Below are 72,089 nucleotides of genomic sequence, written 5' to 3' on the forward strand. Positions count from 1 at the left end.
GTATACCCGGATGTCCGCGGGTTTTAAGGTGTTGTCTCTATCTGATATTAACCCTAAGGAGGCTTATTTCCTAGAGGCAACATTGGCTTTGTAACAAATATATACAAAGACATCTCGTACCAGGTCATGACGAAATTTAAGCCTCACGTCGTTGGCGCAGTGTAGATCATGATCTTGGAAAACATCCATGGGTTTATTGCAACATGAACATAAACTGTCTTTATCAAAGAGTTGGACACCCATAAGATAGCTTAAAACAGCTGAGAATTTTTTCGGGCCAATGCATTGATGTAAACCATTGATGGGAATGGCTAGGAGATAGTCTTGTGTGCGCTTGACCTTGTTGCATTTCCACAGGATAGTGTCGCACTTTGTTATATGAAATTGTGTAAGCATGTCCTTCACTATAGTGTTGAAGTATAAAACCGCCAGATGTCGCATAGGATGTGGGGCGGCGTCAACAATACTGAGAGTAGAAGGTGTAATGTTACACGACTCCATGAAGGTGTCTTAGGCCTGTTGTAAAATGCTCTTAGTATGGAAGGATAAGTATCACCTAGTATTGATTGTTGTAGGGGGCGTGTCTGTATATGTGAGGATAGAAAGCAATATTTAATGGTATCATCCATCGAGTATATATCGATCCCACCATATTTGATAGGGAGTGTAGCTAGCCTTTGTTGTAACGTACCAAAACCAGGACAACCACCTACTACTAATTGTAGCAGGTAATGAAAATATGGTCATCAAAAAATTCTTGTACCTCTTGAAACGGTGTAGGTCTAGTTGTGCGTATGGTAAAATATAAAAGAGACACACATGTGCAACTGCGTAATAAAAGAATCTCATACTAAGGGTCTTGCAACTTTCTGATAGAAGTTATAAGGTGGACTATCTTGTCCACTATGTTTTGGGCCAAGTCAGTGTAAAATTTCTCGTTCATGCTGACTGTACTTCCGAGAAGTTTGACACCAGCAAGCGGTCATCTAATGTTGGTTGGGAAGAAATTTACATCTATGATTTGGGAGTCCGGTGTAGGCCAGAAAAATTCTGTTTTGGTAATATTCAGGTGTAGACCCCTAACATGTCCTTCATCTTGTATTATTTTTAGAGCTTTAGAAACCTCAATGGTATCGTTTATTAGTATGTCATTGTCAAGGTACCACGCCTGCATGCCTAAAGAACAATTAGATGTAATTTTTTGTACCACTGGGTGGAGTGCCAAAGAAAATAATAAAGGTCCAAGCGGGTCACCTTGTTGGATACCTATTGAATAGTATAAGACAACATCGTTGTAGTATAGTCTTGCCGGGAAGGTGCGGCAGAATTCTACCCAACTACTAATAGACGGACATTTGTCTTTCACTTCGCGAAGAATGGCGGTTTTGTCGACTAATTTAAAGGCGTTGGAGAAGTCTATAAGCAACATGGACATGTTCTTATGTGTGCCTTTCAAATCCAAAAGCTTGTTGACTGAATGAAAAATGCCCCCTACTCCAAATTGATAATCACCAAGGTATTGAGTCATTTGTTTACACACTGCTGATGCTGCAATTTTGAAAACTAAACTCCTCCAGACAGTTCCCACAAACATGGGTCTAATATCCCCATCGGGCTTGAAATTATTTTTATGATTATTTGCCTTGAATGAAAATTGATTGAATGATTTTTTTTAACCAATTGTGATTTCTTTTGATAAAGCATGCTTATCCTAGGGTTTTTGATGTTCTATGTTTTGGATTTATAGTTATTATTATGAAAATATACTTGTTGCAATATTTTATAATCAAATTAGACGCAAGAATTGCATAATTATAATTATTGGATATAATCACTTTGAAAATTGGAAAATAGTGGAATCTTAGTCTCAGTGCTTTTTACAATCTTGATATCATCTTTATTTTAGTTTGCAATTTTAATTACTGAGTTTTCTATTATAGTGTTAGATTTAAGTCTAAAAACCATCCTTCACAAGTCTGAGAAACGAACTTTTATTTACCACTTGCAAAAATACATCAACAGGACGACTCTAGAATCAACAAGGACATAAAATGTCAGGGATTCAATTTCCCAGTTGAAAGAGCATCTCTATTTATATATTTCAAAGACCAGGGGTTTCATAGAATTCAAGCTAAGATAACTTGATAATGAAGCACACACTTTTTATGTCTTGAAAATACAATAGAAAAATATACACTAGGAACATGTTCTGGAACCGTGTATAATGATTGTTCGGTTTGGCAAGTATGCCAAAGAACTAAAACAGTTTTATATTCATTTAAACACTAAAAATTTAATCATGGTGCACACACATAAGTGTTTGAGTGATCAATGAAGTCTTAGAAGTGTTTGATAGAGTTGTAGCTCATAACGGTTCGTGAATTGTCTCTGTTAGAGCATTGCTCGGTCGAACTCGCATGCATTGCTATCTCAAGCATGTTTGTCAATATTAGTGACCAAAACTATATGTCTTGATTTCTAGTATACTTATGACTAAGTCTCGGTCTAGGATATTAGGAATAGTTGAGCTCCAGACTCCATGGCGATTATCTTGCAAAGACGAAGAACTACTCAAGGAACCAGTGGAACTTCATCCGACCAAAAGGTATGTGGAGACTTGAACTCATCTTATCACTCAAAAGTCTATCTACTCTATCTCCTACTCTTGAGACAAAAGTCGTATAAGTATGATAGTTTTCATACATACACATTTGTTATTTCGAGCCGAGTTTACTCGCCTACCTTTGTCTCGAAATACGTGTTGGTAAGATTTTGCTTTAACCATCTTCATCTTTACCCGTAACGAAATTCATGATGACGATTCAATCTTGAAAATAGCTTTGATGACGATAGTCGATTCTTTATGTCTAACGACTGTTATAATATTATCGAAGAATGTTTCAACGATTGAAATGTAGAGTTGAGAATATGTAACCACCTATGGATGTAAGAATATAGTGTGTTCGCACATTAGTGTATAAATCCATGTGCCGGAAACCAAGTGCGTGCATATGTGTGCATGCGGTATTGGTGAATGAGACAGGTTGGGTACACGTACACGTACTGGCGGAAATTCACGTCCGTGAAATTCTGCTGAGTTTGAAGTTTACGAACTCAAAAACCAGTCACCTTAGGTAAGCGTACCCGTACACGTATTGGCGGAACTTTTTCACCCGAAAAAGTCTGCTGAGTTTGGAAACTAAAACCAACTCAAAATCTGGTAGCTAAGGTACGCATACCCATACACGTACCCAAGCTAGTTATTTCTCAAATCGGTAGTTCATGGACTTAAAACAATAAATTATAAGGAATGCAATCTTTGCAAACCATGGGTATATTGTTCATGAATTGATTCAAATGAATCAAAGCGATTTTTTTTCAATTGTGTCTATGTATAAAGACCTAAGCAATTGAACAACTCTTGAACTAGTTCTTATGAGTCATTTGAACTAGTTATGAGAAAGATGAATACGGTTAATATGAAAGCACTCATATGGCTAACCATTGGTCAACCAATTGTGAACCAACCAATGTACACGTTTAGGTACGGTTACTCAAACCTAAATAAAATACATTTCATTTGTGTGTGACAAGCTAAGTTTCAATATAACAGTTGAAAGATATTAGCTTAGATAAATCAGGTTTTTCATCTGATTATTGAATGCTTTGTTACCAAGGTAACTTAGATTGCAAACCCTGATTTGAAAACTATATAAGGATACGTCTAGCAACTGTGCAAAACTAATACCCACACCTCCTGTGTGATACTAGTTGGTTTGCTAGAGTCGATTCTCCTTTAATCGTAGGTTGCTTCTCGAGACCCTGTCGATTAACGACTAAAAGACTTCATTGGGATTGTGAAGCCAGACGAAACTACTTCTCTTGTAGTTGAGCGATCTGATCTTGCCATTTTCTATCGTATGAGTTCAATTGAATAATTGACTTGAGATTATATCTCCGATAGGGCAAGATAAAAAGAAATCACAAACATCTTCGTCTCATCATTTGTGATTCCACAATATCTAGTTTCGCTACCATACGATTTTAGATTATTGTGAGGTGATTCATAATACTAGGCTGTTCTTCGGGAATTTAAGTCCGATTTATCAATTGGTTCTTATTCACCTTGATTTTTATCAAAAGACAGAACAAAACTTTTAGGTTTATCTGTGGGAGACATATTTATCTATCCTTGCAGACTTTTCTGTGTGATACAGATTTGTTTACTGAAGTCTTCGACTTTAGGTCGTAGCAACTCTTGGTTGTGGGTGAGATCAGCTAAGGGAATCAAGTGCGTAGTATCCTGCTGGGATCAGAGACGTAAGGAGCACAACTGTACCTTGAATCAGTGTGATATTGATTAGGGTTAAACTACAGTCCAGACCGAAGTTAGTTTGTAGTAGGCTAGTGTCTGTAGCGGCTTAATACAGTGTGGTGTTCAATATGGACTAGGTCCCGGGGTTTTTCTGCATTTGCGGTTTCCTCGTTAACAAAATTTCTGGTGTCTGTGTTATTTCTATTCCGAATTATATTTTGTGATATAATTGAAATATCATAGGTTGTACGTTTGTATCGATCAATTGTGAAATCCAACCTTTGGTTGTTGCTTGGAAATTGATTGATCCTTGGATATTGGTCTTTGGTACCATCCAAGTTTATTATCCTTGGATTTGATAAAGACTCGCAGATCTCTATTTGCTTGAGTAAAATCAAATCAAGAGAGAGATATTAACTCCTCGATATACTTTTCTCTAGATTGAGTCTGACCGTCTAGTTGATTCTCTATAAATTATATTGGAGTTAGTCCATACAGATTGCTAATCGAAATATTAGGTGAGGTTGTTAGACCCCCGCTTTTTCAGTCTCCATCTGAACTTGCGGTTTGCGAACTGGTTCGCCAACCCTCCTATATTTCTGAAACTCAGATATCTACGGTTTACGGACTGGTTCACCAACCTACCCCAAGAAGAAATATCAGATAGTTTAATATTTCTCTCTTATGATGTTCGAAACATTCCCGCGTGATGAAATCATTTGCGTGGGAAATTTTCAATTGACCCACAAATTAATTCGCATAATAAATTGTTTAGAACTAATATTGTTAATGATCATTGAACACCTTTTCTTATAATCATATTTCAAGATTTTTAACAAGACGAGATTGACTTGAAACTTTTTCTTTGTAAATCTAATAAAAGTCATACAACATCATCTCAAAAAGGTAGAATGGTAATATAATGAGTAAAATAGAATGGTTCAGTCTTCACATACCCGATACAGAAGTTCTCCAAATGTCTTCGATGATCATCAGTCTTCGAGAGGGATGTCTGATACTCAAATATCAAAATTTTAACCTAGTCCAAGACTTGACTTAGTAGACTAGAAATCAAGATATGGTTTTGATAATCTAACATTGACAGCAAGATTGAGATAGCAAAACTTGTGGTTTCAATCGAGCAATGCTCTAATAACTACAAGACTGTAGTTTCCTCGTTAATAAATTTTCTGGTAGCTTGTGTTATATTTTTTCTACATTATGTTGTTTATCTTTATGACCGGAATATCACAAGTAGTACGTAATCAACCTTAATAAACTCAATCCCTAATTAATTGAGATCCAATAAAACTTGTTCTTGTTGGATCTGGATATTGTAACAATTCCAGTACATACTAGAAAGATCTTAGATATTGATTTTTTAGATTGTCCATGAACTCTCCTGCACAATCATGTAACCGAACCTTTGGTTTCTACATATTGATTATGGCAGAGAAATAGAGAAACCTTATTTATAATCAAATACAAAGATCTTTTCTAGATCTAGATTTGTCTTATAAGTTACCGAAAAAAATTGGTGGGATACTTGGTACCCATTTCTTTCAAAAGGAAGAACGATATGCAAAAGAGAACATGCAAATAACTCATTTTCTTTACAATTTCAATGATGATATTTGAATAAGAAAGGGCGATAAAGATTTCATTGTTCTAATGGGCCAACACTCAATCTACAGAAATGAACATATATTGGATGGTATGAACTAACAAACATGTGCAGAAGGTTGTAGTAAAAAAAACGATAATTAATGATTATTTCCTGAAATACTACTATGATAATTACACAAACATTCATGCTACAACTGTAACGAAAGGAATCCTATTAATTGATATATATATGTATGAGCATATATAAAGTGGATCTTTTTTACAAAGAGACTGTATCTACCACAATAAATCCATAGAGTTCAAAGTTTCAACAACTTGCACGGTTAAAGTTGAAGTGAATACTTAAAATAGACAAACTATTACTCTTGTATATGTTGATAGATGGGTAAAAGAGAGATAGCAACTAACTGCAACAGGAAAAAAATTTAACATTCAATAGTTGAGTGTCGCATTTATCTTCTTTCAAACTATGTCTTAGACATGATATGGTAAAAATATGAAGATTACGACAATATGCGAAATATAGGTTGTTCCAAGGAGACTAAATATAACTCAAGACATTATCGAAACCAATCTTATGTCTTGGAAAATATGACATTCAAATCCACTGCCACTTTCTTTATTGACCAAAAAGCCAACTTAACTAAACCTATAGATATGAATGTGATTTCAAGGTTTGGGAAAGTTAAGGACCTCTTGAATACTCACGCAACTGACTGGGATATTAACAAATTAAACGGATTTTTTGATGTTCATATAATCTAGAAAATTTTAAAAATCAAGTTTAATATGATTACTCAAGATAGACTGGTATGGAGTTATACTCCACACTCTGACTTTAATGGGAAATCTCTTTATAACAAGTTGATTGAAAACAAATGTTGTGACTCTCCTAACATGACAAGAATCTTCCCTTGGAATAGAAGATGAAGCTCATACCCAGGATTCAAAAGTTTCTATGGAAATGCATTCAAGATATCCTTCCCATAAGGGATAAAAAATTTGTAAAATTATTCTCAACATCAACAATAGCTGTCATCTCTGTAAATCTGAAATTAAAAAGTGGATCACTTGTTTATGAATTGTGACTTTGTTAGAAAATTTGGAAATATCTGCCCTACTGAACCAACATAATCAGAACTAGGAAAAAAATCATGTTGATGTAAACTGAGGTGATCTTTTTTCCATTATTATTTAGTTTGGAAAGCTAGGTGCCTGAAGGTCTTTAAGAATGTTAAACCTTGTCCTAAGTTGAAATCAAACCAAATTATGAATCATATTGTTTCAAAGAAAAGACAAAGGGTTTATATAAAAACTAATCATACATGAGTAATGTGTTGGTGTACTTCAATGCGCTTTAACAAATGGGATGATACTGATATTTTTGTTATTATGTTTGCAATTGTATGAAAAGAAAGTTCAAAGGTGTCAGGAACATATGTGTACCACCAAGAGTAAGCAGTGGAGATCGTAGGCAGACCATAATAACTGTAATATAATGGCTGACGAGTATGAAATGTAAAAATGTTGCAGTTATGTGGCAGAATTGAGAATCCTATGGAGACTCAATTTTTTGGTAAGAAAACAAAAATCTAACTTATCATGTGCACGATTTCGGAATCCTACAAGGTTGCTAAAGACTTTACTTCGTCACAAGTCAAAATATGTGATAATGTGATAATTAACTCTGCTCTTGTAAATATGTATAAGATTGTAATTTCTTTTGGTAGAGACTGGTCCTGGACAATAATAGAAGTTAGAAATATGTATAACTGATTTGAAAACGTGAAGACAAACGTTAATTCCACTTTTATTTCTCACAACATATTGAAGACATGACAAGAGGTACTAATAGAGAAGATGCTATTGAGGATAATTATTGGAATGGGGATAATCAGGAAGAAACAGATCGGGAATATCTCGATACTGCTGACACCTACATTGGAGATAGAAGAAGTAATTATGATCTTGTCTTACGTAAAATAAATAGGATCATGATCAGAAATATCTCAAAGGATGACGTGAAAAAAGAAAATTTTCGATAATTCAAACTACGAAGAGAAAAATAGGAGCATAATTCCAGGTGTATTGAATAAATAGGATATCGTCAACGCTAATACTTGGTATGATCCTCAAGTTAATCACCAAATTGGGCATGTAACTGATAACTCATACTCTATTTACATTATCAGTAATATATAAGTCTATACTTTGCCAAAAATAAATAAATAAAATAAGAATAACTTTTCGACTGAACTTATGAAACAAATCTTCGTCTAGTGACCAAACAGGCGGTAGATATCATCGTAGTAAAGTTCTCTCTTCTCTCCGATAACCGTTTACCAAGAAATTCTCTATAAACCAATCTTCTAAAAAAATTTGTTCTTCACTATTGTACTCCAAATTTGTTGGATATTATCTGAATATTTATTCAGACCTTCCAACAAGATTTGGATATAATAAGTAAATATTTCTATTAGTAGTTATATTAAATAAGATATCGGTAATCTATGCGATTTTTAGGTTTTTCCTACTTAAATTTCATTATTGCTCTCATGATATTCTCAAACCAAGATTTCCCATATCCTTATAGGCATTTCTGACGATTGTTAGAATTGTTTCAAATACATCAAGGATTTTTTTTCCGGCATAACGTGATTCTACATTCGCATGAAGATCAATGGATACTGGATTGGATTGTGATAATGGAGTTTTGTGCTTATTACTCCGTATGGGACAATTCCATCTAAATGATGAAGAAGACAAACAAATCCAAATGAAAATTTTTTAATTCAAAGGCCATCCCTCGAGTATCATTAGTTTTTAGTTTTGAAATTCATGTACTAAATACGTTTGTATTACAATTTACTTAATGTAATACAAGAATATGTATGTATCTTAACATGATGTATACGATCTTTCTATATCAATGAAATTGGGAGATCACCTATATCCTTCTAACACAAAAAAGGGCTTTTTAATAAAGTGGCCATGTTTTTGTAATGTATTTCAGAAAATGGTCGTTTTTTTTAATGTTTATATAAAGTGGCCGAGATTGACCTTTTTCATCTGTTTTTTTTCAAAAAACGGTTAACAGTCGTTAAATGCACGCGTGTCAGTTAACCTCCTTATTAAAAGACAGTTTAACCCTCGGTGAGTCAGTCTGGATTGGTGAGTCAACTCGCCTGAGCCATATTCAAGCCATTATACTCTTCACCCATGCACAGTCCTAGCATAATTTAAGTCACTTATGTAGCTTCTCTGCAACACAGTATCACTACATTGTTTTGTTATCTTGGACCTGCAACCCATTTCACTTTCATTTCAGCTGCACCGACACCTATCAGCTCCACTAAAACCACATCAACCTTCAATAGCACTACAAACCCATATCCTACTATTCCAACACCCCCAGAACTACTTGCTTTCTCTTCAGCCAAGACTCATTCAAAAAAAGCCATCCTCTTACTCTCTTTCTCATCTTAACTGACATCGAACCTAGTTATAACACTAATGTCATCTTAGCTTCATCTTCCTGTAAGCAACAAGAGAAACAAATCAAACCCATTAATCCTTGCATTTTGTTGAACTTAGAACACCTGCAACAACTTCATGATCACAACATGAGCCAACAGATGCATCCACTTCTCACTGTAACAACCACCAATTGCAACTGCACCTGCAATTTCATTTCAGCAGCAACACCATCTTCTTAGCCAATCAGCCGCAACAACTCTTCTTCCTTTCTAAAAAAACAACAACTCCACTTGAGCTATCATCTCAGCTCAAAACTACTCACAACTTGATCTTAACTCAAGCAACTTTTCATAACCTGGTTATTGCTTGGTTAACAGCTATCCATTTTACATCCTTGTCAGTGACTACCAACACCTGCTCATCATAAACTAAAGCAACAGAACATCAAAATCTCTTAATACTTGTCAATTTGAATTCAAGAACAAACCCATTGCTTCAAATCTGTCACAGATATTCAACAACTACTTGAACTGCACTTCAAACCCTGATTTCTGTCAATCTCCCCAATTTCTTTCATGTCTTATATATATTCCATTTCACATCATCTCGACAAACCCTAACTTCCTAGTACATCAAAAACCCATGAAAATCAACATTCAGAGTTTTTTCTTATCTTCGAACACGATCCTGCACTTTTCTCTTCTTGAGTTCAAATAATTCAAATCCATCAGTATTTCTCCCTCTTTGTTCTTCTCTACATCGATGCTTCAGTCACAGCTGCAAATCAAGTCAATTGATTAAACAAAAAAAGAAATGGAAAGAGCCCCAAACCCTAGAATTCAAAAAATCGAAATCAATTGATTTCACCATCTACACATGTGTTTTCATCAAATACTAAGTTAATTAACGTGTGGGTTCTAAAATTCTTACCTGGATTTTGATTTCTTCATCCCCGATTTCAACTTCATCTTCGATTTGTACTTCAGCTTCGCTGCTGCATCCAGTAAAACCCTAAAAACTTCAAAATTGTCAAATATCACTAATAAACCATTCTTCTTCTTCTTCACTAATAATCACATCTTCGGTATTGACTGCTTGTGAGATCACTTCTATTTTCATCAATCATCTGAGTTCGACGAGAAGAATTGAGATACAGAGAGAGAGACAAACATAAACAAGAAGAAACGAATGAAAAGAAGAATCGATAAGATATGGGTGAGGATGTAGTGGTAATTTTAAGCCCCATGATTGACTAAGTCAGTTTGGTGGACCATTTTAGTGGGACCAGGTGTTATATCTAACAGAAAGGTCACTTTATAAAAAATTAAAAAAAAATTGGCATGTTTATTAAATATATGGTAGGAAGCTCGCCACTTTTTTAATTTGCCCCAAAAAAGAAAGTAACCAACCGGGATATAAAGTATTCTTTAGAAGCCAAAAAAAAAATGAAATTAAACGATTTTATAAAAAATGTATTGAGTTTCTAAGTTAATACATCGTGTTTTTCTCAGCCACAAACAAGCCGAGTATAAGAACAACTTTGACAAGCTCCTTGTCATGTTGCATTCAAAGTTCAAACCCTCCCAACCACTTGATGTGCACTACACAATCTCTCCCGGCCGTAACATGTAGTTCCGGTCGGAAACCCGAAGCTGTCGTCAACACAAACCATCATAGGCCCCCAAGACCTTTAAGAAGTAGGACCAAACATTAATAAACGCCTCAGATCATTTCCACTTGTCTAATCATCTAACACACGTACGTCTGAAATCCCTTTTCACATCAAAAAATAATAATCATTTTCTTAGAAATAAAGGAATTTCCTTACGGATAAACACTGAAATCCACTTTCTAGATCTTTCTACAACTTTCCTGTGGGCTGTTCTCAACCTTCATAAAAACCATTCTTCTTCGAAAATATCAAATTCATATTTCATTCTCTCTAAATTTCTCTATTTCTCTGTCAAAAATCTTCATATTTTTCTTCCTGTTTTCAGTTTTTGTGATCAGCAATGGCAGCTAATTCAGAATCAGAAGCTAATTTTGTTGAGCAACTAATCAGTTCAAGAAACAGAGATATTTCGTTTTTTCTACCCTTTCTATTTGGTCTTTCTTCAACTTCTTCTCCAGAAGGAAACAACAACAACACAAACCCTAATCAAGAAACAGGAGGAAGAAATCAAGAACGGATCATACTAATCAACCCATTTACACAAGGGATGATTGTGATCGAAGGCGGTGGCAGAGGATTTGAAGATTTTCTCCGTGAAATTTCAGAAAAACAAGGTTTAGCACCAGCAACAAAAGCTTCAATTGATGCTATGCCGAAGGTTGTGATTACAGAGGAGATGCAGAGAGATTTAGAGTGTTCGATTTGTTTGGATGGGTTTGAAATTGGAAGTGAAGCAAGAGAAATGCCCTGTAAACATAAGTATCATGGAGATTGTATTGAGAAATGGTTAGGGATTCATGGGAATTGCCCTGTTTGTAGATTTGAAATGCCTGTTAATGAAGACGACCAAGGTATGAAGAGAAACACCAACAACGGCGGTGCTGGTGGTGAAGAACCAGAGAGGGGAGAAAGAAGGGGTGTTGGTGAGATTTGGGTTACTTTATCTGTTACCAGAAGAAACCCTTCTTCTTCAACCAACTCTGATAATCCTTCAAGTTGAGAAAGGGGGAAAATTTAGTCAAGGGGGCAAATTAATCAAGAAAGAAGTTGGAAGAACAGCAAAATTTTGTAAATAGGCTCAAAACCAATGATTTTTTTTCTTTTTTTAATTTGATTATTTCTTGATTGTTTTTTTCTTTTTTAGGTAGTCTTTTGTATGACGAGTTTTTCAAGTTGATGAAATATGAATGCACAGTGTTGATATCTCAAAGTTCCTGTTTTTTTTTTTTTTTGTTTTGTGTGTGTGTTCAAAATTATGTTCTGTTCTCTCTATCAAATCAAAAACAAAGCTTTGACAACTGAAAACACCAATTTGGGGTTCATGAAACCTAGGGTTTTGAGTTGAATTGATAATTAGGATTCCATTAGACCTGTAATTGTTACTGGGTTTTGTCTGAAGAATCTTGGGTGAACACACGGCAATCGCAAACTGGGGGCTTGTGTGGGTGTCATCCACGTGTCATCTAACTCAAAAAGAACAGAATTTGTTCATCTGGTATGGATATGGTATTGATTTCAGGGTTCATTTCAAAATCCAATTTATATAACAAAATCTAGACTTGTACATATCTATAGACAAAGAAAATCATGTAATTCAGATTCGAATTTGAATTTGCAAACTATAAGACCTATTTATTATCTTCATTATAAGTAGTATATACCTCAGAGCTACTGCATCTAAATTGTGATTCAGATTCTTCTCTTCATTGTTGTTTTTAAGATTCAGAATCCACTTGGTATTCACAATTCAGATCAAGTTCTTTGACACCAAAATTATACTCTCTCATTTCTCCAGCTGGTTGAATGATTGGTTTCTTAGCTAATGGTTGCTGCTCAGAGCTAGTAGTGTCATTAGAAATGCTGCAGCTATTACTTCTTTTCTTATTCCCTGCAACTCTAGAGCTAGAAGAACTTTCTGTTTCCATTAGTGAAAGCAATGGAATACCTTTGCTGTATTCATTACGGATTTCTTCTTCGTCGTCGTCTTTTCTTAAATCGATTCGTACTTTCTCGATCTCCTTTCCAGAGCTTTCAGATGATGTAAGTGAGCTATCCACTGAACAGTCGGTGAGAGTGCCTCTTCTCACTGTCCTCTGCATTGAACTCATAAAGCTGAATCCTTGTATTTCAGTCAGATCAGATGTAGAAGAGCTGTGGTTTCGGGTATCTAATGATTCTGTAACTTGACTTCTCAATGCGCTAGAAGTACTGTAGTTAGACAGCAGCTTATCTTGTGCTCTCGTTAGAATTGATTCTAAATATCTCCCTTGAGCTTCAATTCTTAATTGCAAATGTTTCTGCACCTAAAGAATACAGTGAATTGTTAAGCCAGTCGAAACTCAAATGCGAATTGTTAGAGACTCGCGGCAGTTTTAAAGAGGAAAATGAGTGTCATTGAGATCATACCTCAAGCTGGTCATGCAGTTTCTTCTGAACTTCCAATTGTACCTGCAATGCTTGAGCTATGTGCAGGCTTCTGACAAAAAGAGCTCTTGATTAGTATAACTTACTATTAACCATCAAATTAGTCAGACAAAATAACAGAAGTTCTATGTCAACTGCTTACTCATCCATCTCTGTTCGAGGTCCACCCGTGCTTTCGCCGTTGACATGATCACTTTTAATCTCCAATTCTCTGTAATCAACCTCTGCAGTACCAAAATACCGAAACCCGGTCACCATTGAATTCGTCGAAATCTTAGGATACCTAACCTTTTTTCTTTTTAGAAAAGACAGTTTACCTTCTGGTCCATTATGGCTGCAACTCTCTGATCTCTGATTCTTTCCGATAAGTCTGTACTTCTGCGAACATTAATAAACTTAATAGGGATGTTTGCATTATAGAAAACAATGAATATGTTATTCAAGAATCTGGAAAGGCAAAGTGAGTACCTGTAAATGGCTCTTTAGATGATATAGAGTCAGTCCAGGAATAGACATGGACCTCATCAAACTCTTTGGTGTCGCCTCTGTTCAAATCAAACAGAAAAGAACAAGTACAAAAGAATTAGAATGAACAAAAGAAGTCATTGATCATAGATAGGCAAAGGGGTCTCATTTACTTACTCTCAGAACCTCCAAGTTGAGTAACGGCATCGACGAATCGCCGGTGAAGTTCTGCAGTCCATTTCAGTCTTGGTTTAGCTTCACTTGACAACACTAAATCCATATCTCTATTTTCTGTTTTCTCATTACCCATTTTCACCTATCTTTATAAAAGAAAATTCAGGCTTGCAAATTCTAACTTATAAAACTCTTCTTCTTCTTCTTCTCCTTGAATTGACTGCAACTTGCAAAGGCTAGTAGTACTTGTATTTATAATCTTGGTTTCCCACATATGAAAGCAAGAAATGGGGTTTATGTTGAAGAGAATATATGTAATGAGCTGTGGGTTAATATTCTCCTCTTCCTCCTCTCTTCAAAATTTCTCCAATTCATATCATCATCTTTATTATAACAAAAATTTCTTTTCTTCTTTGACTTGAAAGGGGAACAGAGAATCTCTGAAGAAGCAAAAACACACACAAAAAAGTAACATTAAGTCTCTCAAAAGGAGAGAAAAAAGAAAAGTGAATAGATTGTTTTTTTCCTCATGCTCAAACTTATTTACCCAATCCTATCCCTCTACCCAACTTTGCTTGATTCTTCTTCATTAGGTCATTTGCCCCCACCATCATGAATAATGGTTTTTTCTTTGTCACAGTGAGAAGCTTTCAAGAAAAGCTTAATGGATGGGTCTGCATTGAATTTTGATTTTTTTTTCTTCAAAATCAATTGAGTTTGCTTTCTTTTCTTTGTTTTTTGAACAAGGTGTTGGAGTGGTTGGCAGATTCTTTTTGTTCTTTTAGAGGGGTAAAGGAATCAAAGAATCTAGTCTTTAGATCTTAAGACAAACTTATCTTCTTCAACCCTTTTTTTCTCTTTCTCTTAATGCATATATTTATAACAGACTTTTTGTATTTATAATACTCTAATAGTGGAGGTGGAGGGAGTAAGCCAAAATATAATCACTTGATTATTCTTTTTATGGAAAGGAAATGCAAAAATAAAAAAATAAAAAAATTACCAATTCAATACCTAAATCCTGCTTACAAGGTTTCAACTTTGAAATCTTTTCTAAAGGGGTTTCTATTGTCATTATAATGATCAATTATAGTGTCAGGCATGACGCTTTGTTTAAACATATTTTTGAACCCTAAATCTGCAAATGATCTGAACTTCTCTGCTAGGCTATGAATATGTCTTCTTTGACCTGTCAATGACATTGTCTTCTTCACTACTGCAGCATGGAATTTTAGATGTTAAAGATTCTAATATCCTTAAACTATGAGTTGACTGTTAGGTCACTCTTTTTTTCTATGCAGCAGAGCCCAGAAGACAATCATGAAAAAAAGTTTAGTGTTTAAATACTGACATTGTAAAGAACTACCAGAGATAAGAAAATTTTGCTCTGATGCTGCTGAGCATTTTTGATCTATTAACATCGCAACCCACAAATTAGGACAGGTTAGTTAGTGGAAGGCAAGCCAGCTGAAAAAGATACAAAATGGTTTCATGTCATAAACCTAATATTCGTTTTACACTTTTACTAAACAAGCTACAGAGAGGTTCAACTTTTCCTCCCCATACCACAACAGGGAAACCCAGTACTTATAACATTATTAAAAAGAGCTTTTATTCTGTAACCCACCACATCTTAAGAGAAATGACTGAGATAAAAAAGAAGGATAGGTAACTACAATGGCCAACAACAAATCATAAAAGTCGGCAGATCGGATCGATCAGGGTTTATTTCCTTGGGTTGCGCTAGATCGCTGGAATCAAAATTCAATGATTGGAGATCTAAAGTGTTGTCATCCGAGGGCCACACATTCAGTTGGTCTGCTACATGAAGAACACTCATAATCAAATTCATTAAGATGATTATCAGATATTATTGCTAGTCTTTAAGCAAAAGATAAAGGTTCAAAGAAAGCACAAAGCAATCCAAACACAAGTAATGTATTGTATTTCATGGATATACACCAAAGGTATTTTAAGCAGTGCAAAACAACACCTAAAAGAATATCAGGGCTGAAGCTGAGAGCTTTACTAATTTGTTCACTAACGACAAATATCGGATTAGATGATAAAGGTTAAAGGTCAGCAAGAGAGAGGAAAGCCATAACGGCCCACAAAAAAAGAATAGAATTCAAATACAGTTTCTACTACCATGGTACCTGTATGAACACCTAGTGAATAGTAAGTCCCCGTAATGAATAGTTTGAGTCATCTTCCTAGATGGAGATGAGAACTATTTCGATTAATCCACTAACAAAAAAGATTGGATAAAGATGTTGAACGAAAAGATAAAGGTTCCACAGGAGCAAACCATTACATATGAACCCACAAAAGTTCAATCTGATATACCACTACAGATACTGCATCTGCTTACGATGCAGTACCACTCAATGAATAGTAAGGAACTAGAGGAATGAAATTCACCACTAAGGTGAGAATAGATATCACCGCGTTTATCCAATTAAACCTTCGAACATATTACTTGGGGTCCTTCTCAAGAATCTTATAATACCATGGGGTAGTCTGAGAACCATAAGGGAACTACTTAAACAAGTCGAAAGTTATAGAAGCAATGTTTGTTAAGAAAAAGTAAGATGGGCTCCTCACCTTCAGATCCCAAGGCAAGATTGCCAAGCAATTATTAGTTCCTTGTAGCTGTTAGCTCAAATACAAATAGAGGAATCTGAGAACAGAGAAGGATGTCTATATCTGTTGAAAAACAAGAAAAGTAAAGTAGTAGAAGTACCTTTCTCTTTAACTATCTGCTGTACTTCCACCTGCTTTCTTTCGCTTTAATGTATTCCAAAGTAACAAAATAGATTCTGGATTAATGACAAAACAAAACCTTGGCTATGTTTTAGATCAGTAGGAGAAGCTCTCTGGTGAATCAAAAGTCATATAAGCAAAATCCATTAAATCGATAGAGATTAACAAAGGCTACCATGTCAATAATTAATATTCTGGTAGGGGTCCATCACATGAAGATCTAACAGATCGAAAAGCATGAAAAGAAGATGAGAATAATATTGCTTCAGGAATCAGGAAAAGAGCAAAAGATGAAAAACTAACTAGTCGGCATCCCACCATATGTAAAATAATTCAACTGTATGATTGCAACTTGCAACAAATCATCTATTTGGAGATAATGATGTTAGCAATATGTCATTTAAAAACATAGTTGTCTATCACTCTTAACGGTACATAATCAGGGTATCTAGTCTGTCTGTGCATGAGTAGTGAAAGAAATAACGATCTGCAAGAGACAACAGACAAAATAACAACATGGCTCATTTTCTGCACAATTTCAATGACAGGATTTGAATAAAAAAAGGCGACCAGAATTTCACTGTTCCAGTGCGCGACCACTCAATCTACACAAAGGATCATACAAACTGGATGGTTGTACCAGCAAACATGTGCAGAAGGTTGTAGTAAAAAATGATGATTCCTGAGCTTTTCTGAAACACTACTATGATAATAACACTAACATTCATGCTACAGCTGCATCGAAAGGAAGCCTACTACTAACCAATGCGTCTGTATGAGCATACACAAAGTGGATCTTGTTTATACAGTGACTTCAATCACCACATTAAAGCCAAGAATTTAAATTTGAACAACTTGCACAGGACATAATCAAAGTTGAAGTGAACATTTCAGTCTAGAGCTAAAAATCGAAAAGATGAGCAAAAGACGGACATAATCAAACTTGCACAGGACATAATCAAACTATTACGCTTATATATGTGTCGAAAGATGAGCAAAAGACGGATAGCATTAGCAACTAACTGCAACAGGAAAAATTTAACATCCAATAGTTGAAGTGTCACATTTATCTTCTTTGAAACGATGTCTGAGACAGGCACGTCACTTAAAGTGAGAGGGATATATCAAGCACTAGTAGTCCACATTTAACTCAACGAACCAGAATAATCAATTTATCAAGATGAGCTGCAACAATAAGTTTAGATATGTGAAGTTGTTAGTGTAGGATATCCATTGAGGCTGCAGTTGGTACTACTTTAGTATGTACAAATTGTTGAACTGGTTGGCATGTTTGGATAAAACTTGGTCACCAGTGTATGGTCCATTGAGGATGCTGGACTTATATGTGAATGGTTATCATGCGGTATTTCCGTAGGTCTTGTTAATTTGATATGGACAGGGCATAAACCGCTGGTACACCTGCTTGCTTTCTTACTTAAACTCTGGTTCATGCAGAACTATGAAGATGTACTGTGGCTGAAGAGAATAGGATAATAATCCCTTACTAGCATGAACCAGATAAAGAGTTCAGCTGGCCACATAACAGGATACAAACAACAACAAAAACCGTATTTTCGTTCATCAATGAACTCAGTGTGGATTTTCCATAATCATAATCTTAGACACTGTTCTCGGGTCTTCACCCCCAGGGTTTAGGTAACAGACTCCTGCAACAGGGTAGTCAAAAGAATAGAGGTTCATCCAAGTCCAAATATTTTTCATATCAATTGCGCAGTGATTTAACTGACAAGAACAACTATAATAATCACATGCAAGCATGCAGCACAAACTATACTAGGAATGAGTCCAAATTCCTTTGCAGTTCGAAAACATGAAGGTAGTATTTGGTGAAGCATCCAATAAAAAATATGGCAGATGTTTAACAACTCTACTTACACATCCTCTTTTGCCTTTATTTCTGCACAGTACACACCATCAATCACTAGACTAATGTTTGGACGGTCTGAACTGCGAATGACCAGAAGTGGAATGTCAACCAACAGAAGGAAATGCAGAACTACCACGCAATGAAGACTTGAAGAGACTTCTGCCAAGAAGTTGCCAGATATTAACATAAGTGGGCATAGCTAAAGATTATTGATGCATTTGCAATACCAATTGCATATAAGCACCACTCCTCCGTATTTTTTAGAATAGACATGATCAAAACATTAACCAATTCATACCCTACAGAATAAATAAATAGAAAAAGGATGCATACATCCGACTAATATCAAAACCAAATAAACAGAAATATCATCATCACAAAGAGAAAACTGCAAGATTTAAAAGGAACAATGCTAACATCCAACAATGACAAATTTATAAACACAGCATGACAGAATCAGCCGATAGTTGAAAAGTTGAAATAGTTTCTATTGCGGAGTAAAACAGGAGTAAATCTTACATGCATATTGTTTGTTATCGGATTTATTTAAATACAGTATATGTATTTAAAAGTAGCTTATAATATTTTAAAGCAAATTATTATAACTTTTGTAAAGGTAAATAAAAACTAACATAAGAACAGAACAGCCACACCTCCAAGAAGTCACACCATATCCCAGCTCATTTTTTGACTTTCCGAAGCTGCTTCTTTGGTTCAGGCCCTCCAGGAACTTCCATTCTCCCAACAGAACATCCACACCTCGCTCTAAACACAAGAACAGCTCTTCCATTTGGTGGCGCAATCTTCCTCAACTCAGCTTCCAATTCTCTATGGCGATCAATAGACAATTGCAACAAACCCTTACCACCACTGCCTTCTTTCACAACAGAAGAATTCGATGATTTCTTCACAGAATCTTCAGTCTCAATTTGAATATCAAATTCCGCTGCCTTGCGCAGGCCAAGACAATTAGGCTTTCCACATTTAATACTAGAACATTTATAAATCATCCATGCAGCCATGAATGTAAAGAACATACTTAGTCCTAAAAAAACATAAACCATTGGAGCTCTAATAACTTCAGTTTTCATAGCATCATAAGTAAATCCACCAATTTCAACAATCCAATCAAATATTATCTTAACATATGGATATACTAGAAACCCACAAGCACCAATTACAGCAATTAAAATCACAACATCAATTACTGCAGTTCTTGAATGATGCCCACAAGATGATGGGATTGTTCCTCCTGGAGAAGAGCCACTGGGTGATTGTTTTCTATTCCGATTGTGTTGAAGTTTTTCCATCAAAGGGTTAGCCATGATTACTGTTTGATGATCAATTGAAGTAGAATTTCGGAGATTGACCATTTAAAACCCTAAAAGAGATTGAAACTGAAAATTTCTGAAAGAGTTGAATTTAAATAGAGAAATTGAAGAGTTTGGTATTGGTTTCTTGATGTGAAAAAGCTGGGTTTGTGATTGAATTCTGCATCTGATGATTGTGGAGAGAAACCCCTTTTTGACGTTGAATTTGAAGAATTTAAGAAGAAATCTGTTTTGGTGCCGACTTGAAAGAAAAAAAAAATGAAGACTTTTTGATAGAGAAAACAAAACAGTCGTGACGGGCTTATCTCATATCTTACTCCATTCCATATCTAGACTAGAAAACGCATGTTCCCTGTTTCAGCAAAATAATAAACACATTATTTAAAGAGTTCTTATTTAAATTGGTAACGAAAAAACAAAAAAACAAAAAAAAAGTAACTTTTTTTCTTTTTAATAAATAAACCAGGGACTAACCCTAGAAGTTACAAGTAATATATAGGACATGACACACTATGATTTTCATAAATAACCAGAATCTTCTTGTAACTGGAATCCGTCGTAACCAGAATCCAAACTCAGTGATCAGGTCATCCGATAATAACGTAACAGTAACATCCCGCATACAAAAAAAAAAGTAACATTTTACCTCTTTTATGAAAAATTACCTTTCACAATTGGTCATGGGTTAAGCTCTCAAATTAGAGGTTAGAATTTTTTTTTTAAAAAAGAAAGTTTAAAATTAAGCTAATGAGCTCCTAAATTTTAACGAAAGTAAAGTTAAAATATCTTTCAACCTCTTTTTACTTAATGTCGAAGAACAAAAACACATCAGCTTCAGACTAAATAATAACTCTCTATAATATTTATGAAGGATTCTTGAAATGGAAATGATGAATATGTCGCATCTTTCATCCAGAAATAATATATGTATCTTATTTCGGTAAAATAATATGTCATTATTTAAATTGGTCAGTGTTTTACTTTAAACCAAAAATAAAAAAGGTAACACTGCTTGAAGTTACGTTTGAGATTGTTTTTATAAAAAGGTAAGATTACTGTAAGTCTCATTTGCGATTGTTTTTATCTATGAATAACATTTTGTAGCGCGCGAACGTAGGAGAAAATAATATCTTTTAAAGTGTGAAACTATGTAAATATTCTCCTAACGCGTGAAAACGTCACTCAAACTCCTTTGACTTAACATAATTTTATATAAACCTAAACAAAAATTAGACTTACAAGTTAAGATATTTGTGGAGGATCCTGGAAATGAAGGACTCTTTTTAGTTTTTTTCAAACTTATGAGAAATAGACATCCATATAACTATATTTTTTTCTTCTTCTTTGATACGCACAATTAGGCCCAACTCCCATAAACAGTTTCAGCCAGCTGGGTCAAACTTATTGCGGTTCTAACCACCATCCTCAATAACGAAGTCTAATATCTGAGTTATCCACAAAGGAGATTGAAGAAAATAAGGAATCCAACCCTCCTCAAGGGACGTAGATCCCCTATACCTCTAGCTTATGGACGAGAAGGGTGGCATTACCTATGTGTTATACACTGAACCTCCCTGGTGTTATAATTGGTGTCTAAATTAGTTGTTTGGGGCATGATCCGTCGAGATACATGAGAGCATATCCAATCGAAGAAAAATTTATTTCTTAGTTCCAGGGTATGACTTGAATTATTCTTTTTTAGAGTTTTTTTTCTTCCTATTTTTCATTTTAGCGCATTGTTAAACAAAAACAAACTAGCCTTTGATTAAACGAGTTTTTTTAGTTCTTCTAGGTAAATCAGCATACAAAACAACTTGAAATTTCAAATGGGGATCGTTGATCCATACACGTTAAAACTAATAGCTTCAAACATATTCATTTATTCCTTGATATCAGGAATCAAATCCGTTAGAGTACTACTCGGTCGAAATCGCAAACGTTGTTATCTCAAGCTTGTTTGTCAAGTTTAGTTGTTCAAAACTATATACTTGATTTCTAGTCTACTTATAGCTATGTCTCGGATCAGAATTGAATATGTAGTTGAGCTTTAGACTTCACGACGTTCACCAATTGAAGAAGAAAATCTACTGAGGAGCTTGGAGGAACTTCATCAACAAAAGGTATGTGGAGACTAAAACCTATCTATCACTCAAAAATTTTCTTATTCTATCTTCTAATGAGACTAAGTTATATAGTTATATAGACTTTTACATTTTACACATTTGATATTTCTAGTCGAGTTTATCTTGCTTATCTGTCACTCGAAATATGTGTTGGAAGCTTTTTGCTTTAGCTATATTCATCATATTCTTGACAAGTTTAGTTGGAAAAAATTTATTTGTTGCAAACTAAATGTTAAGTCAAAAGATGATCATGTGAAAATTACCTTGAACATCTTACACGATTGTGTGAGACAGTCATTTGATGTTAGCTTTGGAAGTTTCGTATTGATCATTTGATCACTTGAAAATTACTTGAAGCTAATGGTATACCATTGTCGTCTTCTAAGGATGTTTCAGTGATTGAAATGAGAGTTTAGAACAATTACCTATGTCTGGATACAACACGGTATGCATGCCCAATATGTGAACTATATTGTGATGATTCAGGTCAGAAACTCTTGTTTGCGTACTTAGTATGCGAACGGATTTACCTGAGAAGGTCCGAAACTCTTGTTTGTGTACCTGGTATGCAAACGGGATTGCCTGAGTTGGGTCCAGAACGGTTGTTCACGAACCGGGTTTGCGAACGGCTTGTCTAGGCCAAGGTCCGGAGCTGTTGTTCGGGTACCAAGTTTGTGAACACAGTGGTAAAGTTCTAGAATCGGTTATGTATGATTCTCATACTCATGAACTAAAACATTTATGATTTAAGGAATGCAATCTTTGCAAGCCGTGGCTTAATGTTCATGAATTGATTCTTGTATAAGTACTTTGTATGATTACGAATCAAACCTATTTCGATTCAGTTTGTTCATATATATTTATATGAGATAGTGAACAATTGAACAACTCTATTTGAAACACAATTAGGTTCGTTTGATTGTCTATCATGATTGATGGATCATCATATTTGATCCAGAATTGTTAGATGAATAATCCTAAGACAAAATTGTACACATGGCTAACTTCGGTTAACTATTATATAGCCAACTCAATATACACGGTTAGGTACGGTAACCCATATTTATATTTCATTTGTGTGTAACAATCTAAGACCATCTAACAATGGAGATTGATTGATTTATTTCTAAGTAGACTTAGCTTGAATCTTAAATTAGGAGTTCATCTAACGGTGAATATTGAATGCTTTGTTACTAAGCTATCTTAGCTTTGATTGTAAGCAACCATGATTTGAAAGACTATATAAGGGAGAACTCTAGAAACTAGGAAACCTAATCCCCACACTTCTGTGTGTTCCTAGTTGCAAACTAGAGTCGATTCTCCTTTAACCTAGGTTTTTTACAAAATCGTTATTAGGTTAACGACATGAAGACTTCATTGGGATTCGTGAAGCCAGGTCCAACTATTTTCTCTGTAGTTGCGTATTCTGATCTTACTTATTCTATCGTATTGAGTTTTATCTTCTCTAAGATTTACTCGAGATTTATCTCCGATAGGTAAGATATAAAAAGTAATCACAAAAGTTCTTTGTCTCAGACTCTTGTGATTCCGCAATAACTTTTCATGTTAATCAGTTGGGTTATTGTGAGGTGACTAATATTTCTAGGATGCTCTTCGGGAGTATAAGACCGGACTATTAGTTGGTTCATGTTCACTTGATTTTCTTATCAAAAGACGGAGCAAAAACAGAATAAAGAATAGACATATCTGCGGGAAACATATTTGTTTATAAGTCTTCGACTTTGGGTCGTAGCAACTCTTAGTTGTGGGTGAGATCATCTAAGGGAATCAAGTGCGCAGAATCCGGCGTGGTTCTAGAGGCATATGGAACGCGATTGTACCTTAATCGGTGGGAGACTTGGTTAGGGCTCAACTACATTCCAGTCCGCAGATAACTTGTAGTAGGCTAGAGTCTGTAGCGTCTTAATACAGTATGGTGTTCAAATATGGACTAGGTCCAGGGATTTTTCTGCATTTGCGGTTTCCTCGTTAGCAAAATTTCCGGTGTCTGTGATATTTCTTTTCGGCATTATATTTTTATATAATTGAAATATCACAGGTTATGCGTAGTTTGATAAATTCGACCTTGTTTGTTGGATAGAACTTGATTGACACTTGGGCATTGGTCTTTGAGACCGTCCAAGTTATTTCTCATATCAATCAGGCTCGCGGATTTCTATCTGTTTGATTTGTTGATTTTATTGAGAAATAGATATAAACTCTTTGATATAATTCTTGATTGAGTCTCGCTTTTAAGTTGGTGCTCTCAGAATTAAATTGGAGTTTAGTCCATATAGACTGCCGAACGAATTATTGGGGTGTGGTTGTTATACCCGCACTTTTTCAGAATCAGTCAAGTTCCACGGAGAGTAATAGCTTTTCCTTGCAAAGTTGAATGACATAGATAAAGTCACTTTCAATTTCTAATATTTGAGCGCCTAGATTAGCATCCATATTAATACATTCTTAAATTGTTCATGCCTCAACAACATTATTATGATCTATGAAGATGCAATACAAGCATAAAAATCGATATTATCCTAACGAACAACTTCTATTAATCCCTACAAGATTCACTGGGAACTTTGTCATAGTTTACCTTGAAGTATTCATTCTCTTGATTTAGTCAAGGAACCACAATTTAAGTTAGACACTTTTGTAGATCACCGAACAAACCAAAGTAATATGCACTTTACTGCACTTCTAACGGCTTTAGTCAGAATTCTAATGGGATGAAATAAACCATTATTAAAATTATAATCATTTTTACTTTTCCATATGCAACATAAAATGAAGTGTAAAATGCACTTCCATTTGACAACACTAAATAATTATGCTTTCAATTTACCAGAATTCTATTAGAAGAAAGACAAAATAGCTGCCTCATGTATTAAACCGATCCATATCTATATTTCAACAAATAAAGGCTTAACAATGATATAGTTCAAAAAAAAAGGTACGTGACTAATTGAGTCGTTTTAAAGTCCCTATGACACAAAACAAAACCATGATAAGAACCAATATCCTTGTGATACAGTTCACGAAAAGTGAGTCAATTATAGCTTAGGATCCAAGATTTTCTATAGAGACTTTAATCTCCAAATAAACATCTAATCAGTATTAGGGCAAGGATTTCTCATCTTATTGGATATTAGAAATTTATAAACTTACTTGATAGTAACTTGACCACTTTTAGTGTAAGACCAAACAATTTGGTCCTTACTACTGCTTGAACTATTTATTGGATATTTCTAATATTTGCAGTGTTCTGAGAAGTATAATATGAGGCAAAACACTTACCTCCTGAGTGTGAGATTTTTGATTGATAAATTCTTTAATATCTAGTTAGAGGAACTGCTAGTATTGATATCGACAATAGCAGAGATTGAGAGGTTATTATCCATAGATCATTCGTAAAATTAACGGTATGCCACTCTTTCTGGCAGACCTTCCTTTGAGAATGTTCTCCAACTTACTAAGTTACCTTTCTTTAGATTGTAGGACCAAAAGTTGTGTTCGAAATGATATTTGGTTTTCAAAATTTTTATCCAAATCAAAATCAAGGTTATCAGAAACCCTCCAAGGCATTATATCTATTAGATCCATATTGTTAAGCTTTATATCTGATCCCAAGAGCCTTTTTAGCTAATAAACCCTCAAAGCCATCAAACTGTGGGTCTAAATACAATCACCTTTCGAATTAAATTTATTATTTCATCTGTCCTATTAAATTCAATTTAAATTAAATATTAAATATTGAGATCTTTATATTTTATCCTTAATTGTCATTATTTACAAACGGTTAAATAAATATGTGCAATTTTAAAAGTTAAAAAAAAAACATAAGAACAAGTCACTTACAAAATTCAAAGTTAACACAACATTACAAATTAATAAAAAAATTAAAAAACATTCCCGTAAAGTTGGACAGACGATATAAACTATAAAAACAAAATAACAGTGGTCTCGATTTATTATTATTAACCAAACTATGTTTAGCATTTTGATTCACGCAAATGTAACTTGTTACCCGAATTCCAAATCAAACTCAACATAGATTAGTTGTCATAAGTATAAGTATTCAGGGTTAGCGTCCTCTTGTACCTGCTCACGGTATCTTTCCTCCTTAATTTCAGCTGGCTTCGTTCAAGAGAAGAGAGATTTGCAATTGTGTCAATAGGATCAATATATTTTTACTTCAAATACATAAATATAGCTTACACTTGCCTCCTTTTTTAGTATTTATTGTTAATGTCGGGGTAATTGTCCGGATTCGGTAAGCTTACAAGGAGTCAGTGAATTGAGAAATCTAATAATTTTTATAGACTTTTTATTGAGTGATCTTATGGAAATATAAAAAATTTGAGTGATTATACGAGAGTATATTAATGAGTTATAGATATAGATATAAAACATAAACAAGGGGTTAGTTAGTAAACTAAGAATTTCTAGGGACTTTGAGAGTTTTTAAATATGTAGTCAATCAATAGAGATTTTCATAGATTCACCTAAACCCCCCTTATTAGTCAATATATATCTTTTTATAAAAGTATTTTAAACTCTTAGAAACTCTATGTTATTGGACTAAATTTTTTCTTAAAGTCACTCAAACACCCTTTTTTATTGAATTTGTACTTTAAAGTAATGGATTTGTAGTTCCTATAAATCTTGGAGGATTATTCAATGAAAATAGGCATCACAAAAGTCTCTCCAACATATAGTCCAAGAGAATTTGAACTTAGGGTTACCATATCAAATACTTCTCATATAACTCATGTTCGACTTTTTTTTTCTTCAATTTTTTATTGATAATCACTAAAATATGTTTTTTCGTACTTGACTGTTTGATATTTCCCATTCAGTCATATTTCTAATGTAAGACAATAATAAAACTATAATTATGTGTTGCCTCACTTAGGACATTGACTTAACTGGATTATAATTCCGACAGCAGAACACCAATTATTACTATTTTTTAGCCCTAACAATTATAACAATGACGATTTGTATCTTAACGTCCAGTTATATTGGCTATACATGTCTGAATATGAACACAGAACCCTAATAAACGACCACGATAATATCATATCTAATAAAACACTAAAACCAAACCCGTCTTCTTTTTCAATTCATCTTCTTCTTGCCTCTCTGCACCTCCAAGAACATAGATAAAGAAAAATAAAATCCTCATCGACCATACATCACTACAAATCCCTTTTCCATTTGTCTTTTTAAGTTTTTACCTAATTTTAGGATTCATATTTTAATTCTCACCCTAACCTTTGATATTTACATATAAATAACTTAATACATGAAGAAGAACAATGGCAAATATGTGGGATTCTAGAAATTATTACTTTGGTATTTTCTTCCTTTTGTCTGAATCTAATGCATATTTATTTTGATTTATTATTTGATAGTTCATTGAGTTGGAAAAGGGGACTGCATTCGGGGTATAAGATTGATTGAATTTTGGTGGGGTTTGTGATTTTTTTTAATTGTTTGAGTGGAGATTTTGCTAAAATGTTGTAGCTTTTTATTGATTTGATTGTTCGTTAATGGGGGTTTGAATTAAGTATGATTGTTTGAAATTGGCGATGGTTTTTTACCTAATTGCATTGGCTTGATTGCAGTGGTGGTGGAGTGTTCCTGTTGCGGTGGTAGTGGAGTGTTGCTAGTTGTGGTGGATGTTAATGGTGGTTGGTAAGTTTTATGCTCTATCAAGTTTCGATTTTGGGTTTCTTTTAGATTCAAACTATTTTACTGTTGTTCAATGATTTGGCGAAATCATGAATCACTGATTTGGGGAATTGAATTTCAATTTTTATGCCGTGTTGGTGGTTTGTAATACTGATTTTGGTAGGAGTTGAAGAAGCTTTCCTGCTGTTGTACATGAAGCTTTGTTGTTGTTGTACATGATTTTTTGTAGACACGGGGAGAAAAATGCGGTAGAGAAGGTGTGAGACAGATGTAACGACTTAGTTTTTTTTTGTTAAAGTATTTGTCTGCAGCGGTGAATCAACAACGTTAAAGATTTAATATTTATTTATAATTTAAATTATTTAGTTATCAGATTGTTTGGTCAACAGTTTGACTTCACAGTCTCTTACGGGTCCAGGTACCACCCTTAATATTTTAAATGTTGGGTACCAAAGCTAGATGATGGACATTTTTTGGGTACCAAACGTTAGATAACACTTTCTTTAATTATTGTAACTTGAAAGATAATTGATATTATAGGTGACAAAAAAAGGAAAGATAATTGATATGATAACTTAGGCATAACGAGATTTAATTTAACAATAAACACATATTTTATTATGTACTTATCGTTTTTTTATTTTATTTTGCAGTGTGCACAAATAAGAGAAAAAGCTTTTGGACTATTTACAATGTTGGTAATTGTTTCAAATGTGTTAACTTATTATGTATTTTTTGGTCCCTATAAATCACAAAAGTTATAAAATCCACATTTGTATGTATAAGTCACTAAAATACTTTCAGAAGATCTCTAGATTTTTAGAGAATCACTCAATAAATGTTTCATTGTTTAGTGATATTATAAGTATTCACATATAAACTGAAACTCTAACTAGAACCTAACTCAGATTTTATGATGAATATCTCGAATGGTCGTGGTAGAGATTATAATAACTTTATTGTATCAACTTATACAAGAGAGATGTCGTTCAATTTAGATGAGTTGAAAGCAAGTTTAATCAGTCACCAAAAATGGTGTATTAGTTGGTAATTCGATGTATTTAGTAACCCATATTCCATTTTTTCTTCTTTTTGCGTAGGTTAAAGAATGATACCATACTAAGGCCAATACTTTTATTGGTGGACTGACAATTGTTTTAATGGAGGAGTTTCCTTTAGCTAACAACAAGGCAGTTGCGGCTGATAGACGCATTTATGTGTCTAATTTGTCCTCAATGTTTCGTATTGTTGATACTCGTTTTCATCCTTATTATGGTGTTTTGTGTATTTTTAGGTGTTTTTGGAAAATAAATATTGTTGGAAAAATCGACTCGAAAAATCACTCGGAACACCCCCCGGAGGACACTTGATATACGGAGCCCAGATTTGGTTAAGGGGCCCCTCAATTACTAAGGGGTACCCCAGGTCACCCCAAACCAGGCAGCTGCTATTCGCACCACACAGCTGGTTAGGGGGACACCATCTTCTTCGTTTGAAAATTAAATTTGGCGGGAAAAGAAGCACTGAAACTGGATGAAGTTTCGATCGAAATTTGAAGCAGTTCTGGGTAGACTAAAGGGCTGAAACTTAATGGGTAGTTGTGATATGTCCTAACAAAGCTGGTATAGGTGTTTGTTTCGATCCAATTTGGTTGGAATTGCCGTGGTGAAGAAAACAAGGAGTACGTGGCCAGAAAACTCCATCACGGGATTACAACAAATTGAAACGTGTACTGCTCGTGTTTGGATGAAGTTTGGACTCTGCAGAGGCGTGTAGAAGGAAAATAAGGAAGGGTGGACAGCTCAGATGCTCGGATGAAGAAAAAAATATCCGGAGAATATTTTTTATTTACTGCCGAATAATAGAGAATTTGTGGTATTTAACTCGAGATTCGAGGGGGATGTTGAGTATAAATAGGCTGCTGGGATATCATAGAAGGTACGGAGAGATTGGGAGAGAAAAAGAGCACCACAGAGCGAAAAATCAAATTTGCAGAGCTTCCATTTCTGCTGCTGCAAAACTGAAGAACACGAAGAACTGACCTGCACCAACAGTCGTTTTTGAACAGTGACAGCAACTCATTCTGTGGGTCGCAGTTTACAGGCTAAAAACACAACAACAACAGTAGGGCTCTTTGTAACGGTTTTTGCAACAGTTATAAGCGTTGTAAACCCGATTTTTATTATAATTCTCCCTTATTCATCATTTGTAACCCTTTGAGCATAAATGAAATAAACTTTTGAGCGTGTTTCCAACATGATGAGCGGCTAATTCTCTCGTAACCAAGGCAATGGATGAAGCTATTCACACATGAACAATGAGTAACTATTTCATTTTCTCTAATATTTAATTATAATTCACTCAATCACTGCTTTTGCAGAGTTCTTAAGTTTACATAATTTTCTTCATTAGTTGTGATTCAATTAGATAGGTTATGCTTTGGTTAGATAATCTATGCTTAGGGGATACAATTAATTTTTGAGCATATGTTTGATTATTTGTAGATTAAGAAATAAAGGATTAAAAAGATAATTAGAGTTATGAAATATTTGACATCATTCATGTGTAATAGTGGATTCTAGTGTCTTGGTTATTTTCCAATCACTTGAAATCAATTTTGAGTTAAGTTTTTTATATTTTTAAGTTCTATTAAGTCTAGAATTCATTGCCTTCACAAGCCTCAACGAACTCTTTACTACAACATCATTGAAAATACCATCATTTTGGCGTCGCCGACGCGGGCTTGTCTTTAGGATAGATTTTTTAGATTTAGTTTTTTTTTAGTTTTTTTGTTCTTCTTTACGTTTTTGGGTTTTTGTCTTTTCCTTTCATATTTTGGGAATTTGGAGAGAAATAAATTTTTGCCAAAGCTTTTGGCGAATATTTAAAGACTTGAAGGAAAAGGCAAAGCGAAAGGAGCTAAAGAAGAAGATTTTTTTTTTATTTTATAGAAAAAAAGAGAAAAAAAAAGAAAGTGTTTTTTTATTAGATTGTATTAGGAATTCTTTTTATTTTGTATTTTTCTTTTTCTTTTTGCACTTTATTTTTTGGACCTTTTTTTTGGACTTTGGACATTTGGACATTAATTTTTTTTAAACCCTACGGAAGGGTAGATTAAATATTAAAATGTTTGCAGAGAAGGACGGTGATTACGATATCACCTCGGCCCCTCGGGTTCGTACACAACATAGGAGTTGTGGACCGAGTCGACGACAACGGTTCATCCCCCGTATGGAACGGGAGGTAAGTTTGTCGAAACACTCGCGAATCCCCTATCAGCGAGTTACTGTATTCCTTCGTTTGCATATATGCTGAGGAACTGAAAACGACTGTTTTAAATTCCTAGTAAAGGGAAAGGACTGGCCATACAAGATAAGGGTTCGGATTTCATCACCGTTCTCTTCTTGCCCGCCTTAGGAAAACGAAACCAAACGCGAACCTAAGCTTTAAAATTTGGAATAGAACGAGACCTATAGGATAACGAGCTTAGTAGGAAAGTCGTTCGAAAAATATTGGTTACTCTTTTAGCATACTTCGAAGTTCATGATGGTTTCTGTGAGTTGAATGCGTGACTGCGCCGCCTTGTGATAGCGGTGAGGCCTTGGGTATCAAAGCTCCACTGAGCTTCCCTCGCCTCAATTCAACTTACTTTGACTCGGATTGATTCCAGAGGGGTTTGCTTAAATTGTAACGAATTCCCTTTCGAAGGATTAGAAGCTGGTCTAGAAACAATCTAAGTGGAGCCATCATGCTTTTTGTTTGCTAGAATTCAGTAGGTTTGCTGTGGTGGAGTCAGCCTTGTTTGTGTTTGCATAGAACTTCCCTTCCCTTTTAGGGCTTTTCGTTTTAGTTTTGTTTTTCTAGTGTATGCCCGAGGTCATTAGAGAACGGGCTTGGAAAAGAAACACTCTAGGTCGTCTGATTAGTGATAAACCTAGTAGTTCTTCTTGTGAAGGCGGGGAGCTCGAAGACTCTTCTTTAGAGAGCCCCGTTTTTGGAAACTTCAGTTTTGAGAATCTGCTCTTTGTGAAGAAAGTACTCCTAGTCCTTTGGTAGTGCCAGAAATGGCAACTTTAAAAGCTTTATTGAACCCAACTAGGACCTCTCGTCCGTCTTGTATCAAGTTAGCTGAAACCGAGGCAAATTATGAACTCAAACCTGGGACTTTACAGATGCTCCCAACCTTTTTAGGAAAAGAGAATGAGAACCCCTATTTTCATGTTAGGGAATTTGAGGAAGTATGTAGTACTCTGAAAATTAAAAACCTTAGTGATGATGCACTGAAACTTAGGTTATTCCCCTTTTCCTTAAAAGATAAAGCCAAATCTTGGCTGTATAGTTTGGATTCTGAGTCAATTGAAACCTATGAACAACTTACATCTGCCTTTATACATAAGTTTTTCCCAAGGCACAAAACATCGTCTATTAGGACACAAATTTGTACTTTTGCTCAACAAGAGGGAGAATCTTTATATAGGTATTTAGAAAGGTTCAATGACTTAATATCTCAATGTCCTCATCATGGTTTAGAGAAGGTTAGGTTAGTTCAGATCCTCTACGAGGGTTTAGATTATTCAACAACAACCATGGTTGAGTCCTTATGCACAGGTGGGTTTGAGAATAAAACTGTTGATGAGGCGATGACATTTTTGAATGAAATCGCCAATAAGACCCAACAATGGGAAAATAATAGGGAACCCCAGAAAACAATTCTTCTAAGTAGAGGAAATGTCAATAGGGTAGAAGGATCCTATGAGTCAGATGCTAAAATAGCAGCCATAGCCAAAAGGTTAGAAGCGTTGGAATTAGGTCATTCTAGTGGTACTAGTGGTAGAATAGCCTTTTTGGGAAGACCATACTGTTGAAGAGCAAGCCAATGCTCTTTATAACAACACTAGATTCGATAACCGTCAGAAGTTTGACCCTTATTCAGAAACCTATAACCCTGGCTGGAGAAACCATCCCAACCTTTCTTGGTCTAAGGGCCAGAATCAAGGTCAGTCTAGTAACTCTCAAGCTCCCCCAGGTTTTGGCTATCCTAAGAATCCTTCAGCCCCGGCACAGTTTCAGAACCCTTCGGATAAGAAGATTATGAGTTTAGAAGAGTCTCTTGCTTTGTTAACTCGTAACACTATGCAGTTTCAGCAATCTGTTGCTCAAGGTTTAGAAGAAAATAAGAGAATAGGTCAGGCTAACTCTCAGGCTATTTCCGAGTTGAAAACCCAGGTTAGTCATATAAATGAGTCTTTAAGAGAAAGAGGTAAGTTTCCTAGTCAAACTCAACCAAACCCTAGAGGAATTAATGAAATAGGTGAAAGACCATCCGATCATGTAAATGCTATTAAAACCCTTAGGAGCGGTAGAGAGATAGACAACAAGGTTTCCATGCCTAATAGTGAACATGCTGTAGTTCACCCTTCTGAGCCAGAGAATGAGAAGACTGATAGAGTCTCCAAAGAGACCAATGAGGGTCCTGCTGAGCCCGGCTTTGTTCCCAGAGCCCCGTTTCCCCAGCTGCTAGTTCCGACTAAGAGGGAGTCCAACTTTAATGATATATTAGAGGTTTTTAAGCAGGTTACTATCAACCTACCATTGTTGGATGCGATTAAGCAGATTCCGGCTTATGCCAAGTTCCTTAAGGACTTGTGTACACGAAAGCGTAAGCTTAGTGTCCAAAAGAAAGCCTTCCTAGCTAGTCACGTGAGTTCCATTATTCAGAATACCACTACTCCTAAGTATAAAGACCCAGGGTCCCCTACCATTTCTTGCACAATAGGTAAACACCGTGTTGAGAAAGCTTTGCTTGACTTAGGAGCCAGTGTGAATTTACTTCCATACCATGTGTACCTTAAGCTAGGACTTGGTGAGATGAAACCTACCCAGATGACACTCCAGTTAGCTGATAGGTCCGTTAAAATTCCTCGTGGTGTGATCGAGGATGTTCTTATTGAGGTCGACAAGTTTATTTATCCAGTGGATTTTGTTATCCTAGATACCCAACCTGTCCCTGACCCAGAGAACCAGATACCGGTGATTTTAGGTCGCCCATTTTTAGCAACATCCAATGCGATCATTAACTGTCGAACTGGTATTATGAATTTGTCTTTTGGTAATATGACTATTGAGCTGAACATCTTTCACATTAGTAAGCTACCCCAGGAACTGGACGACTCGAGCGTAGAAGAGGTGAACATGATAGGCACCTTAGTAGAGGAGTCATTACCAAACACTTTGATAGAAGATCCATTAGAGAAATGCCTAGCTCACTTTGGGATTGATTTTGATGATGATGATGTGATTAATGAGGTGAATGCTTTGTTAGATTCAACCCCTTTGTTAGACACTAGTAATGGATGGAAACCTAAGTTCGAACCTTTACCCGTTTCCGAGTCTACCCTAGTTTCTTCGTTAGAAAAGCCTCACAAGTTGGACCTTAAACCATTACCAGATACCCTGAAGTATGTGTTTTTAGGCCCATCTGAAACTTTACCTGTGATTATAGCATCCGACTTGGATAGTGATCAGGAAAGTAGGCTAGTGACTGTCCTTCAGAATAACAAGGAAGCTTTAGGGTGGACCATAGCAGACATTAAGGGTATAAGTCCTATTGATTGTATGCATCATATTTATTTAGAGAGTGACACCAAACCTTATAGGGAGATGCAACGCCGACTGAACCCTAATATGAAAGAAGTTGTCCGAACCGAGGTTCTGAAGCTGTTAGATGCAGGCATTATCTACCCCATTTCAGACAGTAAGTGGGTCAGCCCCGTTCAGGTTGTTCCCAAGAAATCCGGTATTACTGTAGTCCAGAATGATAACAATGAGTTAATCCCAACCCGAATGACCACGAGTTGGCGTGTCTGTATTGACTATAGAAAATTGAACAAGGTCACTAGGAAGTACCACTTTCCCCTTCCCTTCATCGACCAAATGCTAGAGAGATTAGATGGACGTAGCCATTATTGCTTTTTAGATGGATACTGCGGTTATAATCAGGTTCCTATTGCCCCATAAGACCAAGAGAAAACCACTTTTACCTGTCCTTTGGTACCTTTGCGTATAGACGCATGCCTTTCGGCCTATGTAATGCCCCTGCGACCTTTCAGCGTTGTATGATGAGCATATTTTCTGACATGGTAGAACGGTTCTTAGAGGTCTTTGTGGATGATTTTTCAGTGTTTGGTTTGTATTTCGATGAGTGCTTGCATCATTTGTCATTAGTTTTGACTAGGTGTAAGGAAAAGAATTTAGTGCTTAATTGGGAGAAATGTCACTTCATGGTTCGTTCAGGAATTGTTCTAGGGCATATCGTATCTTCAAAGGGTATAGAGTTAGATAGAGTCAAAGTTGACCTTATTAAAACTTTACCGGTCCCAAAAACCGTAAAAGGTATTAGGTCATTCTTAGGGCATGCTGGTTTTTATCGTCGATTCATTAAGGATTTTAGCTTAATTTCTAGACCTCTTTGCAATTTGCTTGCAAAAGATGTTAAGTTTGTCTTTGATGATGCTTGTTTAGAGGCTTTCGAGAAGCTTAAAACTTTACTCACTACCGCCCCCATAGTCCAGGAACCCAACTGGAACCTACCCTTTGAAATCATATGTGATGCTTCAGATTATGCTATTGGTGTTGTGCTAGGTCAGCGAGAAAACAAGTTACTTCATGTAATTTACTATGCTAGCAAAACTCTGAATGATGCCCAGTTGAACTATACCACTACGGAGAAGGAACTGTTAGCCATTGTGTTTGCCTTAGACAAGTTTAGACCCTATCTCTTAGGTTCTAAGATCGTAATATATACTGATCATGCTGCTTTGAAATATCTTTTGTCTAAGAAGGATACGAAACCTAGATTGATTAGGTGGATCCTGTTGTTACAAATGTTTTCTCCGGACATTAGAGACAAAAAGGGTGCAGAAAATATAGTAGCAGACCACTTGTCTAGACTTGTTGTGGATACCCTTAATGATTCCCTTCATATAAGGGATAGCTTTCCTGATGAAAAATTGTTCTTTGTTACCCAATTACCTTGGTATGCGAATATAGTGAACTATCTTGTTACTGGTCGAATGCCCCACCATTGGGGTAAGCAAGAGCGTTCTAGATTTTTAGCTGAGGTTAAGCACTTCTTTTGGGATGATCCTTATTTGTTTAGGTATTGTCCAGTCCAGATTATTAGGAGATGTATACCTGAGAGTGACCAGTCCAGTATTATTTACTTTTGTCATGATCATGCTTGTGGGGGTCACTTTAGTGCTAAGAAGACTGCTGCTAAGATATTGCAGTGTGGATTCTATTCGTCTTCGTTGTTTAAAGACTCCCACAGTTACTGTGTTACTTGTGAACGTTGCCAGAAATTAGGAACCATTTCCCGTAGGAACATGATGCCCTTGAACCCTATTTTAGTTGTCGAGGTCTTTGATGTGTGGGGTATTGAATTTATGGGTCCGTTTTTTCTTATTTCTTTTGGTAACCTATACATCCTTGTCGCTGTAGACTATGTCTCTAAGTGGATTGAAGCGGTTGCGTGTAAAACCAATGACCATAGGGTTGTGATTGATTTCTTGAAAAATAATATTCTTACACGTTTTGGTACACCGCGGGCTATAATTAGTGATGGTGGGTCGCACTTTTGTAATGGACCTTTTAGGCTTTTGATGAAGAAATATGGTATTACACATAAGGTAGCTACCCCGTATCATCCACATACTAGTGGTCAGGTTGAGGTTTCCAATAGGGAGATAAAACGTATATTAGAGAAAACAGTTAATCCTAATCGGAAAGACTGGTCGTCTAGGCTTACTGATGCCTTATGGGCTTACCGTACTGCGTTTAAGACCCCCATTGGAATGTCGCCTTATCGGCTTGTGTGTGGCAAGGCATGTCATTTACCTGTCAAGTTAGAACATAGAGCTTATTGGGCTGTTAAGCAGCTAAACTTTTCTCTTGACAAGGCAGGAGACCATAGGAAACTCCAGCTCAATGAGTTGGACGAGATTCGTATTGATGCTTACGATAGTGCGAAGGAGTATAAGAACAAAAAATGTTGAAACTTGTGCATGATAGAAATATTTTAAGGAAGTCATTTTCTCCAGATCAAAAAGTTATTCTGTATGATACCCGCTTGCATCTTTTCCCTGGGAAGTTACGTTCTCGGTGGACGGGTCCTTTTATTGTTCGCACTGTCTTTCCTCATGGAGCTGTTGAGATCGAGACACCGGATGGTAGTAGTTCTTCGAAGGTTAACGGTCAGAGATTGAAACCCTTTTTAGAGCCCTTTCCAACAGGTGATGTTGAGGAGGTACCTCTGGAGGACCCTGTTTACCCTTGATTGACCATCGAGGCGATTGTATGTTTTATATTAGTTTTTGATTTCTCTCTTCACCCAAGTACTATCTTTCCGACTTCTCTCTTTACTGATTCCTCATGTTACTTTAATTTTTGGTATTGCTCTTTCATTAGAAACATTGAGGACAATGTTCGATTTAAGTTTGGGGGTGGGGAAGAAACTTTTTGTTAGCTTTTAGTTGCAATAAATAAACTCCAGAGCCTAGAAATTTATGTTTATTAAGGTTGGCACTAACCGATCTAAGTGGATGGGAACATTTTGATTGTAGGAATTGAGTAACCAATCTGATTAGATGGAAACATCTAGAAGAGTCTATTCATAAAAGCACAGAGCTCAGGTGTTAGAAAAGAAAACATGGTAGTTTCGCCATATCCTCGTGATGGAAACACCGAAAGAATCCTGATCACTTCTTTTTTTTTCTTCTTTTTACCATTACTAGGGTGAAATAGAGTGACTGAGATGAAAAAAAAAAATTGAGACCAGACCACCAGACCAACCGGAATAAATACAATAAAGTCGACCACTGGTACCCTTGTATATGCCAGCTGAGTTGACCTAGAGTTAGGATTATCGACCACTGGTTCCCTTGTATTTGCCAGTGTGTTGATATTAGTCCAGACCAGTATCTCAGTCCATTAGGATAGGTTCACCTTAGTCAACATCATCCACATTTTTCTCTACATCCATCTTCTTAATCTATCCATGTGATTGTTTGACTCCGGTTTATGATGTCCAGAAACTATCTGAGTAGAGATCTGTCACTTTATATGAATTTTAGTATGCTTGAGTGCAAACTCGTGTACAACAATTGGAATTTCGCATCAGGGTACTTCCTCCTGTAGTCAATAAGTATGCCAACCAAGGTGATTCTTTAGTGCCTTCCAAGGTTCTGCATAGATAGCTAGGGTCTGGAGTAATGGTTTTGTGGGCACACCTCTGGTAAACCCTCCCGAGATTAACTTGGTTTTATTTTTTTATTAGTTTTGCTCGAGGACTAGCAAATAATAAGTTTGGGGGTATTTGATAGACTCATTTATGTATCTAATTTGTCCTTAATGTTTCGTATTGTTGGTACTCGTTTTCGTCCTTATTATGGTGCTTTGTGTATTTTTAGGTATTTTTGGAAAATAAATATTGTTGGAAAAATCGGCTCGAAAAATCACTCGGGACACCCCCCGGAGGACACTTGCTATACGAAGCCCAGATTTGGTTAAGGGGCATAGGTCACCCCCAAACCAGGCAGCTGCTATTCGCACCCCATAGCTGGTTAGGGGGACACCATCTTCTTCGTTTGAAAATTAAATTTGGCGGGAAAAAGAAGCACTGAAACTGGATGAAGTTTCGATCGAAATTTGAAGCAGTTCTGGGTAGACTAAAGGGCTGAAACTTAATGGGTAGTTGTGATATGTCCTAACAAAGCTGGTATGGGTGTTTGTTTCGACCCAATTTGGTTGGAATTGCCGTGGTGAAGAAAACAGGGAGTACGTGGCCGGAAAACTCCATCACGGGATTACAACAAATTGAAACGTGTACTGCTCGTGTTTGGATGGAGTTGGACTCTGCAGAGGCGTGTGGAAGGAAAATAAGGAAGGTTGGACAGCTGCAGATGCTCGGATGAAGAAAAAAATATCCGGAGAATATTTTTTATTTACTTCCGAATAATAGAGAATTAGTGGTATTTAACTCGAGATTCGAGGGGGCTGTTGAGTATAAATAGGCTGCTGGGATATCATAGAAGGGACGGAGAGATTGGGAGAGAAAAAGAGCACCACAGAGCGAAAAATCAAATTTGCAGAGCTGCCATTTCTGCTGCTGCAAAACTGAAGAACACGAAGAACGGACCTGCACCAACAATCGTTTTTGAACAGTGACAACAACTCATTCTGTGGGTCGTAGTTTACAGGCTAAAAACGCAACAACAACAGTAGGGATCTTTGTAACGGTTTTTGCAACAGTTATAAGCGTTGCAAACCCGATTTTTATTATAATTCTCCCTTATTCATCATTTGTAACCCTTTGAGCATAAATGAAATCAATTTTTGAGCGTGTTTCCAACATGATGAGAGGCTAATTCTCTCGTAACCAAGGCAATGGATGAAGCTATTCACACATGAACAATGGGTAACTATTTCATTTTCTCTAATATTTAATTATAATTCACTCAATCACTGCTTTTGCAGAGTTCTTAAAAGTTCACATAATTTTCTTCATTAGTTGTGATTCAATTAGATAGGTTATGCTTTGGTTAGATAATCTATGCTTAGGGGATACAATTAATTTTTGAGAATATGTTTGATTATTTGTGGATTAAGAAATAAAGGATTAAAAGGATAATTAGAGTTATGAAATATTTGACATCATTGATGTGTAATAGTGGATTCTAGTGTCTTGGTTATTTTCCAATCACTTGAAATCAATTTTGAGTTAAGTTTTCTATATTTTTAAGTTCTATTAAGTCTAGAATTCATTTCCTTCACAAACCTCAACGAACTCTTTACTACAACATCATTGAAGATACCATCAGCGGCTACAACTACTGACGAGGAGGCCCGTTACGATAACCATCGTGACAGAAAAATAAAATTAGAAACGAAAAAGCAGAAGCAGACGCATCTCTTGGTTAGGACCTGAACTCAGAGATGAAGGTTTATTAAGGTGTCTATGATCTCTATCTTCATTATAAGACACTCCTAAAAACAAAGTTATTATCTTTTTTCTTGGTTTTCTAATTTTTCAGTTAAGAAACCTAACTTTGCAATATTTCTTTTTAGTTTTTTGTTAAAACTGTTAAGAAACCTAACTTTGCGATAAATATGTCGTAGCGGTATTATCTTTCGACTTTTATTATACATTATTCTACTAATGCTCTAAATAAATGCATCAATGTTTATACATACCTTACAATTATTTGACTGTTCAAATCCAGATAAGCCTTTCCTCACGTTGGAAGTGCAACTTATATAAACAATCAGTATATACTTAAATATAAGGCCTTATTATACCTTGGTTATTATCTCTTTATTTCATCCTACTCATTCTTTCTACCCGACCTTGGATGGATTACATACGCTCTATAATACTACAGGATAAGAGCACCTCTATTGGATATCTTAATCCTTATGTAGGTTAACCAAGAAAATACCATTTGCTAATTTTTACTGAATTTTTCCTTAATTTTAGGAAGTTCAAGATAATAATCTCCAAACGTGCAATAACATGAATAATTGATATTATGCTTGTCATACATTTATAGGCAGAGCAGTTTTTTATTTTCCTGGATATTAGGGAATTAAACGCCTATTAGATTGTATAAATCCTCTACGAGATCCTCTGAAACAAGAGGATGAGTGTGACAGACCGAAAAATCACATTTGCAATGCCCATCCATGCAGAGCATAACTCCTCGATGCACCACTATGATGTTAGTTACCGGACCATAAAACTTTTCTTTGCGCCAGAAAAATGCATTTCTATTTTCTATTGCAAGCATGATGCTTTAAACACAACTTCCACACCGTTCTAACTCACCCTTGTTCTACGAAGGGTGCAAGTCATAAAGGATGTGTCATGAATTATTACATGCATCACTGTATTTCCAAGTTGTGTAGGCATAAGGCATTCCTTGGATGTGCACACAGGCTATAAATAAGTCTGGTGTTTTAGAGAATAATCAAATGCTAATTATCTCGTAAAAATAATTGAATCACACTTGGATATAATCGACATGGTTAGATGCACAAAGTACAAATACATAGCCGCCTGTGACTCAGGTCAGTCATAGTACGTGTACCAGTTTGGAAACTTCTAATCAAACCAAGTTTCAGAGTTATCAGAACTATTTTGGTATGCGTACCAGTTTGGAAACCTTCAGACTACGACCGGTTCCGGAGTCCACAAAACTATTTTGGTTTGCGCACCGGTTTGGCCGAGTTCAAGAACAAAGAACAATTTTGGTTTGCGTAACGGTTTGTAAACTAACTCCGTTCTGTAATCATTGTCCCTAAACGGTTTGCGCACGAGTATGCATACCGATCTGGTTCACGAGTTGAACAAATTTTCACATGATATACCTAAGAACATGTGTACCAGAAATCTGTAAGTCGATATATATCTACTCCGCTAAGTGTACGAATATATGTAATACGGGTTCAGACTTATAACAATTTTCCCAGATTGTAAGACTGATATCACTGTCTTGTACCTGAATCTATTGTAGTTTTATATTTCTCTCTTAATCGATTCAAAACATCAACGATACATATCACTGTTGTAGGCTATTTTCGAATGATAAAACTTGAATCATGATTTTGATTCCGAACAATAAATTGTCCTTAACCGAAATTCATCAAGTATGAACAAATATACATTAAGCTTAGTCATTATATTTAGAAAATTAATTATCAAGATAAACTTGACTCGAAATTTTTGTTTATGCAAAAAAGTCTAATTAGTTATGCGACATCGTCTCAAAGATATGAAGATGAATATAACTTGAGATATAGGTGGTTCAGTCTTCACTTACCTTTTGTTGATGAAGTTCTCCAAAAGCTTTGGTTGATCTTCGCCTTCAAACGGAGAACACAATAATGACTGTCGTGATCCAATGTTTCTCAACTACATTTCTATCCTAGTCCGAGACTTAACTAATTGTAGACTAGAAATCAAGATATAGTTTTGACAACTAAATTCGACAACAAGATTGAGATAGAAACACTTGTGAGTTCGACCGATCAATGCTCTTATAGTCTCCCCCTTTGTCAATTTTAATGACAAAACTATCAGTACATATGGATAAAAACTAAAGCTTAGAAAACTTCTCGAATCCATCATGTCTTGATTTCATTGGCTTCTTGAGTCTTTATAATTTCAAGTTGCAATGATTCTGAACGTGTTCAACTCAACATCGTCATTTTTGAAGAATCATATCCATAATGATAACAACTTTGAAAACAAATATTTTGAATCGTCGTTATACGGAAGCATAGTATTATTTCCTTTCTCCAAAGTTCAATTGTATCCCAACTCTGAAGTAATACTACAGTGATATGTTTCTCCCCCTTAATCAATACTTACACCTTTTGCATAATAGGTGAAACCTATAGATTATTGATTCACTCTCCCTTACATAATGACCCGTAAACCATATGTATGTAGTATGAAACTACTAAATAATTCTCTCCCTTTTTGTCAATAACATTAACAGAGGTATGAAAATCGTGGGATCGTAATGAATACAATCAAAAGATATGTCAAGTTTTAAGGAAGTTTTGAGATTCCACATTATAACATAGTTAAAATGCAACTCCTCATATCAACTTTTTTTGATGATATCACATAGTAATAATTACTTAGCTCTCATCTAGGAGTTTTAAGATACAAGCATCCGCTTTCAAATTCCACATCCACATTCCCCACAAAGATATAACAATTAAGCACAAGTTCATTTAAGAAATCTCCCCCATTTGATGTCATTCCCAAGAGAACAACACGAGTGACCTTGCTTTAAAAAGAAGGATTATGTTGGACGTTAACAAATCACATGGATTTGTGTTCGAGTGTCGGCTTAAAATAATGTCAATGCCAGTTATGGACAAAAGATAATTTTGATCGGTATGACTCAACATAAGAAACTCTTACGGAGTGTGTCGAGCAGTAAAAACACAAAAGTGTGATCAGGAGTAGATCAATAATGCGCGAAAATTGTCAAAGAGTTGTTCTATTCTCCATTTATGAAAAATATAATAGATTTAACTTCTGAGCATATATGAAATATTAGCTCGATTCACGAAAAAGGTAAATGCACAAATATTTCATAAGACTTTTGCAATAATTAAACCAATAATGATTACATATTGCAAGTTCATCTTCCAACAACTCTATAATTTAAATAAATAAATCTAAAAACATGCAAGATGAAAAATGTTGGAAATAGCTCGTGTAATCGCAATTTTTGCTACACCAACCGTAGTTATCCTTCTTAAAAGTAAAAATAAATTCCCACTAGAAGTTTCATAGACAAATAAAAACTAGAATTTTTTAGACTCTTCAATGGTATTGAAACCCTTGAATTTGTCATCAACTGTATCCACGAGCTCTTCAGAGAAAATATCCTCATTGAGAAGTTCACGAACATGATATTTTATGAGAACAAGGTCAGAAAAAACCTTTTTCAACCCATTCTTCAACATGTCTATACCTTTTAGCGTTTCAACAAGTTCAAGTTTCACTTTCTCAAATTGTTTAAGAAAATCATAAACAACATCAGCAGAAATCATCTCCTCCCGTTCAACATCTTGATGATCATATGCAAAATAGCAATTTACATCTTAGGGTTTTCCGGAAGAATCATCAACCAGAGTTCTCATCTTTCCTCTTGCTTCAACACCATCGCGACTAAGATCTTTCTCCATGCTTTCAAGAATACAATGCACTTTTTTTTTACTCGGTCAACTTAAAAATAAAATAAAAAGTGAAACTGTACAAGGACTAGGCTATATTAGCGCTAAGCCGTTAGGCTGCACGCCAATAAGACCTATTTGAAATGAAAATAAACCTCTTCAGGCCATTCAACAGACTGAATGAAACCTTGCCGACCCTCATAAAACTCATAAATTTCCTCAGCCAACAAACATGCTTGCTTGGCCGAGGCATCAGCTGAAAAATTAGCCTCTCTGTAGCTATGAACATAGCTAATATTGTTGTAGAAACTCTTTGCCATTCTCCACTTCTGCATTAGCTGCCACGACAATTCCCCTTTCTAAAGAGCTAATATGCAACTCATCGAATCCGATCTGACGCATAGATTTTTGACATTCCACCTTTGAGCAACAACTGCGCCATAGATAACCGCACACACTTCAGCATAGTAGTTGGTCTGCCATCCCATATAACTCATCAAGAATACGATGCACATAAGACATGCTTGGGGGAGGAACCTTGGATGAGAAATACTCAATCACACTTTAAGTTATATAAAGGAGTTTATAAGAAGGTATTCTCTGGGATGGCGGTCGGTTTGTGACCTGTTATATTCGTACGATCATACAAGAGTGGTATGCGTACCTTCTGATGGTACTGGACTCGTTGTCCCTAACAATTTTTGAACAAAAAAAAAATCTTTTAGAGAGTACACAACAATTTTTCAATACTGCACTTATTCCTTATCTATGAAAAATATTCTTCCTTGAATATTAATGCACTCTTAGCTCAACAAACGTGAGTTTAGAGCACAAGAGAAATAATATTCATGAAAAGATTTTAACCAGAGAATGTTATCTCAAGAATTCATAACATTCGAATATGATTAAGCTTATCATGGTAAGAGTGCGTTATGAAAAAGATTATTGCTCATCATATTAATTCAATTACTACTTGAGACAAATAGTACACCTGTCAAGAAGTAATCCTTATCTAGCAGGGTTTTTCATGGATAAGTGATAGGTGTTTAAAACACCTTAATATTTATCTATTGTTTATACTTTCTTTGTTAAGTTTTCTTGTAAATTATGTATTTTATGTTTGTTTTTGAGTATTTAGGTACTTTGGAGTTATTTGGAACAAAAGAAGAAGAAACAGTGGAAAAGTCTCATCTCATGTGCAACTGCTGTTGGAGGCGGATTATTTATCATTATTTGCTTTTATTTCTTCATCTTTGTCTGAAAAGTATGTCGGCTTTAGTGATGCAAATTTATCTGTGTGAAAAGCACGACAACTTTAGTGATGAAAAGAAATTGAAGAGAAGAAGTATATCTGGGAAATAAGAGAGAAACGACTGCTGTAATTGGAAGCACAATGGAGGAAAAGAAGCTGTCATTTTCTGGTGGCTCGTATCAGTTCGTGGGGTGTCTTAAGTCATCCTGGATACCCCTTATCTAATCCACCTGGATGGCTATATCCACTCCCTTTCCTACAATAAACCTAAAATCCCATCCATTTTCCTAATCATTGGTTTGTCTCTCTTTCATTTCACCTGAAATATAGAGACGAAAGGTGACACCATTATTACTCAGAGAAAGGAGAAGAAAGCGATGATGAAGCTGGTTCTTAAACGCAATTGAACAGTGATGGATGATGCTGTCGAGATGGGTTTGATTCTAATCTAGAAACTAGGGTTATTGTTGTCGGGAGAAATGTTTGAGGGTTTGTGAAATTGAGAAGTTGGGGTTTGTTTGATTTAGGTTTGCAGTTGGTGTTGGTGATGGAATTGATGAAATTGGTGGTGGTTGTGTGTGCTGTTGTGACCTAAGCTGGACTGTAGATTGCAGGTAAATTAATGGTGGTTTGTGTTGATGAAGCTATTGCTATTGTTACAGGGATGATGGCAATACAGTGGCAGAATGGTTCAGTGAGATGTTGTTGAAATGGTTGAACACTGGATATATGCTAGGATTGTATTGCAGGGAAGTTGGAGGTGCTTTTGCTGGTGCAATTACAACGGAGATCTAATGAGGAATGACAGAATTGAACCAAGTGATATTGGTGTATGCAGAATGGCATGTATTGCAGTTCAGATGGAATTGGTGGTGCTAGTTTTGTGAAGCAGGTGCAATAGCCTAAGCCCGTGATAGAATTGCAGGGATGAAATGGTGATGTGATATGGGTTGTGTGTGGTATTGCAACTGCAATTGAGCATGAACTGAGATGATACAAGCTTCAATTAAGGTGGTAGATGATACAGGATGGATGAGGATATGGAGTTGCTGATGGCTGTGATAATGGACAGAACTGAAGGCATTTGAGCAGTTAGAGCTGTTACAGAATGGTTGGACATAGTTGAAGCTGCAGCTGTGAAGAATGCACAACCATCATGGCTAGACTGAATTGGTGAAGTGCAATCATTATGCAACAACAAGTTATGGCATGTGCAAGGCTGCAACAACCAGGCCTTGGTCACCCAGATGAATTAGACACAACTGACTCTTACCTGACTCATACGACCCGGTTTAACTCAGTGACTTTGACTGAGTTGACTTGGTTGACTGACCGATGTACGTTGTTTTTCCGGTTACCTGAAGTACTTTGTCGGCTGATTTCTGACCAACTTCCGGCCTTGGTACCAGTTTTCCGGCGACATATTTTTGGCAGGATTTCTACATGGGTATTTTTCTCACACTTGGGCTTGATGGATTTCTATCTATTGGACTTTTCAAGATTGGACCTAAAGTTGGAAAAAAAAACTACATAAGAGAAAGTTTTCCACAACTTTGAATATCACGTATTCTACTTGGAGCTATTGGAGAGAGCCGCTTTTACTTACACTACTAGGGTTTGCTTTGCTTTCATCTTCTTTATTTGATTATTGACTATGATGAACTCCATAAATATGAGTAGCTAATTTAATATTATTGGTTAAGGATGTAGTCCTATATCCACAACTTATGCTTGATTAATGCATTAGTTTTTTCTCTTGATTATCGTTCAAATCTCTACTGTTTTTAATAATCACATGATTGATGTATTGTGATAGGATTAGATGTTTATTTAGTTAAGTGGACAATTAAATGAACTTGCATCCTTTTCCATAGTTATTTTAGGGTTTTCATCGAGCGATAACCCCGAATACAAGTAGCATGATATGATCACGGTTTGTAGTGATACACTCTTGTGATCATATGTAGAGTTTGACCATTGTCCGAATTGTCATGCGCAATGTATGACAATTGCATTGATTAGCCTATTTCCAAAACTTAATGCTCCTAAGAATTGAACTTAATTAGCGCAAGGAGTTAGGTTATTCTTTAAGTAGAATTCACATACGCAGCTCTAATGTGTGTGTTGATGAACTTAGGAAATTAGTAGATTATCTTGCTATCTTGATACTCTAGGATTTTGATAATAAAAGAGATTAAATTGTAATTCTAATCATGTATGCAAGCACTTGTTTAAGATAGAAGATGAACTCCTTGACCAATATATTTCTCTCATTGATTATTTCTCCAATTTATTTTGTTTTTGATTTATTTTTGTTGTTTACATAAAAATCAGAAATCCCCCCAATTGGTTACTTTAGGAAATTGAATACATAATAACTACAATTTCCTCTCTATGGAAACGAACTCTTTCTTATCATGTACTTTAGGAAAGTGAAATTATTTTTGACGCATACGACAGCAATCAAATTTTGGCGCCGCTGCCGGGGAGGCATATGGATAGTTATTAAGTTTTTAGTTTCTCTTCATTTATTCTTTCATAATTGCTTTTTGTTTCTTGTCTTTTGTTCTCAATTGTGTTTGAGAATTGTTTTTCAGGTACTAATCCCTAGCTCCCAAAATTGGAACTATCCAAGGTGCGGGATAACTACTCGTGAAGGAACAATACTTCAAGCAAGAATTGACGAGACGGAAGAATAAGAGTTGGAAGTAGAAGAAGAAGCTTTCCAGAAAGAAGAAGAAGTTCTATAACAAGAGGTTCTGGTTGAACAAGAACCACTTTTTGAAGAAGAAGAAGAAGAAGAAGAAGCAATGGGTGATGCAAATCGTACACTCAAGGACTTGGCTTCTCACAAGCTGGATACACAACAGTGGTGTATTCAAACAAACTTTACTTTCGAGATCAAGCCGGGGTTACTTAGAGAATTATCAAAGTTCCATGGCATGGTGAATGAAGACCTAAACAAGCATCTTATGGACTTCCACACCATTGTTATGGCCATGCTTCCAGTGGAGACTGATGCGGATGGTGCAATGTTGAAAGTTTTTCGATTCTCTTTGGCAGATAGTGCTAAGGATTGGTTGTATTATTTGCCTTCCGGAAGTGTCACAACATGGAATGGGTTGAAGAAACTCTTTTTAGAGAGATATTTTCCTGAATCAAAGGCTACTCAAATTCACAAGGAGATTTGTGGGATGAAGCAAAATGTGGGAGAATCTTTATATGAATGTTAGGAACGATACAAGAGATTGGTGGCAAGTTGTCCTCACCACCAATTCAGTGACGCTATGATAATCCAATACTTCTATGAAGGACTCCAAACAAGTTATAGGAATCTTCTTGACGCTGCGGGTGGTGGTGCACTAGTGCACAAAACGGTGGCACAAGCTAGAGAGTTGATTGAGAACATGGAAGCGAACTCGCAAAAAATTTCAAGTCGTGGTTTAGATGTGCTTCTTAGGAGAGTAAATGAAGTGTGCGAGGTCGAGGAACTTCGTCAACAAATAGGTAACATTACAACAATGATGCAAAAAGTTGCAGCCGCGGTGATACCAAGTTCTCCTCAAGGGTATGAAGACGCCAATGAACAAGCTAACGTGATCTTTCCAAATCAGCAAAGACAGTATGATCCCTATTCCAACACTTACAATCCGGGATGGAGAGATCACCCCAACTTTAGCTATGCCAACAAGCAAGGTGCAGTCCAACAACCTACTTTCAATCGTCCGAGTGGATTTCCACCACCACACCAACAACAATTTCAGCAACCACAACAATCAATGCAAATCAAGGTTCCAATATTGATACAAAGCTTCAAACAATGATGCAAGGCATTTCTATTATGTTTCAAGAAAGTCAAAAAGAGACCAAAAGCGCAATCAAGGAGTTGCAGACACAAATTGGTTCCATGGCTACTGAGTTGAACCAAGTGAAGGCACAAATTGGTGGGAAACTCCCTACTCAACCTATTAACCCGAAGGAGGATGTCAATGCAATTATGTTGAGAAGTGGTACACAACTTGTGCAACCCGAAGTTACTGATTCGGGCAAGGTGGAAACACAAAAGGAACCTGTTTTGGAGGAGAAGAATGAGGATTCTCCACAAACTTCTGAGGTACCTATTTCTAACTCTAAAACTCCGGTTTCTACTTATGTTCCTCCTTTACCCTTTCCTCGCAGATTTGCAAATTCCAAGAAGGCGGAACTAGAAAAGGAGATTTTGGACATTTTCAAGAAGATCCATGTGAACATACCACTCATAGATGCAATAAAGCAAGTTCCAAAGTATGCAAAGGTGTTGAAGGACTTGTGTACTAATAAACAAAGGCTCCAAGGTAATGAAGTGCTAAGTGTGGGGGAGAATGCTTCGGCAATCTTACAAAACAAACTCCCACTGAAATGCAAGGATCCTGGTAGCTTTGACATTCTCGTCAAGATTGGTAACACGACATTTAACAAAGCAATGTTAGACTTAGGTGCATCCGTTAATCTTATGCCTGCATCTATGTATAATACACTTGATTTAGGTCCTCTTAAAAAGTCTAGAATTGTGTTGCAATTAGCCGATCGCTCTAATGTCTACCCAATGGGTATTGTTGAGGATGTGCTTGTGCAGGTTAATCAACTAGTATTTCCAGCTGACATTTGCGTGTTAGAGATGGATGAAGGTTCACCAGACTCATCTCTTTCATTGCTACTTGGGCGTCCCTTCATGAAAACGGCGAAAACCATTATTGATGTGGACAAGGGAACGCTGACTATGGAATTCGATGGAGAAATAATACGTTTCAACGTTTTCGAGACGATGAGATATCCTAGTGATGTCCACTCTTGTTTCTCCATTGATGTGATGGACACATTGGCGCAACAAATGTTTGAGTTGAATGGTGTTGATACTTTGGAGACCGTGCTCACTACACCCATTGATGATGGTTTGGAGTATGGTGATGAGATTAAAGAAACCCTTGGTTCTCTTGACTCATTACCGGAAAAATCAACAATTAAGAATATTTCTTATGCTTCTTTACCTTGTAGTGATGAAAAACTTGTACTATCAATTATTAAATCTCCAAAATTAGAATTGAAACCTCTTCCAAGTCACTTAAAGTACTTGTACTTGGGTGACAAGGAAGACTTACCTATGATTGTCTCTAATGAGCTTAGTGAATTACAGGAGCAAAAACTTTTAAGGGTGCTAAGGAAGTACAAGACGGCCATAAGATGGACAATCGCCGATATCAAGGGTATAAACCCTGCCGTTTGTATGCACAAGATCCGTTTGGAGGATGATGCAAAGCCTACAAGGGAAGCACAACGTCGTTTGAACCCTCCCATGATGGAAGTTGTGAAAAAGGAGATACTCAAGCTTTTGGACGTGGGTGTTATCTACCCCATATCCGATAGCAAGTGGGTAAGCCCGGTACAAGTGGTACCAAAGAAATCAGGTGTGACAGTGGTAGAGAATGATAAGAACGAACTTGTCCCAACTCGTGTGCAAACCGGTTGGAGGGTTTGTATCGGATTATAGAAAATTGAATGCCACCACTAGGAAGGATCACTTTCCATTACCATTTATTGATTGATCAAATGCTTGAACGTTTAGTTGGACACTCTTACTATTGTTTCCTTGATGGCTATTCAGGTTACAATCAGATTGTGATAGCACCAGAGGATCAAGAGAAAACTACTTTCACTTGTCCTTTCGGTACTTTTTCTTATAGAAGGATGCCTTTTGGCTTATGCAATGCTCCAACTACCTTCCAAAGGTGTATGGTAAGTATTTTTCAGAATACGTTGAAAACATAATCGAAGTGTTTATGGATGACTTTAGCATCTTTGGTGATTCATTTGACCTTTGCTTGAACAATTTGTCACTAATCCTTGAACGATGTGTTGAAACAAACCTTGTGATGAATTGGGAGAAGTGTCATTTCATGGTAACTCATGACATAGTTTTAGGCCATATAATATCTTCTAAAGGCTTGGAAGTCGATAAATCTAAGATAGACCTTATCCGTGCTCTAAACCCTCCCACTACGGTGAGGCAGATACGCTCTTTTCTTGGTCATGTAGGTTTTTATCGTAGATTCATCAAGGAATTTTCAAAGATATCATCACCACATTGCAATTTATTGCAAAAAGATGTGGCTTTTAACTTTGATGAAAAGTGTGTGGCGACATTCAATCGTTTGAAAGAACTTTTGATTTCAGCCCCTATCATTAAACCACCGGATTGGAGCAAGCCTTTTGAGCTCATGTGTGATGCAAGTGATTATGCGGTGGATGCGGTGCTTGGGCAGCGTGTGGGGAAGATACCTCATGCCATTTATTATGCTTCTAGGACACTTAATGAAGCCTAACAAAACTACACAACCACTGAAAAATATTTGTTAGCCATTGTTTTTGCTTTGGAAAAGTTTCACTTTTATCTAATTGGTACAAAAGTTGTTGTCTTTTCTGATCATGCAACACTTAGGTACTTGCTTATAAAGAAAGAGGCGAAACCGAGGCTCATACGATGGATTTTACTCTTGCAAGAATTTGATATAGATATCAAAGACAAGAAAGGAATTGAGAACACCGTTGCGGATCACTTGAACCGTCTTGCTGTGGACAAGGAAACTATCCCATTGCGTGAAAGTTTCCCGGATGAGCAACTATTCTCAATTGCCTTTGGAGAACCATGTTACGCTGATATTGTTAATTACTTAGTTTCTAAACAAATCCCAAAGAACTTGTCTCATGCTGAGAGGGACAAACTTAAGAAGTTAGGAAACCAATACATATGGGATGATCCATACTTATGGAAACATTGTAGTGACCAAGTAATAAGAAGGTGCATTCCCGAATCAGAATTTAATTCTATCTTGTCTTTTTGACACTCATATGCTTGTGAAGGACACTTTGGGAGCAAGAGAACCACTCTCAAGGTACTAGAATGTGGATTCTATTGGACAACTTTGTTTAAGGATGCACATGCATTTTGTACCACATGTGATAGGTGCCAAAGAACAAGCAATCTAGGTGCTCGAAATCAAATGCCACAAACTATTATTCAATTTTTTGAGGTTTTTGATGTATGGGGAATTGATTTTATGGGGCCTTTTGTCAATTCTAGTGGGAATTATTATATCTTGCTTGCTGTTGATTATGTCTCGAAATGGGTGGAAGCTAAGGCCACCTAACTAATGATTCTAAAGTTTTTTCAGATTTTGTGCAAGCAAACATTTTTACAAGGTTTGGAATTCCAAGATCTATAATTAGCGATGAAGGTTCACACTTCAAAAACAGGTTGTTGCAAAGCTTGTTATTGAAGTACAATGTGTCGCATAGGATTGCAACACCCTACCATCCACAAAAAAATGGACAAGCCGAGGTTTCCAACCGAGAGGTGAAATCCATTCTAGAGAAGACGGTGAATCCAACAAGGAAGGATTGGAGTTCGCGACTCAATGATGCTTTGTGGGCGTATAGAACCGCATACAAGACACTTATTGGGATGTCTCCCTTTAGGCTTGTGTATGGTAAACCTTGTCACTTACTCGTAGAAATTGAGCATAAGGCGTTTTGGGCTATTAAGCAATGCAATATGGAGTTGGATGGTGCTGGAAGGCAAAGGAAGTTACAACTCCAAGAGTTAGAGGAAATTCACAATGATGCATTTGAAAGCTCACGAATTTACAAGGAAAAGACGAAAGCATTTCATGATAGTATGATCACAAAGAAACAATTTTGCATTGGGCAGAAAGTGCTTTTGTTTAATTCTCGTTTGCAATTATTTCCTGGTAAATTAAAGTCACGTAGGATTGGACCTTTTATTGTGACTAATGTGTTTTCTCATGGTGTAGTGGAAATTCGTAGTTTAGCTACAGGAAATGAACTTAAAGTAAATGGGCACCGGTTGAAACCATATTATGAGAACTTCTCTTCGGATGTTGTGGATGGAGTTAACCTTGTGGAAGTGCTCCCTCTGGGCTTAGCATGCGAGGAGATAGTCGGGCTGAAGACTTTAAACCAAGCGCTAAGTAGGAGGCAACCCATCGGTTTTGTATCTTTATCTTTCTATTTTTATTTTTAAGCATTTTATCTTTGTTTTTGCATATCATTTGCGGAATTTCCCGCCTTGAACTTTACTTTGAATGATTAAATTTTACATTAAGGACAATGTAAAGTTTAAGTGTGGGGGAGCATTTATATGTTTGTATAGTTAGTTGATTTGATGCCATTGGTGAAAAAAATAAAAAAAATAGAAAAATAGGAAGAAAAAAAATTGTTTTGTAAACTCCGAAATCTAGCAACTTGTGCCTTATGCTAATGAAAACATAGGAGTTGAGGAACCCATTAGTATAGTCTATTCATATGAAAACGAACAAAATATAAAAATAAATAACATGTTAGTTGTCACCATATCTCGGAGTCGTCACCATATCACGTTCTATTTTTATTTTTCCATATTTATCTATTGTTTCTCTAAGTGATTTGGTGGGGCGCCAACATCGAATTGTTATCACTGCTAGGATGAAATAAAGTGATTGAGTTACTATAAAAAAAAGAGACCAGACCAATTTGACCAAACGGTGTACATATACAAAAAAAAAATTGAAACTTGGATAGCAATATGTGTGTGTTCTCCCGGTCTCCGTCGCCTAAACAAGCGTGGAATGCAGGATCCATGGGAATTACCATGTAATCTGCTGACAAGAATCATGCGCTTGGATTTAAAAAGATCCAATCATGTTGTCGATTTGAAAAAAAAAAAAGAAGAAGAGAATATTATTATTGTGTTTAATAAAATCGATCACTGGTTCCCTTGTATATGCCAGTGAATTGATCTAGTATTAAGTTTGTCGACCGCTGGTTCCCTTGTATATGCTAGCTGTGTTGATATTAGAATTCGGACCAGTAGCTCAATCCAATAGCATTTATATGTTTGTATATGCTATAGTGGGCGGCTGTGATGATTTTTTTCGATGCCGACTGGAAGCAGAACGAGTTTGACATCCCAGGTAAGAAATTAACTATGAGTTTCTCGTTTTGAATATGTCTGTGCATATAACAATCTTCGTTCTATTCATGGTTGAGAATTTTATCTCATTATCTTGCACTCTGATGTAAGCTGACATGTTCTGTAAAGAAAGTGGGTAATAATTTTATCTTATTTTTCACTAGGTTAATAGGGTTTGCTAGGGGCCTTAGTCTTCTTTAGGATGAAAGTACACCGTCTAAGACGGCCACTGAACAAAAACTAGCAATTATGATTCTTTAGATGTCATTTTTTTTTGTTTTGTTTTTTGCTTTCAACTATTCTCGTTCGCCATAAAGAATAATTAGGAGTCATTCAGCATAAGCAAACAACACTTAGTGCTCATTCTTTGGTGGTTTGGAAAAACTCTGACTGAAACAGAAAATGCACATCATGTGTTATCCTAGGATTATTGTCCCAATTGGTTCTTTTCCTAAACTGTTCCCCGCAGCTTCCTGCTCATATATATGAGTGTATAACCATGGTGATTTCATTTCTCGTCTCGCTCATTCAAGATCAAATTATGCATTCGCTGCAGGTACCATATATTTATCTTACTTTTTGTGAATTCATGTTTTAAACTTCTTCTCTTTCGTATCTATTTTTTAGATCAACATTTCCTATGAATTTTCCTTGAGTTAGGCAAATATCCCTGTTTCTTATTAGAGTGCCAGTAAGGAGTGGACTGAGCAGCATGAGGTATCCTAGAGAACTTAGCTCTGTTTGCTGTACATACAAGTTACTATATGTTACGTCAGTGTTCATGACACGTGGATCCTAATTTACTCTTCTATGTGTTTATACTTTCCTTCTCATATAATTTGCAGTTTCGAACTGTTGCTTTGCTTATATTATATCCCTTTTCTTTGTAGTGATTGTGATCTCACGACTCTTATATTAATACTCAATTAATTGAGAAGATTATCAGTATTATAGCGATAGCATATCTCAAATGATGGCCACATTTATAGGGAATGAGGATCTCTGAACTTATGAACAGAGTGGTTGCCGTACGACTTAGGGCTCAGGTTAGTTTTTTCTGGCAAAAATATTGATTCTCATGTGATGCAGTACATATTCATGTTTGCTCTCAGTTCATACTTGTTTACTTTTTAAGTCCTTATACTTTTAAGTTATGTGCAGGAAGACCATCAGGAACACCTACATCTACAGAGCCCTCTGCTACACCATACATATTCTAAATCGTATTTGGAAGTACTGACGATCTACAGCTGCCCTGCTAAGCGGAAAAAGCGAACAAGGATATAAGCATTTGTCTATGCGCTAATGGTCAAGTTCGTTATTAAGATATTGATAATCAGGTTATTACAACGAAATAATGGTCTAAATTGCACTGATATGGTATGATCATTTTGTTGTAAAACTATATGGTTTCCAATTTGTGGCACCCCCTTGTTTAGTGTTTAAGAGTGTGTTCATGATATTAGTCCATGTGGAAACATATTTCTTTTTATTAATATAAATTTTATTGGGCACTCTCTTATAAAATTGTATACATGTTTTCGTGGATTTTGGGGAAAATTTAACAATATGGTGGACCGAGCATAGTCGGTGTACGTATCCGGAACAGGGTGGGGGAATAAAAATAAATATATACTTTTTAATGGCTGCCTGATTTGTGACACTAATATATGTAAGAGATTTGACATACTTTTTAGTGTGATTTTAATTAATTAAAGTCACACTTATTAGTGTGACTATTGGGGTGTAACAAAAGAAAAACACCATATTTATTACACGTATAAGTGTGACATTAAACAAGAAGTCACACATATTTGTGTAACAAAACGCCTGATTTTGTGTAGTGCTTAGTCAACAGTCTGCCACCATCTACTTTCTATATCCATCTTCTTAATCTTTTCATGTGATTGTGGTTGATTCGATTCCGAGTATTGTGGTTGTGTTCAACTTTCTGATAAAGCTATATTACTAATTTATGACTTGAATTTGAAAGTAGGTACTTCCTCCTGTAATCATTAATAGTATGTCAATTACAAAATGTTTAGTGTCATTTTTAGACTTTTCACAGGTAGCTGGATTTTGGAAGTAAAGGTTTTGTAGGTACATCTCTTGTAAACCTTCACGAGACTATAACTCGTCCATAGGGACACCTAGAGGTTTAAAGGCTTGTTATTTATGCTAAGAGTAACCGTAGCCTCGACGAGACGGAGTTGTATGTATGTTTTATAATTATTTTGTTTGATTTGCTCGAGGACTAGAAAAGTCTGTGGGGGAATTTGATAGGTGTTTAAAACACCTTAATATTTATCTATTGTTTATACTTTCTTTGTTAAGTTTTCTTGTAAATTATGTATCTTATGTTTGTTTTTTAATATTTAGGTACTTTGGAGTTATTTGGAACAAAAGAAGAAGAAACGGTGGAAAAGTCTCATCTCATGTGCAACTGCTGTTGGAGGCGGATAATTTCTCATTATTTGCTTTTATTTCTTCATCTCTGTCTGAAAAGTATGTCGGCTTTAGTGATGCAAATTTATCTGTCTGAAAATCACGACAGCTTTAGTGATGAAAAGAAATTGAAGAGAAGAAGTAGATCTGAGAAATAAGAGAGAAACAACTCCTGTAATTGGAAGCACAATGGATGAAAAGAAGCTGTCATTTTCTGGTGGCTCGTATCAGTTCGTGGGGTGTCTTAAGTCATCCTGGATACCCCTTATATACTCCACATGGGTGTCTATATCCACTCCCATTCCTACAGAAACCTAAAAATCCCATCCATTTCCTAATAATTGGTTTGTTTCTCTTTCATTTCACCTGAAATCTAGAGACGAAAGGAGGCACCAATATTACTCAGAGAAATGAGAAGAAAGCGATGATGAAGCCGGTTCTTAAATGCAATTGAACAGTGATGGATGATGTTGTCGAGATGGGTTTGCTTCTAATCTAGAAACTAGGGTTATTGTTGTCGGGAGTTGGGTTTGAGAGTTTGTGAAATTGAGAAGTTGGGGTTTGTTGGATTTAGGGATTGCAGTTGGTGTTGGTGATGGAATTGATGAAATTGGTGGTGGCTGTGTGTGCTGCTGTGACCTAAGCTGGACTGGAGATTGCAGGTAAAATAATGGTGGTTTGTGTTGATGAAGCTATTGCTATTGTTACAGGGATGATGGCAATACAGTGGCAGAATGGTTCAGTGAGATGCAGTTGAAATGGTTGAACACTAGATGTATGCTAGGATTGTATTGCAGGGAAGTTGGAGGTGTTTTTGCTGGTGCAATTACAGCGGAGAGCTAATGAGGAATGACATAATTGAACCAAGTGATATTGGTGTGTGCAGAATGGCATGGATTGTAGTTCAGATGGAATTGGTGGTGCTAGTTTTATGAAGCATGTGCAATAGACTAGGCCTGTGATAAAATTGCAGGGATGAAATGGCGACGTGATGTGGGCTATGTGTGGTATTGCAACTGCAATTGAGCATGAACTGAGATGATACAAGCTGCAATTAAGGTGGTAGATGATGCAGGATGGATGAGGATATGGAGTTGCTGATGGATGTGACAATGGACAGAGCTAAAGGCATTTGAGCAGTTAGAAAATCAAAAATTCATTTTAAATTCTTTAAGATAATTCAAAATAATTTTGACCAAAAGAAATAAACCTTGGTTGACATATGTCCACGGCGCAGGCACAAGCCCAAGCCATAATCCCAAAGCCTTAGCGAGAATAAATATTGTCTTCCTGCTCGTACCCTCCCATCCATATTGGTAACTAAGATACTCAGTATATATGGAGGACATTTACCTCTAGTATATCCAATGTGGAACTAATGGTCCTATTTCATTCACTCATAAGAAAATGAGCAAGCATCCTTAAGGGTGCACACGGTACGGTTCGGCTCGGTTCTTGCCGAGGCCGAGTACCTGTACCCCCAGAGGTCGATACTGAACTTTTGGGACCGGTACCGGTACCGTGTACCTCGGTTCCGGTACCAGTCGGTACCTTTTCAGCAAAAAACTATCTGCCACTCTGCCTTTTCTTTTACCTGTTTTTACCTGTTTTTTCTATATAACAAATTCTCATTCAAAGCAGCAACTAATAAGTAGCAATATTACTAACAAACAAAACAAACAATGTCTTGAAAATATGGAAAAAAAAGTAGCAGTAACCACACTAAGTCTTCAAAATGAGAAAATCTGGAAAAAAAACAACTAGCAGTGCAGCTAGTGCTGCAGTAGTCTTGAATCTTGATCTTCTAATCCATGTCAGCAGCACTTGTGGTGTCATCAGTGTTGATAGGACCAAGTAACGCTGCAAAAACAAATAATAGCAGTTAGTAACTATTAGACTATATCTATTACTGCCAAACACAAGTAATAATGTAATATGTTACCTTCTTCAACTTCAACATCATCATCTGGTATGTAATCAGATAGAAGATCAAGTTGTATTGGCTTCCTTAGCCAGCTTTGTGTGCAAAGTAATGCCTCAACTGTCCTTGTAGATAAAGAGCTTCTACAAGGACTTAAGACTCGCTTTCCTGTGCTAAAAGCAGACTCAGAGGCAACAGAAGACACAGGAATGGCTAATATGTCCTTAGCCATATGTCCAAGTATCTTATACTTTGTACTGTTGGTCTTCCACCAACCCAAAAGGTCAAACTCCTCATCATCATCTTCTCCTACACCTTCTTCATACTCGTCAATGAAATATTTATCCAACTCTGTTTTTCCCTCATCATCATTTGGGCTTTTCTTGAACCTCTTACTCCTTGACATCAACTCTTTCATACGACTTGGCCCTTCCACTGGTTTACTTACCACTGCTTTGGCTTGTCCCATAGAACTGCTTGACTCCTCCTCATGAACTGAATAGGCATCCTTATATTCCTCAAATAGAATCTTAAAATCCAACTTAACAAGCTTCATAACAGATTCAACCTTAGAAGAATTCTTCCCATACAAGAGCTCAAGAGCAAATTGTAATCCTTTTTCTTTCTCTCTAGGATCCAACAACATGGCAAAAAAGGTTATAGGGTTCATCTTTGCATAATCACCCCAATATTTGTTATACTTCTTAAACATTTTTCCAGCCATAGTAGCAATAAAAGGATCTTCATCTACATTATCTCTAAACTCAACTAGTTGCTCATATATGATAACTAATTTCCATAAGAAAGTGTTTGTTGTTACCTTAGTTGAGGCTGAAAATGCAACAGTGGCATCAAAGAATACTTTCAAACATTTGACAAGGCCTCTGGCAAAGATCCATTCCTCTTCACATGGAGCAGGTTTCCTCACTACTACCTTCTTCTTCTTTTGTGCCTTATTCTTCTTCCCTGTCACCTCAACTTCTTCTTGTTCTTCTTCACTAAATTCTTCTTCTTCTTCACCAACATTAACATCAATATCAAAATCATTAGCATCAGGTAGATCTTTCTCACTCTGTTTTGGGTAATAAAACAACTGCTGATATTCCTTGTCATACCTTTCTAACCTAATAAATGCTTTTTCTAACACTTCTGCAGCCTGTAGCATCAAGAATGTGCCGTTCCACCTAGTCTTAACATCTAATATCAATGTTACCTTAGACTCTATTCCAACTAATTTTGCACAACGCTTAAGCTTAGCCAACCTAGATGGAGAACCCTTTATATACTTGACAACTGACCTGATTCTTGCAATTGATTTGTTGTAGACCCTCACAACATCTTTTACCACAAGTGCAAGTACATGAGATGCACACCTTACCTGAAAAGGTGAATTCAAACAAGTATTAGATATTTTAACAAAACTAATAAACATAATCCTAAGTTAGAAAGTAAAAAAAATAATAAGTCATATTCATATACATATACATACATGCAAGTACTTAGCTCTCTCTTCTGCCCTTGTCTTTGAAACAATACTAGTCTTCAAATAATCCACTGCTACCTTGTTGGCACTCACATTATCCAAAGTGACAGTAAACACATCTTTAAGCTCCCAATCTGACAAACACTTCTCTAACATCTCACCAATGTCAATTCCTTTGTGACCATTAACCTCACAAAACATAATAATTCTCTTTTGATACTTCCATTGCTGATCAATAAAGTGAATTGTTACACAGATGTAGTTGAAATTGTTTGGTGAAGTCCATGTGTCTGTTGTCAAACTAACCCTCTGCTTGGTTGACTTGAAGTAATTTTTCAACTTTTCTTTCTCTAATACATACATGTCTAATAAACATCTATAAATAGTCATTCTACTTGGCACAACAAATTTAGGCTCTAAGACATGCATCATTCTCCTAAAACCTTCATCCTCAACTGCTCTAAATGACATCTCATCAATTATAATAAATTCAACAACTGCCCTTTTACATTTCTCTTGACTGAAAATAGTAGAGACTAACTGACCTTCATTCTCACCCAGTTGTGCAGGATTTAATGTCAGAGTTTGTTGTCCTTTTGGCTTTGGCTTGTTAGGATTCTGCTTGCATCTGTTGAAGTGCTTCCACATTCTACTTGTACCATTCTTTCCAGTATGAGCCTTTATCACCTTCTTGCAGTAATTGCATCCAGCATCTTGAACATTCAACCTCTTGAAATGATTCCAAATGTCAGAAGTTATCTTACCACCCATAGATGTAGAAGTAGCTTCTACATCTACTGTTGCTGTCTCTGGATGTGCTGCTTCATTTGTTGGTTGGATTGAGGATCCAACAATTGCATCTGTGGCAGTGGTATGTGTAGCAGTTGTAGGTGTAGGGGTATCTGTTCCATGAGCTTGACTTGATTCATCCATGCCAGCTTATCACTGAGAAAACAAATTTAAGTGCTGAAAAATTAAATAAGAACTGAAATGAAACTGAAATGAAATAAGACATGAAATAAGAAATGAAATAAGAACTGAAATGAAACTGAAAAAATAAGAACTGTTATAAAAAATATGTACTGTTATAAAAAGCATATTAGCTACTTGGACATATGGCTAAGCATTGAGCTCTGTTATAAAAAATAAGAACTGGACATTGTTCTAAGCATAACTGCATAAGTTCTAAGCAGAACTGGACATTGTTATAAACAAAAAACATTATTTATTTAAATTATTTTCAACTTTTAACCATTATAGATGAATGATAAAAAGTAGATAACGGGCTAGGATTTACCAAACACAAAAGGATTTGAACCCTCAGTTCAGTACCCAACCAAACAGCAGGGATAAGCCCTCACCTGAAAAAACCTAAGACCAACAAAATCAATACCCAGACAGAACAGGTGAACAAAGAAAAAACTACGAGAAATATCTATGCTGAAACCTTTGTGTTGCATCCATATATTAGCCCCTGCAATACAACAAAGAAGAAAAAGAAATCAATAGGAATCAGTACAGGAGAATGAAGAACCAACATGGAGATGAAAGTATAGCCAAGGCAGGAGCAGGAGAAAAGCATGACTCAGATTTCATGGAAGGAAAATATTTATCACAAGCCAAATTATAAGTATGACTTAAGGCAGGAACTCCATATTGCTAGTGTAAACTGTGCAGCCGATGCCACAACCAATGATAACCTCCATATTGCTTAAGATGGCTTATCTAATGATCATGAAAAAAGTGTACATTAGCAGCTTGCCTACTGAATTTATGGCAAGCAAGTTTAGCTAGAGCAGAGCAACGCCTCTCCAAAATACCCATTAAAATCTAGTATTAAGCAACAAACTACTCTATCAGTCACCTGGAGCATCATGTAAACATATGATAAATTCAAGTAAAATGAAATTTCTATACTTACAAAAGCACCACCCAATTTATCAAGCCTCCAATGCTTAGGGGCGTTAAGCCTCTTCAAATGTTTATTCGATCCCTTCGCCTAAAATCAAATGAACCAATCAAAAAGTTCAAAAGGTTAGAAGATACACCCTATTCAAAACTTTCAAAAACCAGATACAGGTAAATTAATCATGACAGTTCCTCATAAAGAATAAAGCATAAATAAATTCTCTTAGCATAAATAATACTTGATTATCTCCAATTTGCCATTATCAAATTCAGAAACAACAAAATTAATTAAAAAAATTAATCAAATCATTGCAATAAACTACCAAAGATCAACATAACTATTTCAGAAACTCCATCTTCATGTCTTCCAATTCTAACTAGCATCAGTTCTCAGCTAAACCCTAATTCCTCCTTGAATTCAAATCACAGATAACTCAATTAAAATCCACGAACCCTAATTTCTAAATTACGGAAGAACATGATGAACCCTATTTCTCAATCTCACAATTAAGCACAAATTAAATCTCCATATAACCGATTCAACTTCAATGCAACAAACCCATATAAGATTCGTCAGTTTTTATTCAGTTTTACTCAAAATAAATTCAAACTACGGGAACCCAAAAATTACCTTTCTCTGATTCTTCACCAAAACAACTTCAGAACTCTAACTCTTTTGTTCTTCATCAAACAACAAAATTAATCAAATCATTGAAATCACTGACTTTTTCTTATGGATCGAGAGGTGTTGTTCTTGTTCGGTGTTCCGTGTTCACTGATTAATGGAGTTCACTTTCAGACTTCAGAGAATCAGAGACTCAAGAACTATATCAGTCTCTCAGAGGGAAGACCGGAAGAGTCGAAGACGAAGAAGGGAAATAAAAACGAAAATGAGAAACCCTATCGTTAAGGTAGTATATATACCCCCCCCCCCCCTTAATCTAACGGCTGTATTTGTTCAGTACCCCTAATTCTAATGGCTACGAATGGTCGGTTCTTTCGGTCCGGATGGTACGGGACTTATACAGGACCGTGTACCTGTACCTCATCAGCCTCGGTTCCTATTTTATGGACCGGTACCTGTACCCCGTTCCTCGGTTCGGGACAAATATCGGCTCGGTTCCGCCGGTTCCGGGACGGTTCCTCGGTCCAGGTCGGTTCCTGTACACCCTTAAACATCCTTGGTGACTCATATGTCACAAGATCAAATCCAAACCAAGACTATTAAACCAACAAATAAACTCATTTTCTCTAACAAATATAAATAGTATATCGAAAAGAAAGTGGCCAAAATATATTATTAGGGCCTAAAGTGATTAGATCTCGTTCCGTGACTTGTGCTGTTCAGATATGCTGGTCACTAGTTCTAAAGCAAGATATGGTACCCTCCCACGGTACCATGTCATCGTCTATTTTCTTTTCTTTTTAAATGCAAGTATGTAATTGTTTCCGAAACTCGCTTGTGTTAAACCTGTGTCGTTTTAGTGAAACGGGATAAGAAGGGAGAATGCAATAAATGAGAATACATGTTAAATTTCTGAATCTGGATCCACTTCTGATCTTCGCTCAGCACAATCAACATTCTTCCTTGAGCATATCCTCAATATTTTCCTCCAGCACACAAACTGCCACGTCATCTACATTGGCAGCAGTTGTTGACCCAATATTCTCCTCTCCGTTTGCATTTGAATACACGGTCCTGATATTATTTGGGTTATTGTTCTAGCCCATCTGATGTTATCATTTGATTAGTTTTTAGAAATGCTTCATGTTAGCTAGTATGAATCAAATGGCTCTGCACTTTGTTATCTTTTCTACTTTGTTATGTAGAAAAATCGACCATAACAGAAGTAGTTGATTTCATTAGTTGTTGCTCGAGATGGTGAGTAATCGAGTGGAAGGGTTGAATTTTCATCTAAAAGACCATAACCCTGGCGAGTTTAAACAGTGGTGTGATTCAACTTTTGGATTGGGAACTCTTATTGATTGATGAACATGCTCAGCCTATTCCGCTGTTCGTGGTGTTCATTTTCCTAATTCGCAGCCGCTGTTCGTCTCTGGAGGTACATAATTGTATTGATTCGTTCATCTCGTTCATGTTCAATTGGACATCATATTTTTTTTTTTTTTTTGTTTCCCCCCTTGACGACTTTGAATCAACTTTGCTAGACACTGGTAATAGTATTGTTCAACTATTTTCACGTATAGTTGGTGAAGAGTGAACTCAATTGTCCACGGCTAATTATTTGGCGACCCACCTACAGAGTTATCGTTACTGACGAATTGAGTGGGTATGAAGTTGTTTACTTGGAAGCTACAGCTGGTATGAACAAGGATAACAAGGTCAAAAGTTATTGATCATTTGGCTAGGTATTGATCATTTGGCTAAGCATCAAAGTAGAAGTCGGCTCCTAATTCTACTTTGATGCTTAGGAGGGCTCATGGTGCTCGCGGGTCCTTATACCCATATCATTGATCCTATTGATGTTCGAAGTTTTACAAGTTTTTCATCTAACCGACGTCAGTTTACATCGCACGCAATTCTCCAAGTACTACACCACCTCAGTACTCGTCAGTGGACAGAATGATTGATCATCCAGTGATTCGGACTTGCAAATGCTTCGAGACGCAGCAAGATTTCAATTATCTCACTAATGGGATAAATTGCATGATCGAATGAAGAACTTAGCAATGATGCCAGAAAACACAAAGTCTAGGGAATCCAAGGAACCTAAAGAATCTTATACCTCTTGAATAAGTTGCCAAGTTGAAATCTTTGTGGAGGAACCATCATTGGATGATAACTCCCCAATATGCTTGCCCTGAAGCAAGGCTTCCACGGTGGCACAAACTGATTTGGGCAATGCCTCCAAGGAATAGCCACCCTCAAGAGCTATCACGATTTTTCCATCCGCAAGTCCCATTAACTGTAAATTATTTTTTCTAATAGTTAATCTAGTGTAATAGAAAATTTTAGAGTAAACTAAAAAGATTTAAAAAATAAACCTAACCTTTCTTAGCATCAGTGAAAAGCCATTTGGCGTGACACAGCAACCGCCTAAGGGATCTCCTTCCGCTGTTAGAATTAGTTCATCACATAAGATATAAATAACAGTGCACAGTAATTAGAAGGCCTCATACACTATACCTGCATCAAATCCTCCAGAAATCAGGATGAGATCAGGACTAAAAGACGTGGCAATTGGAATCAATACATGATCCCAAATTGCCATATAGTCGGAGTCACAATACTTATCCTCCTCTAGAGGGACATTCACATTATACCCTTTGGCCAAATCAGTTCCATCTTGGGAAAGAGAACCATCATCGTTGCGTGGATAAAATTTCCCACCATTATACCTGCCCGAACAAGAACTTGATAAGAAAATATATAAACTAACTATAAAACTTTTCGGAAACCAACTATAGTTGTAACATACTCCAATTCAATTTGTGTATCCCTTGCAAACACAAATGCAAAGGATTAAAATCACAATCAAAGAGAAGTAGAATAGATATTCAAAAGATACCTCATAACTCCATATATTTAGAGGGGTACAAAACTAGATGTTACTACTGTTACATAAAAACATGCCACCTAATTTTCTCATACTCTTCTCTTAATCAAGAAATCAAAGAGATTCAATTCTATGGTGCCCCACTAGTTCCAACAACAAAATACCTGTGTACATTGAACACCAATACATTGGTGTTGCTCAAGAACATCTTCCGCGTACCGTTCCCATGATGGATGTCCCAATCCACAATCAAGATTCTATTAACTTTTAACTCTTCCTGCAATCCAACATTATAATCAAGCGGCAATATAAGAGTAGAACTAAAACTAATGTTAAAACCATACATGGAGACTACTCGTACCTTTCTTTTCAAAATGACACTTGCAGCCACTGCTATGTTGTTAAAAACACAAAACCCCATTCCTTTATTTGCCTCAGCATGATGCCCAGGAGGTCTTACAATGGCGAAAGCGGAATCTAATTCCTTCTTAACAACTTTTTCAGTTACCTACATAGAAACACATATTGTTAGCGTTATAACTGACCTACTCAGATCTAATGTTTCCAAAAGGTTATACATAAAATATATCCAAGTATGACAACTAAATGCAACCAGGGTTTGAAATGATCTATTACCTCGATTACTGCACCAGCTGCCAGAAGTGCAGTTTTAAACGACTTCTTGCTCAGATAAAGATCATTAAACTTAGCTGTAGCCTTTATCTTCCTCTTAGCATCACTTAGAGTACATATATCTTTTATAGAGTTAATGTACTCTACTTCATGAACCAGAGCAACATCTTCAAGAGTTGCAGAGTTGGTCGGTCTCATGGCTTCACACCTACGGAAAAAGTCAGGTATGAGTTAATGCCAAAGTGCAGTTAACTATGAGTAACAAATTTGAAGTGAAAAAGTAATATATACTATAAAAAGATAAGTAAGCAAATATACCTTTGCAGAAGGCCTTGATCTCGAAGGCAATCCATTGTTTTACTTATTCTTTGCGGGACCTCATTAATATTATCGTGTGGCAAGTGACCAGAAATCATACGTTCGTCCCATATGATTCCTACTTTCTTGTCCCTTTCTTTACCGGGTAGAGCATTGGGGACAATAATAGATATAGGTGCATTCAAGGGTAATGCCTTCGTATCCTTCTTGCCTGTAATAGTAGCACCCACTGGATTCCACATACCCGACGTTTTTAACACAACAAAATCACCACTGCGGACATCCCTCTAATGGCAACTGCAAGATGAAACTTAGCTTATATAAAGACAGCTCTCTTTATTGATGTTTAGAAAATCTCTCAAAAGTAAACACAAGCTCTAATATTCCTCATATGATCAACCATAACTTTGGTGATCATATATATATAAAACTATGAATTCCTTTTCCTAGTCCTATTACCTTATTACATGTCTTTCCTTTTCTTAGAACTAGATGACTTCTAATTCCCTTAGGATTACATCAATTTCCTAATCTTGTCCTAACCAGCTTGTTAGTGACTTCTATGTTGAAGTTTAACCAACATTCTCCCCGTTAAGCTTCAACCTTACCCGTGACATATCTTGTACTCCAATCAAATGTCTCATTTCTTCAAACTTGATCCGAGCTAATGCCTTTGTCAATATATCTGCTTTCTGCTCAGTTCCTGGTATGTGTTCAACGTTGATGATCTCCTTCTCGATACATTCTCGTATGAAATGATACCTTTTGTGAATGTGTTTCGTCTTCCCATGAAACACTGGATTTTTAGTGAGTGCAATTGCAGACTTATTATCAATCTTGATGAGAACTTTTCAGGTTCTCTTCCTTTGATTTCACCCAACAGTTCTTGAAGCCATATTGATTGTTTAGCTGCTTCTGTTGCAGCCATAAACTCAGCTTCACAGGATGAGAGGGCTACAGTGTCTTGCTTCTGTGAACACCATGTAATAGGTGCTTCTCCTAGATAAAATATATGACCAGTTGTACCTTTTCCATCATCAATACTGCTGTCACTATACCCAACAATTCCTTTTGATCCTCCTCGACCATACTTCAATCCACAGCTGATTGTTCCTCTTAGATATCTCAATATCTGCTTTATTACATCACCATGAGACTTGCGTGGACTCTGCATATAACGGCTTGCTACTCCCACAGAGAAAGCCAATCTGGTCTTGTGTGTAAGTATCTTAGGCATCCAACATTTCTTTATAACTCGTTGAATCAATCTCTGCTTCTTCTTGTGCCTTTGAAACTTTAAGTCCAAACTCCATTGGTATCTTAGTTGGATTACAAGTTTCAAGTCCTGCTTCTTTCAGAATTCTCCTTGCATAAGCTTCTTGTTTAATCTGAATCCCATCTACTCCTTGATGGACTTCTATGCCAAGGTAATAAGTGAGTTTTCCGAGGTCTGACATCTCAAACTTTGATGACATTTCTCTCTTGAACTCATTGATCACCTTAAGGGAGTTGCCAGTCAAAAATAGATCATCTACATAGACTGCAATCACAAGAAGCGTTCCCTTTTCTTCTCTTCTGTATACTGATGTTTCTTTAGAGCACTTAACAAATCTGATTTCTCTTAAGATTTGATCTAACTTTGTATTCCAGGCTCGAGGAGCTTGTCTTAGACCATATAGAGCTTTTGATAACTTATAAACCTTATGCTCTTGTCCTTTTACTTCAAAACCTTCTGGTTGTTCAACATACACATCTTTCGCAATTCACCATGTAAGAATGCTGTCTTAACGTCTAAGTGGTGAATTTCCCATGAGTTTGATGCTGCTTCTGCTATTAAGAGACGAATTGTCTCTAGTCTAGCAACTGGTGCGAAAACTTCATCAAAGTCTATGCCTGATTCTTGAACGTATCCCTTAGCTACAAGTCTTGCCTTATATTTGTTGACAGTACCATCAGCATTCCGTTTATTTTGAAGATCCACTTAAGACCAATCACTTTTACCCCACCTGGCTTATCAACTAGAAACCAAGTCTTGTTTCTGTTGATTGAAATAATTTCTTCTCTACATGCTTGTGTCCATTTAGTCGAGACCTTTGCTTCCTGAAAATTCCTTGGTTCATCATTAACAAAAGTAGCATAATCTCACATTCTTCTGCAGCTTGAAGAACATAATCCTCCAGATACTGTGGCTTTTATCTGTCTTGTTGATTTTCGCAGTGGAATGGGTTGAGTTATTTCATCGATCTCTTCTTCTTCTCTACTTCTTCGTTATTCTCAGTGTTTTCATTATTCTCTCTTCTTCTTGATTAACATCATTGTTTCCATTGGTATTGATGATTATGGGTCCTTCGCCTTCATCAATTACTTGACCCCATCTCATGTGAAACATTCCTGGATCCCTACTTGGTCCATCATTAGTTTCTTTCCAGTTCCAGTTTGCTTTTTCATCGAATACCACATCTCGACTCACTATTACTCTTTTCGTTGTTGGATTGAATAATCTGTAAGCTTTGGATCCAGGCTCAATTCCTAGATGCACAAGAGTCTGAGATCGATCATCCAGTTTCTTAAGAGTTGCAGAATCAACTTTTGCGTATGCTTTGCAACCAAACACTCTTAAATGATCTATGTTTGGTTTTCTCTTTCGCAAACTTTCATATGGAGTCATGACTTTCAGAGCTTTCGTAGGTATCCTGTTTATTAGGTATGTGGAGTGTCGTACAGCTTCTCCCTATAGGTAATTAGGTACCTGCATAGCCTTTAAAGAACTTCTTGTCATCTCCATTAGAGTCCTGTTTCTCCTCTCCACCACTCCGTTTTGTTGTGGTGTATATGGTGTAATAGGACCACATAAATCAGCATGAAGAAGCTCTAATGGCTTTGAGGCTCTGAATGTTGTTGCTTTTGGAAAACCTTGACGCGTTTGTTTCTCAACTAAACATGATTCACAGATCCTTGATTCATCTTTTATCTGTGGTATCCCTCGAACCGTCTTGTTCTGAGACATTGCCTTTAAATTTAAAGCTTATGTGTCTAACCTTGCGTGCCACTTCCATGTCTGATCTTCCAGTCTCATATTCAGACACAATGGTTCTTCCAATCATGAGACTTATCTTGTAGAGTCTATTCTGTGAGCGTGAGACTAACTAAAAGTCTTCCACTTGGGTCATGAACTGTTAGATAATCTTGTCGCATTCTAACATCACATCCAACTTCTGTAGCTTGTCCTAAACTTAGAATGTTGCTTTGTAAGTTTGGGATGAAGTAGATGTTTGTGACAAGCTTCTGTTCTCCGTCTTGCTCTGAAATAGAATTGATCATTTCCCTTCAATTTCTACAGAAGATCCATCCCCAAACTTCACTTGTCCTTTGATTTTCTCATTGAGTTCAGAAAAGTAGTGTCTCTTACCAGTCATGTGATTGCTGGCTCCATTATCTAAATACCAGATTCCTTCTTCTCCATCTTTTGATTCGTAGTTCTTTGGTATTAGTTTCCCTTCGTTTAAGAATACAACTTCGTGCATGAAAAGAGTTGTATCTGCTTCCTTGTTTCATTCTTGTTTGTTTCTTCCATATTTTGTATTCTTTCAGGGCATACAGAGGAGAAGTGTCCTGGTTTATCACATCTGTAACAAATAATGTTTGATCTATCCTTCTTTTCTTTCCCTTGGTTTTGATCATTCTGACTTGTTGTTCTATCTTGTGAGTTAAACCTTCCTCCCCTTCCTCGGCCTCTGTTTACTCTACCACCTCTTCCACGACCTCTTCCTCTTGTCGCAGAGTTTTGTTGGTAAGAGTTTGTGTACAAGAGTTTTCCTTGAGTTTCTCCATTGTTTTCTTCATCAAGGATTCTCTCTTCATATGCTTTCAATATTCTAATTATATCTTCATAGCTAGTCTTCTTTAAATCTAAGACTTGTTCGAGAGAGGATATGATATGAATATAGTTGGATCTTGGTAAACTATTGAGAAACTTCTTTACCAGTTTATCTTCATCAATGGATTGTCCAAGTGACACAGCTTTTGAGATTATCTCTGATAGCTTTCCTGCAAAGCTATCAATAGTATCAGTGTCTTTCATCTTCACTCTTTCAAATTCAGACATTAAGGTTTGCAGAAGGGCTTCTTTAACTCGATCAGCTCCGAGATTATGTGCCTTTATTGCATCCCAAATTTTCTTTGAAGTTTCCTGTTCACCAACTTGTAGAACAAGACATTCTGGTATTGATTGAAAGAGTAATCCAATGGCAACATTGTTTTTGTCTGGGTCCAATGTACCAGGAAAAATTGTTTCCCATACCTTGTAGATTTTCATCAGTACCTTCATTCTCATGGCCCATACTGTGTAGTTTGTGGCGTTGAGGATTGGAACTTGTATTGATGGTGGCGTGAACTGTTTTGCACCCACAATGGTGGTTTCGTTTTCCATGGCTCAGAAACAAGCTCTGATACCAATTAATGGCAACTGCAAGATGAAACTTAGCTTATATAAAGACAACTCTCTTTATTGATGTTTAGAAAATTTCTCAAAACTAAACACAAGCTCTAATCTTGCTCATATGATCAACCACAACTTTGGTGATCATATCTATATAGAACTATGAATTCCTTTTCCTAGTCCTATTACCTTATTACATGTCTTTCCTTTTCTTAGAACTAGATGACTTCTAATTCCCTTAGGATTACATCAATTTCCTAATCTTGTCCTAACCAGCTTGTTAGTGACTTCTATGTTGAAGTTTAACCAACATTCTCCCCGTTAAGCTTCAACCTTACCCGTGACATATCTTGTACTCCAATCAATTGTCTCATTTCTTCAAACTTGATCCGAGCTAATGCCTTTGTCAATATATCTTATTTCTGCTCAGTTCCTGGTATGTGTTCAACATTGATGATCTCCTTCTCGATACATTCTCGTATGAAATGATACCTTTTGTGAATGTGTTTCGTCTTCCCATGAAACACTGGATTTTTAGTGAGTGCAATTGCAGACTTATTATCAATCTTGATGAGAACTTTTCCAGGTTCTCTTCCTTTGATTTCACTTAACAGTTCTTGAAGCCATATTGATTGTTTAGCTGCTTCTTTTGCAGCCATAAACTCAGCTTCACAGGATGAGAGGGCTACAATGTCTTGCTTCTGTGAACACCATGTAATAGGTGCTTCTCCTAGATAAAATATATGACCAGTTGTACCTTTTCCATCATCATGACTGCTGTCACTATACCCAACAATTACTTTTGATCGTCCTCGACCATACTTCAATCCACAGCTGATTGTTCCTCTTAGATATCTCAATATCTGCTTTATTACATCACCATGAGACTTGCGTGGACTCTGCACATAACGGCTTGCTACTCCCACAGAGAAATCCAAATCTGATCTTGTGTGTAATAAGTATCTTAGGCATCCAACATTTCTTTTATAACTCTTTGAATCAATCTCTGCTTCTTCTCGTGCCTTTGAAACTTTAAGTCCAAACTCCATTGGTATCTTAGTTGGATTACAAGTTTCAAGTCCTGCTTCTTTCAGAATTCTCCTTGCATAAGCTTCTTGTTTAATCTGAATCCTATCTACTCCTTAATGGACTTCTATGCCAAGGTAATAAGTGAGTTTTCCGAGGTCTGACATCTCAAACTTTGATGACATTTCTCTCTTGAACTCATTGATCACCTTAAGGGAGTTTCCAGTCAAAAATAGATCATCTACATAGACTGCAATCACAAGAAGCGTTCCCTTTTCTTCTCTTCTGTATACTGATGTTTCTTTAGAGCACTTAACAAATCTGATTTCTCTTAATATTTGATCTAACTTTGTATTCCAGGCTCGAGGAGCTTGTCTTAGACCATATAGAGCTTTTGATAACTTATAAACCTTATGCTCTTGTCCTTTTACTTCA

At 36.3% G+C, this 72,089-nt stretch overlaps 3 protein-coding genes across 4 annotated transcripts; 1 reads left to right on the forward strand and 2 right to left on the reverse strand.

Annotated features, from left to right (window-relative positions):
• The first annotated feature begins 11,257 nt into the window (after nt 1–11,257).
• Nucleotides 11,258–12,300, forward strand: LOC113334200 (E3 ubiquitin-protein ligase MPSR1-like). Its single transcript, XM_026580544.1, has one exon. The coding sequence runs from the start codon at nt 11,431–11,433 to the stop codon at nt 12,088–12,090; it is 660 nt and encodes a 219-aa protein (XP_026436329.1). The 5' UTR covers nt 11,258–11,430; the 3' UTR covers nt 12,091–12,300.
• Nucleotides 12,301–12,307: 7 nt separating this feature from the next.
• LOC113334197 (protein PHR1-LIKE 2-like) lies at nt 12,308–18,874 on the reverse strand. 2 transcript variants are annotated; one of them, XM_026580542.1, is made up of 9 exons: nt 18,813–18,874; nt 16,897–18,583; nt 16,758–16,805; nt 14,157–14,593; nt 13,983–14,059; nt 13,832–13,892; nt 13,657–13,738; nt 13,497–13,563; nt 12,308–13,393 (listed from the first exon to the last, which is right to left on the reverse strand). In XM_026580542.1, exons 4-9 carry the CDS (start codon nt 14,287–14,289, stop codon nt 12,806–12,808), a joined length of 1,008 nt encoding a protein of 335 aa, XP_026436327.1. In that variant the 5' UTR covers nt 14,290–14,593; nt 16,758–16,805; nt 16,897–18,583; nt 18,813–18,874; the 3' UTR covers nt 12,308–12,805. The 2 variants fall into 2 exon arrangements, with proteins under 2 accessions (XP_026436327.1, XP_026436326.1); XM_026580541.1 differs by having other exon boundaries at nt 13,497–13,566.
• On the reverse strand, nt 18,837–20,484 carry LOC113334199 (uncharacterized protein At5g19025-like). Its single transcript, XM_026580543.1, has 2 exons — nt 19,458–20,484; nt 18,837–18,963 (listed from the first exon to the last, which is right to left on the reverse strand). Exon 1 carries the CDS (start codon nt 20,175–20,177, stop codon nt 19,485–19,487), a length of 693 nt encoding a protein of 230 aa, XP_026436328.1. The 5' UTR covers nt 20,178–20,484; the 3' UTR covers nt 18,837–18,963; nt 19,458–19,484.
• Nucleotides 20,485–72,089: the final 51,605 nt, after the last annotated feature.

The sequence above is a fragment of the Papaver somniferum genome, unplaced genomic scaffold, assembly GCF_003573695.1.
Source record: "Papaver somniferum cultivar HN1 unplaced genomic scaffold, ASM357369v1 unplaced-scaffold_135, whole genome shotgun sequence".
NCBI lineage: Eukaryota > Viridiplantae > Streptophyta > Magnoliopsida > Ranunculales > Papaveraceae > Papaver > Papaver somniferum.

Bases quoted from the DNA above. Each gene is read 5' to 3' on its own strand.
- LOC113334200 (XM_026580544.1), top strand. From the start codon at position 11,431: ATGGCAGCTAATTCAGAATCAGAAGCTAATTTTGTTGAGCAACTAATC.
- LOC113334197 (XM_026580541.1), bottom strand. From the start codon at position 14,289: ATGGGTAATGAGAAAACAGAAAATAGAGATATGGATTTAGTGTTGTCA. The intron at 14,060-14,156 runs GTAAGTAAATGA...TGATTTGAACAG, and splicing joins TCAACTTGGAGGTTCTGAGA to AGGCGACACCAAAGAGTTTG. The intron at 13,739-13,831 runs GTAAACTGTCTT...TTGGTACTGCAG, and splicing joins CAGCCATAATGGACCAGAAG to AGGTTGATTACAGAGAATTG.
- LOC113334199 (XM_026580543.1), bottom strand. From the start codon at position 20,177: ATGGTCAATCTCCGAAATTCTACTTCAATTGATCATCAAACAGTAATC.